The sequence below is a fragment of the Sinocyclocheilus grahami genome, unplaced genomic scaffold (genome assembly GCF_001515645.1).
Source record: "Sinocyclocheilus grahami isolate Dianchi unplaced genomic scaffold, SAMN03320097.WGS_v1.1 scaffold9.1, whole genome shotgun sequence".
Lineage (NCBI taxonomy): Eukaryota > Metazoa > Chordata > Actinopteri > Cypriniformes > Cyprinidae > Sinocyclocheilus > Sinocyclocheilus grahami.
In genome coordinates this window covers 769,682-841,770 of record NW_015505188.1, presented here as the reverse complement: position 1 = coordinate 841,770, position 72,089 = coordinate 769,682, and the positions used below count along the sequence as shown (strand labels likewise).

General features: G+C 36.5%; 6 protein-coding genes across 7 annotated transcripts in view; 4 read left to right on the top strand and 2 right to left on the bottom strand.

The window, feature by feature from the left end:
- The window catches only part of LOC107591665 (zinc finger protein 598-like), an 8,148-nt gene extending 8,143 nt beyond the window's left edge, over window positions 1–5 (top strand). Inside the window, 1 exon segment of the mRNA XM_016280888.1 lies at window positions 1–5. This exon segment is cut by the window's left edge and continues 739 nt beyond it. The gene's annotated coding sequence lies outside the window, so the exon portion shown is untranslated.
- Window positions 6–2,959: 2,954 nt separating this feature from the next.
- Window positions 2,960–11,540, bottom strand: LOC107591648 (synaptogyrin-3-like). Of its 2 annotated transcripts, none has more exons than XM_016280878.1 (4): window positions 11,367–11,540; window positions 7,052–7,286; window positions 6,657–6,802; window positions 2,960–4,018 (listed from the first exon to the last, which is right to left on the bottom strand). In XM_016280878.1, exons 1-4 carry the CDS (start codon window positions 11,466–11,468, stop codon window positions 3,815–3,817), a joined length of 687 nt encoding a protein of 228 aa, XP_016136364.1. In that variant the 5' UTR covers window positions 11,469–11,540; the 3' UTR covers window positions 2,960–3,814. The 2 variants fall into 2 exon arrangements, with proteins under 2 accessions (XP_016136364.1, XP_016136356.1); XM_016280870.1 differs by lacking the exon at window positions 11,367–11,540 and adding an exon at window positions 8,786–8,946.
- A 1,045-nt stretch (window positions 11,541–12,585) lies between these two features.
- Window positions 12,586–13,623, bottom strand: LOC107592748 (FAD-linked sulfhydryl oxidase ALR-like). Its single transcript, XM_016282303.1, has 2 exons — window positions 13,418–13,623; window positions 12,586–13,298 (listed from the first exon to the last, which is right to left on the bottom strand). The coding sequence occupies exons 1-2, from the start codon at window positions 13,618–13,620 to the stop codon at window positions 13,136–13,138; spliced, it is 366 nt and encodes a 121-aa protein (XP_016137789.1). The 5' UTR covers window positions 13,621–13,623; the 3' UTR covers window positions 12,586–13,135.
- A 1,689-nt stretch (window positions 13,624–15,312) lies between these two features.
- On the top strand, window positions 15,313–21,651 carry LOC107591639 (developmentally-regulated GTP-binding protein 2). The gene is made up of 13 exons (XM_016280860.1): window positions 15,313–15,443; window positions 15,673–15,771; window positions 15,879–16,039; window positions 16,702–16,791; window positions 16,935–16,995; window positions 17,088–17,178; window positions 17,246–17,318; window positions 19,844–19,934; window positions 20,013–20,110; window positions 20,219–20,384; window positions 20,808–20,866; window positions 21,160–21,213; window positions 21,310–21,651. Exons 2-13 carry the CDS (start codon window positions 15,708–15,710, stop codon window positions 21,394–21,396), a joined length of 1,095 nt encoding a protein of 364 aa, XP_016136346.1. The 5' UTR covers window positions 15,313–15,443; window positions 15,673–15,707; the 3' UTR covers window positions 21,397–21,651.
- A 15,612-nt stretch (window positions 21,652–37,263) lies between these two features.
- myo15aa (myosin XVAa) lies at window positions 37,264–69,823 on the top strand. Its single transcript, XM_016281916.1, is given in 68 exon segments — window positions 37,264–37,350; window positions 38,167–38,249; window positions 38,654–38,717; window positions 38,993–39,102; window positions 39,307–39,381; window positions 40,235–40,331; window positions 41,339–41,442; window positions 41,648–41,711; window positions 41,816–41,929; window positions 42,043–42,204; window positions 42,330–42,443; window positions 46,246–46,304; window positions 47,164–47,287; window positions 47,395–47,490; window positions 47,589–47,720; window positions 47,829–47,954; window positions 48,055–48,132; window positions 48,213–48,364; window positions 48,471–48,516; window positions 48,611–48,735; window positions 48,820–48,937; window positions 49,469–49,644; window positions 49,728–49,812; window positions 49,901–49,954; window positions 50,795–50,876; window positions 51,356–51,486; window positions 51,622–51,717; window positions 51,982–52,217; window positions 52,302–52,480; window positions 53,268–53,340; window positions 53,636–53,827; window positions 54,581–54,687; window positions 54,803–54,885; window positions 55,548–55,671; window positions 57,304–57,504; window positions 57,632–57,696; window positions 57,777–57,853; window positions 58,338–58,497; window positions 58,635–58,730; window positions 58,811–58,897; window positions 59,481–59,559; window positions 59,651–59,792; window positions 59,986–60,076; window positions 60,216–60,366; window positions 60,447–60,562; window positions 60,665–60,724; window positions 61,465–61,540; window positions 61,646–61,761; window positions 62,025–62,143; window positions 62,292–62,433; window positions 62,510–62,621; window positions 63,485–63,559; window positions 63,827–64,032; window positions 64,128–64,270; window positions 64,380–64,452; window positions 65,057–65,129; window positions 65,241–65,314; window positions 65,439–65,521; window positions 65,617–65,747; window positions 65,831–65,925; window positions 66,015–66,092; window positions 66,189–66,285; window positions 66,892–67,052; window positions 67,208–67,341; window positions 68,352–68,485; window positions 68,576–68,709; window positions 69,374–69,514; window positions 69,686–69,823. Coding segments are annotated over 68 exon segments (7,572 nt in total). The 3' UTR covers window positions 69,788–69,823.
- A 1,200-nt stretch (window positions 69,824–71,023) lies between these two features.
- LOC107592402 (lethal(2) giant larvae protein homolog 1-like) overlaps window positions 71,024–72,089 on the top strand; it is a 38,009-nt gene continuing 36,943 nt past the window's right edge. The window contains exon 1 of the mRNA XM_016281904.1: window positions 71,024–71,250. Coding sequence (XP_016137390.1) covers window positions 71,170–71,250 — 81 coding nt within the window. The 5' untranslated portion in view covers window positions 71,024–71,169. The remainder of the gene's footprint in view (window positions 71,251–72,089) is intronic.

Genomic DNA, 72,089 nt, shown 5'->3' with positions numbered 1-72,089 from the left:
GAATTTTTTTCATTTCTCATTTCTGTTTACGAACTCTACAGCACAGAAAAATAAAATGGTTAATATATAGCATTTCACCGTAAGCTACAGTGATCTGTCAACTGATTTTTGACAAATTAACATTTTTGAATGTTTGTTTGTTTGTGTAAATATTTTGCAATTAAACAATCAAGCCAGGGAACTAAATGCACGGCTCAGTACTCTTTAGGCCACGTGATTGTCTGTACACAATTAAATCAGTGCGAGGACGTTTCACCTGTCTTCAAATATACAGAAAAATCAGAGGGATATTTTGAAAGGTTGGCAGATGGGATCAGACTACAGAATGTTTTATCTAAAATGCCAATTAGTACAGATGGATAATTCATTAAATGTTTTTGATTAGATTTTTGTTAAATACCATTGTGCTTGTGCCTCTTAAATATATCTTCACACTCCTACAGAGATGACTGTTGAGACTTCAGTACGGCCACCTTTTCTCATTTCTCTTTCAGGAACTGCTATTTGTGCCATGGCTCTGTAGTCAACAATTTGCGATGTGTCAGGACATATCTGCAGAATAAATGCTGGTCAAACATGATCAACCTTTTAGATGAAGTTATTTGAGTTCCAGTCTTTGTACTTCATCAATTTCTTTTTGTGCAACATACTACAGAGATATTCAGAGGAAAAGATCTCACAAAAATGAAAATTGTCATTTTAAGAAAAGACACCCTTTATTACATGGGACGCAAAAGGATATATTAGGTCATTAGGGACTGAAGACATTAGTGATCATTCCCTTTCCATTCAGTAAAAGTGAAAGAGACTTTCTGCCAAACATCTCATTTTGTGTTCCACAGGAGCAAGAAATTACACGTTTAAGCAACAGGAGGGTGATATTTGAATAAGCTACGCCTTTAACATGCCTTATCCGACATATGTGGTGTTCTAGATAGTTAGATTGGATCTTAAGTTGTTACTTTTCACTTTTAACAAACTCGAGTTTTCTTTTAAAAATTTGTAACTATATAACATTGAGATATATCAGCACAATAAACTATTTGAAGCAACTGAAGGAATAGTTCACCCAGAGATAAAAATGCTGATAATGTACTCCCCCTCAAGCCATCCAAGATGTAGATGAGTTTGTTTCTTCATTTAAACAGATTTGGAGAAATTTAGCATTATATCACTTTCTCACCAATGGATCCTCTGCAGTGAATGGGTGCCGTCAGAACGAGAGTCCAAACAGCTGATTAAAGCATCACAAATAATCCACACGACTCCATCAGTCCATCAATTATCGTCTTATGAAGCGTAAAGCTGTGTGTTTGTAAGCAAATCCATCATTACGGTGTTTTAACTTCAAACCATTGCTTCTGGCCAAAATATGAGTACATAGTCCATAATACTTCCTCCAGTCAAAAAAAGGATCTCTGTTTAGTGTGTCTTTGTCCTCTCACATCAATCCACCAACATGTTTGTTTAGAACTGTGGAAAGAAATACAGCATTATGGATAGAGGACTTGTATTTTAGCTGGAAGCAACAGTTTGAAGTTAAACGCATCTTTAAACATGCAGCTTTTCGCTTCACAAGTCGGTAATTTACAAGTGGAGACCTGTAAATGATTGTGATGTTTTTCTCAGCTGTTTGGACTCTCATTCTGACGGCACCCATTCACTGCAGAGGATCCATTGGTGAGCAAGTGTAATGCTTAATTTCTCCAAATCTGTTCCCATGGCGAAACAAACTCATCTACATCTTGGTTGGTGAGTAAATTTAAAGCAAATGTTTTTGTGTGAACCATTCCTTTAAATGTAGAAATCTCAAAATGTTACAGGGTGTGGCTTTCAGAACAGAATGATCTCAATGGTGTGTGAGAGTCATTAAAAAGGCACATTACAGGTGATCCACTCATGAAAAACATCTTTATTTTCATAATGTCTGACAACTGCAGTCTGAAGACATTCTGACTGACAACGACAAATCTTTTGTGTACATCTTTCAATCACAAAATGGGATATATTGCCTGCAGATACAGTATGCAATATGTATTTTAAAAGAGTCATGGACAAGGTCAAGGCATTTTTACTGATGCAAATTTTGCACTTTGTCCTTCAATGAGGTACAAATACAAAAACTAAAGGCTTTTAATTTCACATCTTTTCATCATCTATAATACTTTTGTAGAGGTGCAAATTTTGATCCAGCAAAACATACCTCAGTGAATCACTCCAAAACTCTCCCATAATACTGGTCCATGAGGCATTTTAACAGGAGTGCAGAGTTAAGTACAGGAAACACAAGACCCTGACCACTTTCACAAACATACTCCATTTACATGTATTGAAGTACAATCACTATCATTTGTGTATGTTACACAGAAACATTACCAAAATCTACCACATATCAGACAAAGCACTGATGATGGTCACCAAACAGCTTTTTTTTTTTTAAACAACAGCCAACTGATGAATATCTAAAGAGTGTCTCAAACAAATAATTTTGTAAAATACTGGCATATGCACTGCTGTTCAAAAGGTTTGAGGTTGGTAAGATCTTTTGAAGTTTCTTCTGCTCAACAAGGCTGCATTTATTTGATCAAAGATACACTAAAAACAGTAATTCTATATTAAAATTTGAAATAGCTGTTTTTGTATTTTGATATATTTTAAAATGTTATTCCTGTGATGCAAAGCTGTATTTTCAGCATCATTACTCCAGTCTTCAGTGTCACATGATCTTTCAGATATCATTCTAATATGCTGATTTGCTGCTCAAGAAACATTTCTTATTATTATCAATGTTGAAAACAGCTGTGCTGCTTAATAGTTTTCAGGATTTTCTGGTGAATATGAAGTTCAAAAGAACAGCATTTATCTAAAATAGAAATATTTTGTAACATTCAAAATGTCTTTACTGTCACTTTTGATCATTTTAATGTATCCTTGCTGAATAAAAGCATTAGTTTCTTTTAAAAACAAAATGTTTTACTGACTTTTGAATGGTAGTGTATTTGAATGTACTGTACTTCTTCTTTCTAATGTTGAAAATATACCAATTGGTGTCATTGTCCAAGTTTGTAAATGCATTCAAAAAGTATTTATTTTAAATGGCAATTTAACTTTTTTCAAATGATATGTTTGTATTCCTCAATTTTAAAATGCCAACTGATTGTGGCTCTGATAAAAATCCTTATTTGTTTGAAATCTTTTTAGTGGGATTCAGTTCATCTTTATATTTTGATACAGTCAGAAGTATTCATGCACTGTAAACTACAAAACTCCTTCCAAAATAAAATCAGGCTTTATGTCTTAACACGTTTAGTGGCTTCACTAAATCAAACACTGAACACCTTTTCTACACATTTTGATGCATAAGACACCCTTATCTACAGCGAAACGTCACCCTCTTTTTAAGAAGACCACCTAGCTTTTAGTTGGAGAACACTTAAATGTGTCAAACGTTTTGGTGATTCCATGTTTCAGATATTGCACTTATATACAGTACCCAACAGCATTATGGAAACTGAATAAATAAGGTATTGTTTGTGATGCATGGCACTTCATAACTCTCTAAATATAACACATGCAACATAACCTTTTTCATTTTTAAACAACACTAATAACCCTTAAACGGTTTCATTCCAGCTGATAAATTAACACGTAATATTCCGAACGAAAGTGAAATCACAATCAACATAATCTTGTACAGAAGTTCACAGAACGGTACTACCTATGAACATTGTCACACCACTTCAGTTTGAAGACCAGCGCCAGCCATCCACACTGACTCCAATGACATCGCATGTGGATTTAGCTAGACACCGTTTCAGTAAATTGGCACCTGGTAGGTTGGAGCGTTGGGGTCCAGGTTTTCGGTGAAGGGTGGGCTCTGGTATGTGTCGTCGGGCTCGGTGCTTGTGATGGTGGGGTAGGGTTGGACGGGCGGGTTGCCATCCAAGTCTTCTGTGGTGAAGAGGCTCATGTCAGTCCCCAGCATGTACTTCTGCACTGCTCTTACGGTCAAACCAACCTGCAACACAAAGAGGAAGCAAATGAGTCACGCATTAGTATCAAACTCTTTTTAAAAATAACTACTCTTAACTCTGACAACTTAAAATACTCAACTCTATTAGCACAAACTTCAAAAAGTTTTCTGTTTTAATATATTTTTAAATATAATTCATTCCTTTGATGCAAAGCTGTATTTTCAGCATCATTACTCCAGTCTCCAGAGTCGCATGATCCTTCAGAAATCATTCTTATATACTGACTTATTATTATCAATGTCTTTGTCAAACAGTTGTGCTGTTTAATATTTTTGTAGAAACACTACAGTCATAGACAAACGTTTTGGCAGTGACATCAATTTTGTGTTTTGCTAAGTTTGCTGCTTCACTATTTGTAGATTATTTATCCACGTTTCTATGGTATACTGAAAAACAATGATAAGCATATCATAAGGTTTAAAGGCAAAAAATATAACGAGTCAATATTTACAGTGTTGACCTTTGTTCTTCATAACCTCTGCGATTGGCTCTGGCATGCTGGATATTAGCTTCTGGGCCAAATCCTGACTGATGGAGATCCATTCTTGCCTTATTAGTTCTCAGAGTTGATCACAATTTGTGGGCTTCTGCTTGTCCACTCGCCTTTTGACGACTGACCACGGGTTCTCTATGGGATTGAGATCTGGGGAGTTGCCGGGCCATGGATCCAAAATTTCAATGTAATGATCTTCGAGCCACTTCTTTATCACTCTTGCTTTGTGACATGGTGCTCCATTATGCTGGAAAATGCACGGATCATCACCAAATTGCTCATGGATCGTTGGAAGAAGTCACTCATGAAGGACGTTTTGATACCATTCTTTAGTCATGGGAGTGTTTTTGGGCAGAATTATGAGAGAGCCCACTCCCTTGGTTGAAAAGCAACCCCACACATGGATGGTCTCAGGATGCTTCACTGTTGGCACAGCACAGGACTCATGGTAGCGTTCACCTTTTCTTCTCCAAACAATCGATTTTCCAGATGTCACAAACAGTCGGAAGGGAGCTTCATCAGAGAAAATAACTTTGCACCAGTCTTCTGCTGTCCAGTCCTTGTACTTCCTGCAGAATTTCAGTCTGTCCTTGACGTTTTTCTTGGAGAGAAGTGTCTTCTTTGCTGCCCTTCTTGACGCCAGGCCTCACTGTGTGTGCAGATGCTCTCACACCAACCTGCTGCCGTTCCTGAGCAAGCTCTGCACTGTTGGTGACACGATTCTGTAGCTGACTCCTCAGGAGGAGAGGGTCCTGGTGGTTGCTGGACACTCTGTGACGTCCTGAAGACTTCTTCACTGCAGTCGAACCTCTCTCCTTGAAGTTCTTGATGATCTGGTAAATGGTTCTTTCAGGTGCAATATTCTTTCTAGAAATTTCCTTGCATGTGAGGCCATTTTGATGCAAAACAATGATGGCTGCACGTGTTTCTTTGGAGGTAACCATTGCTAACAAGAACACAATGATTGGAAGCGCTTCTTTCCTCCTTTTATAGCAATCAGTCTGCTCTTACAATCTAATTAGTACGATAGTGATTAACCTGACTAGTACTCATTCACACTTTCACATGTGCCGCTGATATGATTAGTCAATTAATGTTAGCTGCTCATTTTGTGTCAGGATCAAAAAAGAGTGAAATTTGTTTTGGCCAATGAAGCTTTTAGCAATTATTTAAAATGCATCTGATCACTACACAATAATCTAGAAACAATGTGAATGAACACCACAACAGCTTAAGCAGCAAACTTTGCAAAACACAAATTTTATGTCACTGCCAAAACTTTTGGCCATGACTGTATTTTTTTTAGTATTTGTCACACTTACACACCACATGGACTTTTGTTTTCGTTTGCACCTTTCCCCAGTTCTAGGTGTCCGGTCTCGTCAATGTTACCCTGTCTGTTGGATTAAAGACTTTCTAATCCTTCATCTTCATGCATTTATTTACAGCGTAGCATGACAGTATTCTTTCATGAATAGAAAGTTCAAAAGAACAGCATTTAGTTGAAATTGAAATCTTTTGTAACATTATAAATGTCTTTACTGTCGCGTTTGATCAATTTATTGTGTCCTTGCTGAATAAAAGTAAAAAGATACAATATATAATATATTAAAATAAACTTTAAAAAATGTTTTACTTACCCCAAACCTTTGAATGGTAGTGTATCATATGTCCATACAATATTATGAATTAATAAATTATTCCAAACGGTAGTGTGTGTTTGTGTGTATTTCTAATGTAACAATTACTAAGAATCAAGACAAGATATACATTTCACTCTTGTTCAGTAACTGTAAGAAATAGCCTAGGTTTTTCCACTGTTTCATTCACATCAGGACATGCCACCAAACACTATTCTCATCCTCATTCACGGCAGCAAGGGAAAAGGAAGTAATTCTGTTATATGTGCCCGCATGTCCCCTGAGGGCTGAAACCAGTATGTAGAACAAGCTAATGTCGATGAGATAGGTCATGAATGATACAACAACTTATTAATGTACTGAAACTGACTGGTATTCTGGATATCCTGCCATTTCAGCTCCAGATTTGAAAAAGAATGGCGGGTACTCTAATAAAATGACAATGAAATGTGTTTTAATTTCTGTGTAGAGATAGTTATGCTCATTTACCCAGGTGAAGATAGAGAAGAAGGAGAAGGTAATGGCAGCTCTTGCAGCATCCGCGCCCTGATTTAATGGCAGCTCATCTGGGGTGGTGCGCTGCCATTGGTTGGCCAAGAAGCAGAAACAAACAAACCACAAAAATGCCCAGAAACCTGTAGTCATGCACAAAATACAACAATAAGAATATATTAGAGTAATAATGTCAATATAGTTTACTATACTGCCCCCATGTTTACATATATATACAGTGGGTTATATATATATATACAAACCATCTAAAGGCAATACAGTACTTCTGTTGAGATCATGAATCATTGCCAGACCCCATGAACAATTCACAGTTTAACAATAGCCATCACAGAGAGAGTCTCAGTCTGTTTTGGCATGCTCGTATTGTTTACCTGAAAATCCAATGTCCAGCATCACTGCCTTCTTCCTGTCTTTAATACTGCTGATTTGTTGGAACTTCATGTCAAGGATAATGAAGAAAATGCATGCTAGAAATGCTATGAGCCCAATGGTGGTTCCGTAGTTGCAGGCATTGTTGTTCTTGTTGAAAACGCAATAGAGCCTCTCACTGCCATGATTGATGTAGCCTTCATTTATTATGGATCCAAACACTACCATTGAGAAGATCTGCAGGGAAATGATACACCTGTTTTAATGTATTTTTTCTTCTTCATGGTAGCACTGTTAAAGCCATTATAAATTACATTAAATACTAAAGTAACATTACAATAAATACTATTATTCTACGTTCAGGTTGTTGACATGAAGTGACAGAAACATGCCATACTGTGACAAAAAGCAAACTTAATTTAAAAGGCGAAAAACTTAAAATGGTGAGCACAACTTTTCATGACATTGTTAACGAACAATTTCAAACTTCGAAGCATTAAATAATGTAGTAATGTTAGTTAATGATCATACTTACATTGCTCTTAATTACCCAGAAAATATATCTATGTTTCAGGTGTCGATTGTTAGAAATGAAATATTTCAATGCCAAATGAAAGAGAAATATAAACTGACACAGACATAAGATCCGCTGCATGACCAAAACACTGCTGTTCAATAAACATAATGTACTCTAAATAGACAATAACTCCTCTAAATTAACATTTTCCACTTGTTGGGCCTACTATTGTTCTTCTGCATACAGAAAAAAAAGGTGCAAACTATCTTTGAGGCGGTATCTTTTCAAAAGTTACTAATCTGTACTTTTATAGCAGGCTGATAGGCTATACTTTTACACTAATATATAACTTTAATATTTTTGTTTTTTGATTTTGATACTATTTTGAAGCCTATCTTTACAAGAAAGAAAAGCCTTTGACTGAAAGAGAAAGCTATAATGGTCCACGTGATGTGTTTGTCTGAAATAAAATCAAATGGAAGTAACAGTACATGCGCTTATAGTAATGCATCAACCAATCAGAATCGAGGCGCCGGTCCTATAGAAGCAGACTGTGGCTGCGGCTCGAAACCTAGTGGGCTGCCTAAGTAGACAGCCTTTCTAAGCAACACACAGAACACATGCGATGCTCAAAATGAGGCAGCTCGCTATGCTTCGGGTCACACCATAATGATGTTCTTACTGAAAAACCTTATTGCATAATAGGGAAACGTTCATCCATGGCATCCGATTGACTCGTTTTATTGCTTTTATATAGGCAAATAGCCTATATTTAAAATATTATTTCTTGTTTTGAAGTCACGCCTAGTGATAGACCGATGCATAAAAATAATACATAATAATATAATGGTATATTACAAACGAGTTCATCCCACCATAATAAACCAAACAACAAAAAGAATCAAGAATGAGCGCGTGTATTTATATACACATGCTTGATGCTTTTCTGTTATTATTCTAGAAGGAATCACAGTAACCTCGTCACCAGAGGCAAATACGCTTCATGACATCAATACGTCAATATAAACCAAAAGTGATCTTTGATTTCACGAATAAACGGATATCTATACGTGAGTCATATTTCCCAGTGACCTTATTTAATTATTAAATAAGCGCGATGAAAATGTTATGATTATGATAGGTTCTGGATTATTCTCACAGGACCACACTCGCCTCTTCTAAGCTGATATGATAATTTGTGGGTAAATAAATGTCTTACCCATGATAATATTCTAAGGACGGTCTGCGGCTGTTGGATAAAGGCAATAGGGTCGAACGCAGCACCGGCTCTCCCAGCACCAAATGAACCCACTCCGTCCATTTTCCTCCTACTGTTATTCAGGCTCTGGGCTGTGGGTCGAGGCAGATACACACACACACACACACACACACACACACCCAGCACTGCCTGTCAGAGGCGTGCGCGCTCTCTCTGTGATTCTGTGCATTACAAAGTCTCAACAACAACAACATCTACCGACGACATCTCGTCCTCAGCTGGGAGACCGCTAACTTCATAGAGCAGGACTTCAACTTCGCCAACAAATGGAACATTTTGGGGGAGCATGCAGAATATTTTGTCAAGGAAAGGGTACTATTTGAAGAGAACAGTTCCATAACCAAACCATTCTCATATAAAAATGACAGTTAACCAAAATCTATGACTTTCTTTGTGAAGAACATTAGGGTCCAAACAACAAACAGTGTCATTCAGGTTTGGAACGACATTGTTTTGACTATCACAACATACTTCACATGAATGAGTGTAATTCCTAAACAATCATGCAGTCTGGCTTTATCATTCTCATTATAGTCTTAACACAAATGATAATGCATAGATAAACATTTATTTTTCATGATAAGGGAAGCAATGTGAGAAAACTAAGCTATAGCATTCGGGACATAATACTGTAGCCTATCCTTGCAAGACAAATGAACATGCAAATGTCTTGCTTAAGAAGCTTATCTAGATGCAACTGAATATGACCAAAAATTTATTATTCTTACCCTTTTTGAATTTGAGTAATTTATTAAGACCTCTAAACCATTGGTATTCAACTAGGAAACCACATAGCACACTTTCACGGAGACCACAAGATGGCTTAAAAGTATTTAAAATAACACAAACAACATTACTTTCCACTGGAAAAGGTAGATAGAGGACTATTTTTTCCCGGTTTGACATGAATGTCTTGATGAATTTGTTTATTATTATAAACACACCTCTTTTTAGTACACAAGACATTAATTGAAAGTCTGGAGTGGTGTGGATTACTGTGGTGTTTTTATCAGCTGTTTGGACTCTCATTCACACACACACACACACACACACACACACACACACACACACCCCGGGCGTGCGCAATCTCTCTGTGATTCAGTGTATTACATTGTCTCAACAACACCATCTACCGACTACCTCACGTCCTCACTCAGCTGGCAGACCGCTAACTTCACAGAGCAGGGCTTCAGCTTCAAAAACAACTGGAACATTTTAGGGTGGCATGCAGAATATTTAGTCAAGGAAAGGGTAATATTTGAAGATAACAGTTCCATAACCAAAACAATATCACATAAAAATGATAGTTAACCCAAAATCTATACGACTTTCTTTCTTCAGTGGAACACAAAAGATGATAATATTAAATTGCATATAATGAAAGTCAATAGGGACACAAAAGAAAATGTTTTTGACTATCACAGCATACTTCATATGAATGAGTGCAATTCTAAAACAGTGATGCACTCTGGCGTTATCATTCTACACTGCGATATTATAGGTTTACATACAATAATAATGCATACATAAAAATGACTTTTTCATGATAAGGAAAGCAATGTGGGAAGACATAATACTATAGCCTATCCTTGCCACATTTGTGAACAGCAAATAAGCATGCAAATGAATTGAGTTTTGGTTGTTTTAAGAAACGCATCTTGATGCAATTGAACATGATCAACAATTCATTGTTTTACCCATTCTTGAATATGAATAATTTATTGAGATGTCTAAACCATTGGTCTTCAACTGGGAAACCACAGCACACTTCCAAGGGGACCACAAGATGGCTTAAAATGATTTAAAATAACATTAAGTTTTCACTAGAAAAAAAAGCAATATTATGGATAGAGAACTATTTTATCTGGTTTTAAATTAAAAACATCTTCATGATGAATTTGTTTATTACAAACACGTCTTTTTGCTTTACAAGACATTATTTGAAAGTCTGGAGTCGTGTGGATTACTTGTGATGTTTTTATCAGTTGTTTGGACTCTCATTCTGACGGCACCCATTCACTGCAGAAGATCCATTAGTGACCAAGTGATGTAATGTAAAATTTCTCCAAATCTGTTCTAATGAAACAAACTCATCTACTGTACATCCTTTTTATTACAAACACGTCTTTTTGCTTTACAAGACATTATTTGAAAGTCTGGAGTCGTGTGGATTACTTGTGATGTTTTTATCAGTTGTTTGGACTCTCATTCTGACGGCACCCATTCACTGCAGAAGATCCATTAGTGACCAAGTGATGTAATGTAAAATTTCTCCAAATCTGTTCTAATGAAACAAACTCATCTACTGTACATCCTTGATGGCCTGAGGGTGAGTACATTTTCAGCAAATTTTCATTTTTGGGTGAGCTATTCATTTAATTGCCATTCCATGTTTCTGTAAATAAATTATTATTTTTTTTAAACAAGCAGCTTTGTCTTTATAGCAGAACTATCAGAAATATCTTGGGGAATATTCAGTTCAGGGCAGATATGATTATTTGTAGGTAAATAAATGTCTTACCCATGATAATATTCTAAGGATGGTCTGCGGCTGTTGGATAAAGGCAATAGGGTCGAACGCAGCACCGGCTCTCCCAGCACCAAATGAACCCACTCCGTCCATTTTCCTCCTACTGTTATTCAGGCTCTGGGCTGTGGGTCGAGGCAGATACACACACACACACACACACACACACACACACACACACACACCCCGGGCGTGCGCAATCTCTCTGTGATTCAGTGTATTACATTGTCTCAACAACACCATCTACCGACTACCTCACGTCCTCACTCAGCTGGCAGACCGCTAACTTCACAGAGCAGGGCTTCAGCTTCAAAAACAACTGGAACATTTTAGGGTGGCATGCAGAATATTTAGTCAAGGAAAGGGTAATATTTGAAGATAACAGTTCCATAACCAAAACAATATCACATAAAAATGATAGTTAACCCAAAATCTATACGACTTTCTTTCTTCAGTGGAACACAAAAGATGATAATATTAAATTGCATATAATGAAAGTCAATAGGGACACAAAAGAAAATGTTTTTGACTATCACAGCATACTTCATATGAATGAGTGCAATTCTAAAACAGTGATGCACTCTGGCGTTATCATTCTACACTGCGATATTATAGGTTTACATACAATAATAATGCATACATAAAAATGACTTTTTCATGATAAGGAAAGCAATGTGGGAAGACATAATACTATAGCCTATCCTTGCCACATTTGTGAACAGCAAATAAGCATGCAAATGAATTGAGTTTTGGTTGTTTTAAGAAACGCATCTTGATGCAATTGAACATGATCAACAATTCATTGTTTTACCCATTCTTGAATATGAATAATTTATTGAGATGTCTAAACCATTGGTCTTCAACTGGGAAACCACAGCACACTTCCAAGGGGACCACAAGATGGCTTAAAATGATTTAAAATAACATTAAGTTTTCACTAGAAAAAAAAGCAATATTATGGATAGAGAACTATTTTATCTGGTTTTAAATTAAAAACATCTTCATGATGAATTTGTTTATTACAAACACGTCTTTTTGCTTTACAAGACATTATTTGAAAGTCTGGAGTCGTGTGGATTACTTGTGATGTTTTTATCAGTTGTTTGGACTCTCATTCTGACGGCACCCATTCACTGCAGAAGATCCATTAGTGACCAAGTGATGTAATGTAAAATTTCTCCAAATCTGTTCTAATGAAACAAACTCATCTACTGTACATCCTTGATGGCCTGAGGGTGAGTACATTTTCAGCAAATTTTCATTTTTGGGTGAGCTATTCATTTAATTGCCATTCCATGTTTCTGTAAATAAATTATTATTTTTTTTAAACAAGCAGCTTTGTCTTTATAGCAGAACTATCAGAAATATCTTGGGGAATATTCAGTTCTTGTCTTACAATGAGGGGCTTTGGAGCTCAAAAAGCTGAGAATCACTGCTCTAAACAAAGCATTTTTGTTTCCAGCTGTTGCACAGATTTTTACAGAGCTCATCCTGTTTCCTCTGGGCTAATCATATGCATGGAGAGCTCAATAATACAAAACAATATGGGCCATAACACCATACTCTTGTAGACAGCAAAACTCTTGATTAAAAGCACAATACAGACAACTGTATATGAATAAATCACTCTATCAATTAGTGCAAAGTCAACATCTATCATGTTTGTGCATGACTCCTGAGTGGCACTTGCAACAAAAAGGACAGGTCCACAGAATCAGTGTGCGGCTGCATTTTGCTCATGTTCATGATTGTGTTGGAGGTTTTCAGTCACAAGATCCATCTTTCCAGCCATCTCGCCATCGCTCATCCACCTTGCTGCAGTCATACTCTGGCTTGCCTAATCGGATGTTGATGTCATTATGGAGGCGACACAGCCACTGTGAGAGGTTGTGCCGACTGCTAGCGTCTGGTTGATTCGTTTTCAGTCTGATAAGACACAAGATCATTGAAACATATGCTACCAAACACAAATTGCAAACACTGCAATGCTTCTGCTGAAATGCTAAAAGACAAACATAAAAACCACAACAATAAATGATGACAACCTTGATCTCAGGTCCTCTGCACACTCATCACATGGGAAAACCTTTGAGAAGAGGTTGATGAACTGTGTCATCTCCCCCTGTTGTTCTGTGGTCGGTGTGTCTGGATAATATGCAGCCATAGTGTGAAGAAAAGACCATGAGCTCCTTCCCAGTTCCTCTCGGTCTAGAGGGCATTCAACAGGCCTAGCCTCCTCCATCGGCATGCTCTCCTGTTCAAAATATCACATGACTGTTTACTGTCATAGCACAACATTATTGTAGCCATTTACATTTATACATAAGGTATACATGTGTTTCCTAGGAATCAAACATATGACTCTGGGTTGATGCAATTCTCTGGCAGCTGAGCTATAGTTCTTGAAAAGTAACCATAATTATGATTGGTGTCTCTGTTGTTAAACACAATATTCTGCTTATTTATTTTCTAAATATTTTTCTTAACAGAAACTAAGAGTACTGACTGATTAGTGTACATCCTTAAAACAATAAAGAAACATGGTTTAAGTTTACATCTTGATTTTGAGATTGTTTAGCATTTTAATTTATATTAGAGCTTAGTTTTTTTTATTATTATATAATTTTATTATGTATTATATTATTATATTTAAATGTTACTATTATTATTATTATGTTAATAATCATTATATTAATAATGTATTAAGGTAAATACTTTAAAGCATGTTATTGGAGTAGCTTCAACTCGCGGACATGAAAAAACACCCGCGGCAACAGTGTTAAAGTAGCCCAATTCCACGGGAAAACCGCGGACTTGGCAACACTGGTTATGTACTACAAGGGTTGCCAGATCTCCGTAAAATCAATACTTATCAAATCAAGCTTAAAAACTAGCCCAAATATCAAAAACGTAGACTGTATAAAAACAGATCAAAACTTAAAACATGCGATTCCCATTCGCAAAATACATATTTTACTCTGTGCACTGAACACATTTTACAACTTACACAGTCTGTTTTCATACATTAAATCATCTTACCTTAATATTAACAGCTGGTGAATAAAATTATTAGGTGGGATGGTAATATTTCTTAACTACTTGAAAATAACTATTTACAGTTTTAAGATCTTGTTCTGATGCCACTCTTCTCCTTGGTCTTTGCCATACATTTCTGCACATAATCTCCTTACCAGTCTAGCACAGTTTTATTATGGGTAATATAAATTGTACAGAGTGCAATATTTCAATACAAGCAAGTTAAAGATAAGCCATATTTTGCTGTAAAACCAAGTAGCCCCTCACTGCGGAACACAAGATCAAGGGGACGAGGTTGGATCCACATCTAGGGGGTGGAGATGGTAGGTTTAGGGGTGGAGATGGGTGGGTTTGGGGATCAGGGGGTGGAGACGGGTAGGTTTAGGGGTGGAGATGGGTGGGTTTTGGGATCAGGGGGTGGAGACGGGTAGGTTTAGGTATATGTAAGGTGGGAGGAGTTGGATCTGGAGCCAACCACGCCCCCTGGATCTTGTGTTCTGCGGTGAGGACCATCTCGTAAAACCGCGGACCTGGCAACCCTGTGTATTTTCAAGGTGAACGAATCGTTATTTTGAGCCGGATCTTCTGATTGAGCATGATAAGTTAAGCGGTTCACACAACTGATCTGAATTATTTATAAACAGCGACAGGTGCCTTCACGTGGCTTTATTAGAACGAAAATGACGACGTAATTGTGTCCTCAGGTAAAAGAATCATTAAGCCTATTCTTTGAAACAAATGTTCGATTGAATCGATTCGTAGAAATGACTCAGAATTCAAATCCAACCACTGTAATGTATCATAGGAGCGTTTGTTGTTGATCATGTGTTGGATTTATGTCAATTATCCACAGTATGTCAACAACGGGTAAACATACTATAACTGGCATTTCACACAAAAAAATTCAGTAACAGTGACTATATTAAATTATATGTTCAGGAATTAAATATGAAAGAATTTGTTTCACACCGGAGCAGTTTCTCCGCAGCACTGGCACCAGCAGTCCAAGCAGCAGACTTCGGGCTGCCTTAAACTGTAACGATCAAAACATTCACTTCTATAAATACACGAATGACAGTATCTAATACTTTCTAAAGAGTGACATTAATAAGTAGCCATTTGCATGACAGCTCAATCTGCAACAGTGTTTGATAAGTTTGATAGAAGTGCCTGCTAGCTTAGCTTACTACTGACAACCAGAGAGCAGATGGTCTGTACAATATGACTGACATGCTTTACTCTTACACTGCTGGAATGTTCACAGGCTTCACATAAGATATATATCACACTTGACTGACAATGGGGATTCTGGAGAAGATAGCAGAGATAGAGAGAGAAATCTCTCGAACGCAGAAGAATAAAGGTAAGAAAATATCCTTCGTTAAATATCCCCTCATGGGCCTTTTCTTGCTTTGTATCCGTTTACTCCTCATCAGTTAAATCCCGAGTACTTCCAAACTTGTTTTGCAGCAACTGAGTACCATCTGGGTTTATTGAAAGCCAAGCTAGCCAAGTACAGAGCCCAGCTTCTGGAGCCCTCGAAGTCATCCGGAGCCAAAGGTGAAGGCTTTGATGTTATGAAATCTGGTGATGCTCGAGTGGCTCTGATTGGATTCCCCTCAGTTGGCAAGGTAAAAACGACAACATCTGCGCAATATGTTTGATGGCCAAGAGGTGGTCTAATCGAAAATCTAAATTGAAAAAAGATTTTTGCTACAAAAATAGTTTCTCGCTAATGAAGTAAAGTAATTATCTTTCAAACTAATACGCTTTACCCTGTCAAACATTTCATGAAGAAATATACATCTGTCTTTCATTTATTTTGGGCCTGTCACTATACTGAACAGTTGTGGAAAAGTATTGTCACATTTATTATTATATCCAGCAAGATAGAACTATATTTTTAAAGGTAATTACTGAAGACAGTGCTAGCTTTGTTATAAATTGATCTTCTTTGCAAATTTTATATCCACAAATATAAGTTCACCAGCAACAAACTAACAACATTTCATCTTCAGTAAAAAACAAAGCAAGTAGAATGACTTAAATGCCTTTAATTTGTATACTTTAATTTATGTATAAATTCATTTCTAGCCTTCATGTTTTTTTCTTTCTCCTCCTATTTGTCTTTTTCTGTCTTTAGCAAATTATTAACTCTTATTTTTCTCTGTATTCTGTTGACAATGGGTGTATTGTTCAATTTTGTGTAATATACACAAACATTTTCTATTATTAATGTCAATTATGTTTTGCACAAAAAAGAGGCATGCTCTAATTTATGGTGTTTTTGTAGTCTACATTTCTCAGTTTAATGACATCAACAGAAAGTGAAACAGCTTCATATGAATTCACCACCTTGACCTGCATTCCCGGTGTCATTGAGGTATTATTTATTCCAAAATATTTTTCTTTTCTCTCTGTTTTTGTTTATATCTTATTTCTATTTATGTTATTGCTGTTGTTATTATAATAATTATAATAACCAACATGATATTGGTTTCTTTTCATTTAAAAATTCAATTCTAGTACAAAGGTGCCAACATACAGCTGCTGGATTTGCCTGGTATCATTGAGGGGGCTGCACAAGGTATGTTCACTTGTGTTTTGAAGAGTTATGTATATTTGTACATGTATTTTGGCATATTAAATGTGTCCTTTCTCTGTGTTTTTGATTTAAAGGTAAGGGCAGAGGTAGACAGGTCATTGCTGTGGCCAGAACTGCAGATGTGGTCATCATGATGTTGGATGCAACTAAAGGAGAGGTTCAGAGGTGAGTTGGAACACTGGAGAGTGTTTGCACTATTGCTTTGTTTGACGATTGTTGTTTTGTGTTTTAGGGAACTTCTGGAAAAAGAACTTGAATCTGTTGGCATCAGACTCAACTGCCCCAAACCAAATATCTATTTTAAGGTCAGTGTTTTAGGTAGGGCTGCACAATTAATCGAAATTAAATTGCAAAGGCGATAAATCGCGATTAGGCAGAAGCTGCGATTGTCATGCGTATCTTTCAGTGAAGCACGGTTCTGTGATCAGCAGTAAATCTCCATCCGAAGGCCAGAGGGCGCTCTCGCGCTGAAACTCCAAATACACCCCGTAGAAGAAATCCAGGAAATCCTGAATAAACAGAAGATTTAACCAAAGCCACTAGAAGGCAAGCCTGCAACCTTTAGCCAAAAAAGCATAACGGCTAATGCTAACGCTTCCGGTTGCCAGTATGTGGGAAAAGAGACCAGAGGCTGTTTTTTTTTGTGTAGATGTCAGCGGAGGAGAGGCTTCACTACGCTGAATAAACAGCTTTTTATAGGAAACCGCTTATCATTTAATGAATCGACAGCCTATCTGCTAATCTTCAACATGTTTTACACTAAACAATACTTTTGAATTGAACTATTTTTAGAGTTTACACTAGAAAAAATTGAGTTTTATAAGAGCAACAGGTGGGATACAGCTTACAGCATTTCTCATTCATTCCTATGGTATCTGTAAACGGCGATTGAGTGTCGCACAACTCTTTTTACGTGAAATTAATTGACGTCAAGGCTGTAATGTGATTGGTTATTAAGGTACATGTGATCCTAGTTGACCGTTACGCCTTCTCCAATAGCAAGTAATACAGACCCTCGTATCTCCCTATATTAAGACAAGCTCTGATTTAACTGCTTTCATTGATTCAACGTGACTAATAAACACACGACTACGACAATATATGGTTTATCTGAGTTCGTCTTATTATAATGTTTATTTTGATAAAGTATATAATAATGCAATGCTAATCGACATAGCCTTTAGCGCTGCTCAGAATTCTATGAAATATGTTATTCTGTGTAAGAAGCCACATCATCTCACCGAAAGATTTATTTCAAACACTCGACTGACTTTATGAAGTGAGTTTGGAGTAAAAACACGTTATTAAATGTGATATTTTCACGTGCTTTCAGATGGAGCAGCATTTACTACACAGTTCACTGACAAGCTACGCAAACAGCTTTGATAATCGCAGAACAAATTCATTATCGCGCGATTAAATCATCTGCGAACACGATTTTGCATAGCTTGTCAGTGAACTACAGCTCTGTGTAGTAAATGCTGCTCCATCTGAAAGTACGTGCTGGAGATTTACTACTGATCACAGAACCAGCTTTACTGATGAGATGCGCGCCATGACAATCGCATTTGATTAATCGTGCAGCCCTAGTTTTAGGTTTTTTGCTGTTATAAGCTATGTTTTCATCACCCTGTTTTTTTGAATATTTTGAAGTATCGCATCAGAAACGAGTGATGGAAATGACAAATATAAATCATTTAATTAGCAAAAACGTTTTTATGTTCGCTTGAGGTGGTCTTTGACTTGTGCGAATTTGAGATGGAAACGCATTTTGCGAATAAATTCCTCCATGCGTATCAAAAAAGTAATGTGACTTTGCGCTATAGGACGGCAATACTTGACTAAATAGTGGACCAGACTCATTGCACAGCATCTGAAATGTTGTTATGGTCATTCTTAAATGCACGAGCAAAGTCTGTCATTAAAGTATTTCTGTGTAATTGCCTCCCAGAACTGTCTGACACGACTGTGTTCCCAAACAGCAGGCATCCACCTCCGAAAGCAATGACCGCATTTATTGTGTTTCGTCTGCTCCCTCTGAGGTGCAAGTAATTTATTATATATGAAAATTATTATATTCAGAGGCTTCTCCTACTTTTCTTAGTGATAGTTAGTGTCAGTTTATCAGGAAGTGACAATTTTGTTCTCTTTGACTCGTTGGATGGAAACGGTGCTTAAAATGTCTTTTAAATTTATATTTTTGTTAAGTGTCATTCATTAATTTTAGACCATTTTACTCATAAAAAAACAGCATTTTTATCAACAAAAATAACTTTTTAGTTAACAATAAAATGCAAATGACAAAAAAAACATGTAACTATGTACACCGTTTAAAAGTTTAAGGCCAGTAAGATTTTTATTTATTTTTAAATTTTTTTAAAGAAATGTATACCTTTATTCAGTCAAAAGTGACAAAGACATGTATAATGTTACGAAAGATTTATATTTTAAATAAATGCTGTTCTTTTGAACTTTGTATTCATCAAAGAATCCTGAAAAAAGTCAAATTAATTTTATTTTATATAAAAATAAGTTGATAATAATAAGAAATGTTTCTTGAGCAGCAAATCAGCATATTAGAATGATTTCTGAAGGATCATGCATCAAATAAATGCAGTGAGCGTAAGAGACTTTCCATAAACATTAATGAACCTTTATCGACCACAATTAATGCATGTATAAACAATAATGATTAATCAACATAAAGCACTAAATGTGAAAAAATGACTTCCTGAAATAACAGCATATAATGAGAAGTATTAGCTACATTTAGAGACTGTTATTCCTCTTGCTTATTTTATTGCTTACATGTGAAAGATCTGTTTTTCAGCCTAAAAAAGGTGGTGGCCTATCGTACAATTCAACGGTTCCCCTCACACACTGCTCTGAGAAGCTTGTTCAGCTCATTCTTCATGAGTACAGTATCCTTTAGCCTTGTTTATTCACTGTTTCATTTTCCTCTAATAATGAGCGACACGTTAACCTTAACACGACTGCAGAAATCTTCAACGCTGAGGTTTTGTTCAGAGAGGACAGCACTCCTGATGAGTTTATTGATGTCATTGTGGGCAACAGAGTGCACATGCCTTGCTTATATGTGAGTATATATTTCAATTCAAGAAATAGCCTGATGCAGAGCTTCTCCGTTTTAAATATATGTCAGCAAATTTAAAATGAGATATAATGAATCTCTGTCTTATTACAGGTGTACAACAAAGTGGATCAGATTTCTATAGAGGAAGTGGATCGTCTTGCCCGTAGACCTAACAGTGTAGTGATCAGCTGTGGCATGAAGCTGAATCTAGATTTCCTCCTTGAGCAGTTATGGGAATACCTGGCTCTGATCTGCATATACACCAAGAAGCGAGGAGGTAAGTTTTTTTTTTTTGGTCCTCAAAAACAGTAATTTAGGGGGCTTTAACCCTAAAACAGTGGTTCTCAACCTTTTTGACTCAAAGGTCACCTGTTGTCCAACACAATATTCAAAGGCCCCCCACATAAGTTAATATATTTATGAGATTCCTGCTCTATAACAAAGCTGCTTGTTTTGTATTGATGCATTCAATGAATTAACCATTTGTTTTTTAAAGCATTTTCATCCTCTTGAACGTGTCGTGTAGCATAAGGTTCACATTTGCATCCATTTTAAATGTAAATCGTAATTTAAATTTGTGAAGGTACCTTTCAGAGATTGTCAATCAGTCAATCAATCCCCAAACTCCATTTGTTTGAGTTTTTGTAATTAGTGTTTGTATCCCCCCAGCTCTTACTGTTTTATTTTTATTGTTGTTAAGAACGGCCAGATTTCAGTGACCCTATAATCATGAGACGAGGAGCATCAGTCGAACATGTGGTATGTGTCTGTTTCGTTGTCCTGTGATACCTGCAGCTTTGTTTATATGTATTTCACAGTGGTCAACCTGTGGTAAGACATACTCTGTGTATATATATTCATATATATTAAGTTTACAAAACTAAACACAGTAGATGCTGAAGTGTTGCCTAAAAATATATGTATACCTGAAAATGAAAATGTGTATTTCTAATGTGCACATAAAATAGAAATATATATATATATATATATATATATATATATATATATAGCGCATCAATCAGATTCATAATTGTGCTTCTTATTTCTTCCAGTGTCACAGAATCCACAGGACATTAGCTAGCCAGTTCAAGTACGCACTTGTCTGGGTAAGATCTTTCTTCATCTGAAGTCAAATATATTCTTGCTTTTGTTCCATATGTTTTTCCTTTTTCTGAAATTACTGCTGTCTTTTTGGATTACAGGGAACAAGCACAAAATACAGTCCTCAGAGAGTAGGACTGACGCACATCATGGAACATGAGGATGTCATTCAGATTGTGAAGAAATAAAATCTAGTCTTCAGATCCACTACAATATCAGTATAACATTTGATATATACAAAGCAGAACATTTTTGTTGACAACTGCAGTGTTTCATGGAACTTCATAGACAAACCTGTGATCAACAATTAAAAAGTGATTATTTTATGAAAATCATCTCCCAGACAAAACCCATTCTAGTACATAATATTCAGATCTTTTTTTTAGTTTACTTTTCATAATATGAAAAAGAGTTCTTTCTTAATAAACTGAATTGGACATGAACAGTGTTTGAGAATGAAAAATCTAAATGCAGTTCAAATCTGTAAATAAAAGTTTGAGAATAAATAATCATATTTCAGACATTTAATATTCTGCACTTTTATTGGGTACTAACCAAATTGACATTGATCATGTGAAGTCTCTTGTACAGAGGTTTAGATGAAACAACTAGATAGTTTAGGATACATAAAAAAAATGAATGAATATAAGATCACCATAGTCAGATGACCATGCAGATGGATTCCACCAATCCTGGGTTAGCTATATATAACATGCCTCTACAACCAGCATGTCATAGTCTAAAAAGATCACAGTTCATTCTTACTTGAAGCACTTAGACAAGAACACTTGTCCAGTTGATCCATACCAGTTGAGGATAGTTCAAGAAGATATGTCATGTTCCTCAAAGTCTGAAATTACTGCTGTCTTTTTGGATTACAGGGAACAAGCACAAAATACAGTCCTCAGAGAGTAGGACTGACGCACATCATGGAACATGAGGATGTCATTCAGATTGTGAAGAAATAAAATCTAGTCTTCAGATCCACTACAATATCAGTATAACATTTGATATATACAAAGCAGAACATTTTTGTTGACAACTGCAGTGTTTCATGGAACTTCATAGACAAACCTGTGATCAACAATTAAAAAGTGATTATTTTATGAAAATCATCTCCCAGACAAAACCCATTCTAGTACATAATATTCAGATCTTTTTTTTAGTTTACTTTTCATAATATGAAAAAGAGTTCTTTCTTAATAAACTGAATTGGACATGAACAGTGTTTGAGAATGAAAAATCTAAATGCAGTTCAAATCTGTAAATAAAAGTTTGAGAATAAATAATCATATTTCAGACATTTAATATTCTGCACTTTTATTGGGTACTAACCAAATTGACATTGATCATGTGAAGACTTTTGTACAGAGGTTTAGATGAAACAACTAGATAGTTTAGGATACATAAAAAAATGAATGAATATAAGATCACCATAGTCAGATGACCATGCAGATGGATTCCACCAATCCTGGGTTAGCTATATATAACATGCCTCTACAACCAGCATGTCATAGTCTAAAAAGATCACAGTTCATTCTTACTTGAAGCACTTAGACAAGAACACTTGTCCAGTTGATCCATACCAGTTGAGGATAGTTCAAGAAGATATGTCATGTTCCTCAAAGGAGCAGCAGATTGTTGACCTTCAGCACTATACAGCTCTCACAAGGCGTGTTGGTCATCTATCATCTTTTATGGTGTTTTAGTTAATCATTTAGATTATTAAGGGTTTGGTGCATCAATAATAACCCCGGTGGAGAGCTGATGAGGCAATGTTTTACTGCACATATCCATGGGACATTTACTCATGAAATCAAAACATGAAACTAAATATTACCTTGCTGAGAGGGTTTTAAATGTAGTGTTTCCAGCATAAAACTTTAATTTATGCATTATTGTTTGACAAAGTATGGTTAGGTGGCGAGGACTGTCTATGATTACAGCACACCATTAAGTTCAGCTCACAACTTAAACACGGGTGGTGACTCAGAAACACACTACAAGATGTGAACTGTTAGCTTTCTGTATTCATCTGAAAACCTAGAGCAGCCTACTCCATTCATTACAGAAAACTAGTATAATAGACGACATTAAATATGCATGCTGAGGCACTCGGGCTGTACAACACAACGGACAAGTGTGGAGCGGGGAATTATCAAGCCGTTGGAAGGCTGTTCCACTTCAGGCTTGATGGGTCTTTGTGTAATTAGCCCACATTTCAAAGCGCTAAAATGATGAGCAGGATGGCAAGAAACTGTTTTGGAATAACTTGAGAAGTAACGTTTCTACGCTGGAGTTGCTTTGAATGGGTTCGGATGGAAAGGTAATGGTAAGAAGGACGAGTGGAGTGCCAATACGCTACGCTTGTAAACATGACACTTAATGCTGAGGCCATATGGTGCAGTGTGTGTGTGTGTGTGTGTGTGGGTGCTTCAGCTTTTAATACTCCATTCCGAATCATTTACTGCTCATGATGAGTTTTTTTTAAAGGAAGCTAAGATTTTTAAGGAAGCTTCTTTAGAACTGAGCAAATGTATTTTACTGCAAGGACAGCCCAGAGAAATAAACTACATGATCTTTCTTTAAGATTTTAAAAAGTTAGTAGGCTAAAGGTGTTTACTTTATTCTTGGTCACAGCAACGAAATAAAGAAAGAAAGAGAAACTTTTGATTACACACACACTGAGGCACTCGGGCTGTACAACACAACGGACAAGTGTGGAGCGGGGAATTATCAAGCCGTTGGAAGGCTGTTCCACTTCAGGCTTGATGGGTCTTTGTGTAATTAGCCCACATTTCAAAGCGCTAAAATGATGAGCAGGATGGCAAGAAACTGTTTTGGAATAACTTGAGAAGTAACGTTTCTACGCTGGAGTTGCTTTGAATGGGTTCGGATGGAAAGGTAATGGTAAGAAGGACGAGTGGAGTGTGAACATGACACTTAATGCTGAGGCCATATGGTGCAGTGTGTGTGTGTGTGTGGGTGCCTCAGCTTTTAATACTCCATTCCGAATCATTTACTGCTCATGATGAGTTTTTTTTTAAAGGAAGCTAAGATTTTTAAGGAAGCTTCTTTAGAACTGAGCAAATGTATTTTACTGCAAGGACAGCCCAGTGAAATAAACTACATGATCTTTCTTTAAGATTTTAAAAAGTTAGTAGGCTAAAGGTGTTTACTTTATTCTTGGTCACAGCAACGAAATAAAGAAAGAAAGAGAAACTTTTGATTACACACACACACACACACACACCAAACTATTAATATAGGATACAGTATGAGGATAATGATGAAATATACATATATTTTATTCAAAATTAACTCATAATGTTGTTGGTATATATATATATATATATAGAGAGAGAGAGAGAGAGTAACAGGAATAGACAGTTTTATGAGGTTTTGGGTGGTATTTCAAACAGCATTGTGTACTAATATTTGATCATATCTGTAAACTTACACTGTACATTATACTGTACATTGTATACACAGTTGCTTAATTTTGAAGTGGAAATCATTGAGGAAGAGTGGGATGATGCCATGAATTTCACATGATAAGACGGTCATCTCTCGTGTTCTCCAATGAGCTTTTGCAGAAATAAACTACATGATCTTTCTTTAAGATTTTAAAAAGTTAGTAGGCTAAAGGTGTTTACTTTATTCTTGGTCACAGCAACGAAATAAAGAAAGAAAGAGAAACTTTTGATTACACACACACACACACACACACACACACACACACCAAACTATTAATATAGGATACAGTATGAGGATAATGATGAAATATACATATATTTTATTCAAGATTAACTCATATTGTTGGTATATATATAGAGAGAGAGAGTAACAGGAATAGACAGTTTTATGAGGTTTTGGGTGGTATTTCAAACAGCATTGTGTACTAATATTTGATCATATCTGTAAACTTAGACTGTACATTATACTGTACATTGTATACACAGTTGCTTAATTTTGAAGTGGAAATCATTGAGGAAGAGTGGGATGATGCCATGAATTTCACATGATAAGACGGTCATCTCTCGTGTTCTCCAATGAGCTTTTGCTGCCCCCTGCTGATTTACCAGTGCAATGTCAGGGAAAATGTACAAAAATGATACCTTTAGAGGTACAGCAGCCTGTCAGTGGGGAAGCAACACTCATTCAAAGATACACCACCTGCTGTACCTTTGGTGCACCTTAAAGGAATAGTTCACCCAAAAATGAAAGTTTGCTGAAAATGTACTCACTTCCAGAACATCCAAGATGTAGGTGAGTTTGTTTCCTAAAATGAACAGATTTGGACAAATTAAGCATCACACTTGCTCACCAATGGATCCTCTGCAGTGAATGGGTGCCGTCAGAATGAGAGTCCAAACAGCTGATAAAAACATCACAATAATCAACAAGTAATCCACATGACCATCCAGTCCATCAGTTCATGTTTTATGAAAAGCTGTGTGTTTGTAATAAACAAATCCATCATTAAGGTGTTTTAACTTTAAACTGTCATTCCTGGCCAAAATACGAGCCCCTAATCCATAATAATGCTTCCTCCAGTGAAAAAGTCTGTCTCCTGTTGTCCTCTCACATCAAAATCCACTGATATGTTTATAACATTTTCACTGGAGAAAGCAATATTACGCATGGAGAACTCATATTTACAACCAATCAAAAACATATATACAAACATGCTGCTTTTCATTTAACAAGACATTCATGGATGGAGTCGTGTGGATTACTTGTAGATTATTGAGATGTTTTTTGCAGCTGTTTGGACTCTCGTTTTCACGACACCCATTCACTGCAGACGATTCATTGGTGACCAAGTGATGTAATGCTAAATTTCTCCAAATCTGAAGACATAAACTCATCTGCATATTGTGCCTGTGAAGTTGCAGTTTTTGCATGTTTTCTTTTTCTGACAGTATGATGCACATGAATTCAGCATGGGCCAACTGACAGTCTACTATAATGAACAGTTATTGGCATTACAAATATTGACCATAAGGAGAAGGAGCTTTAATAAATACGTTTTTGTAGATGGACACTTTGTCACTGCCTATGATGATGCATTCTCACGTCTAAAACCTGGAGGCAAAAACAGTCTCTGCAGCTACTGCCTGTTAGCAATTAGCTTGTAATAGGGGTGAGGTGGTTTGTTTGCATACAGAGCCAGACTTTTGGTTTCTAGAATAATAGAAATTGTATACCTGCCAGCTTCTCAGACATACATAACAATGCTTTGTGTCATGTAATGCATATTGTCCAAATCAGGAAACACGCAAGTCAGATTACCATTGCTTTTGTTCCACCGCAGTTTGAGAAGATGACTGTTTGTATGTGGGCAGTTTTTCGTCTGAAAGAGGGCAATTAGTGAGAGGAAGCACATAATAGATCAGCCCTGATTTGAACATACAATGAGTTAGTCAAGCATATTTAAATGCAGCACACTCATTGTACTGAGAATGGATCTTATATTTCAGAACATTATATAGTGATTGACAACTTTGAGCACCTCTTTTGGAAAAGGGTTTGGATGTAATAATTTTTGAATTGCAATTTTTAAGGTAAGTGTTACAGCTATTGACATGGTCATTTTGTTCAATATAAAAATAGACTTATTATGCATTTATTATGTATGTTTCTTGTAAAATGCTAGTTACATATTCTTTTACTAAGATATTATGGTAACACTTTAGTATAGGGACCAATTCTCACTTTTAATTAGTTGCTTATTATCATGCCTATTATTAACATATTGGCTGTTTATTAGTACGAATAAAGCACATATTATTCTGCATGACCATACTCTACATCCCTAATCCTACGCAATACCTAAACTTAGCAATTACCATACCAACTATTAATAAGCAACAAATGAGGAGTTTACTGAGGCAAAAGTCATAGTTAATGGTTTGTTAATAGCGAGAATTGGATCTTAAAATAAAACGTGACCAATATTATAAATATCCATAAATAAATTGTTGATTCATGGTATTATATATATATATATCACAAGATTAGATTCAAAAATATGTACTTTTTTATTTAAAATGGTTATATTTATGTATATACTTATATATTCCTTTCATTATTTATTTAAATATATGGCCATTTATCACTATATGGGCATATCTTGGACTTTTGGCCACCATTTTATAGACCCCAGATGCCCTTTTAAGGATTTCCCTTGATTATTTATTGATTAATGGCTGGCATTGCCAAGCAGGAGGAGGTTCATTACATTAATGAAACACTTTGTTTGCTTGTACGTGACAAAACTGCACTTGTGTGGTGTAGCTTAATTGTATTAATTTAGATAAATCACCGACACAATAACAAGACAGTTTAACAAGTCATGGTTTAATGTTGTTGCTTTTACTGTTAGTAAGAAAAATGTAGCTTCTTCAGTGATGCTGGAGTCACTTGCCTCAATAATTAATTGAACAATAATATGAAACATACACTGTAAAAAAAATCTGTGACATTTACAGTAAAATGCCAGCATATGTGGTTGCCAGAACTTTACCGTATAAAAATATGGTATAGCAACATTTTTGGTTTTACAAATTTAACTTAAACTTATAACAAGACAGTTTAACAAGTCATGGTTTAATGTTGTTGCTTTTACTGTTAGTAAGAAAAATGTAGCTTCTTCAGTGATGCTGGTGTCACTTGCCTCAATAATTAATTGAACAATAATATGAAACATACACTGTAAAAAAAAAAAAAATATATATATATATATAATATCTGTGACATTTACAGTAAAATGCCAGCATATGTGGTTGCCAGAACTTTACCGTATAAAAATATGGTATAGCAACATTTTTGGTTTTACAAATTTAACTTAAACTAACAGTAAAAAACATATTTCATTAACTGATATAATGCTAATAAACCAACCTACTGTTTTGTACCATTGTAAAACACTGATAACCACCAAAGTGGTGATGAGAAAGTCACATGATGAATTAAAGCTCATCACAAGCAGAGAAGGGAATACTAATAGATAGAATGTCATTCACACAAATACTAAACACCATCATGGTAACATGCATGACACTAAAATAATGCAAAAAACATTAATTTAACAACATTAGATGTAGTATAAAACCCTGATGTATACAACTTATAAGAAAAACTAAAAAGAAACATAAGCTATTTCAATGAAAAAACATCAAATGTGAAGTGTCATGCAGGGAGTTCTGGGAATATCAATTTACGTTTTTGACTTATTATTTTTCACTTCCAAAAACTAACAGTTTTTTACTGTAAAATTACATTAAATGTAATGTTAGATCTGTTACAGTTATTTAACTTACTGTTAACCAGTTAACAGATTTTTACTGTAGCATTTTTCAGTCTTTTACTGTTAAAATCACAATCATATTTTTTTGCAGTGTAGACATTTAAAGATTTGTGGATTGTACAGTGGATAACTGGATAACGTTTTAGAGGCTGTTGCTGCAGCCATTTGACATTTCATGTGGAAAAGATGTTGTTTGGCATTTAAATGTTTGGCATGAGACAATGCATAGATTTAGTCGCTTAGATATCTCGCTTCTAACCATTTATATCACCACTGAAATTTAATCTAGTCCTCCCCTGAGCCTCTTGATTGTAACCTTACCCAGCACTTGGCCTAGGTGAATAGGATTTAAACGGGTTCATTTAGGGTTTGTGGTATGCATTATGTCTCGCCAGGGAGGCTGAGCTATGTGTCTACACCGATATAAGTCTTTGCTTACATTTATATTTGCCCTTATATAGCTTAATATGTATTTAGTTCCTAAGTAGTGATGATGATGTATATGTCCTGCTGGAAAATAATGTGATTTTAAGAGTGCTATTTAGTATTGTAATGAAACAAAACAAATCAACTTGATATATCGATTTATTTTTGTGTTTTATTAATTACATTGACAGCTAATGTTGAAGTCATAACTGTGGTGTATTGGAAATGGATTGGACAAGCAGCTCATAATCTCTTCTTGGACTTGTTTCAAGGCATAACAGTTGAATTGCTGATGCACTGTAGAGGCAAAATTACTCAACTTAAATTACTCTGATAACAATCTCTTCCAGCAAGGAAAATGACAACAAAATTAAATCATGAAAAAAAATGTTCAATGTAAATCTCACCTACATATAATATCACATAAATATGCAATAATTGCATGGGATGGCGAATATCTGATGTTAACAATGAATGGGGTCACTCTATATTTAGAACTTTTCTGATTAATATTTTATTATTTCTTAGTGAACTGAATACAGACCAGCCATTAAGAATTAATCCCTACCAGTGTCATGAACTCTTGGAATATTAAGTGGTCAACAGAGAAATAATCACGCAGCTTAGTATGTACATATGTGATTATAGTCCGTTATAAAAACTTAATTTTCAAAGAGCTTACATATACATATGTATCAGTAACAGTTGGTAGCATCATAATAATGTATGTTGATACTTGTTTGAATTTCCTCCTGCTCATAAAAATATATTTAAAAGATAAAGATGTGCTAATTATTTTAAATGCTCTCCAAAGTCATACTGCCAATAAAGTATGACATTTAAAAAAACTATATATATCTGGTCTGTCTGGATTTTTACAAGCTAAATATTTATACTTTGTACAAAGTATATACTTTTGCTCTGTTTTATTGATCTAAACAATCCAAAATATTTGTTATATCAATTCAATTAATTTAAATAATTTCCATCTCCGATATTTCAGTTAGGTGGTTGATAATTTTGCTTTAAATCAAAATGTCGTGCATGGTATCAATCAAAAACAGAAAATAAAAGTTGTCTGGAACAACAATTACAAGCTTTTTATTTGTTTACTCTAATAATATTAAACATTTAACCCACCTCAAATGTGATGACATTATTGTGTAAACATTCCTCCACGGTCAGTATCATTATCATACTTAGGTTCTATTTGGAAATGTCCTCAGACACAGTTTAGTAACAGCTCAGCCAACGTGCATTATTTATATAGGAATGAGCCAAACAGATAATGTTACCCTAAGTCAGTGTAGCTGATATATTTAAGGTGCCCTTTGCAACTAGCATGGGGAGCCCTCGCATACTTTCAGACACATGCATTTGGAGCTCTTGAAGGACACTACCTCCAAAACTCAAGAGGACAAAAAGTGTAACTGGAGTACTTTTCCCAAGGCATGAAAAAGCTTGTAGCACATGACAAAAGGGATGCTGACATTCATGGATGCCTGTGATAAACAGCCTTTCGTCTGTGGGAAATCTCTTGCCAAAATTAGCACTACAGCCAAGGACACTACTCTGTCGGACATTCCTGAAATGTGAGGAATTCACCTGTAAGGTAGAGTCCTGAAGAAAAGGAGCTAGCAGCAATTTGGCTTTTGTGTTAACTGGAAATGCTTTTGACCTGGGCTTACACTCAATAGACTAAATTTGACATATAAATAATAACTTTTTTTTGTGATGTAAGAGATCTACTTGCACTTTATACTCATTTACTCTTTGTTGAACCTGTATTCCACATGGAACATTTGTATTACAGTTTGAGTTTTCTGTCACTGATCACCTATTTTTGACACAGTGACATATATTAGAATGACTTTTGGAGAAGGATAAAATGCCTCCAAAGAAAGCGGACAAAGCTGTACCTAAGAAAGGTGACAAGGGAAAGGGGGAAGCAAAAGAAGATACAAAGGCAGCAAAAGATGACAAGAAAGGGGGGAAGGGAGGCAAAGGGAAAGAGGATCCAAAGAAAGGAAAAGGAAAGGGCAAACAAGCTCCTAGTGAATCTGAAGAGCCCTCTGAGGCGGAAAGGAGTGAGATTGAGGACAGTGAGGCAGTGGATGAAGAGGATGTGCAAAGTGAGGATGATGGTGGTAAACGAGGGAAAGGGAAAGCTGCACTGAAGGGAGCGTCCAAAGCTATGGCTGTGAAGGCTGTAGCTAAGCCAAAGCGTGGCCAGGCAGCAGAAGAAGGCATTGACCCAAAGACTGGTAAGCGTGCCAATATTAAGGCTGCATCTAAAGCTGTTACAGGATTTCAACCTGAAGAGAAGAAGCCACAACTTCAGCTTGGTAAAATGAAGGACATAAACCTGAAAGGGGCCTCTTCAGCTATGATGGGCTTTGCTGTTCAGGGTCAGCAGAATGTTCAAAAGAAAGAGGATGCAAAAGCTAATTTAAAAGGTGCTTCTAAAGTTCTCACAGGTCTGACAGGAAAGTCCCCATTTTTTTCAAAGTCAGCCCCAAAACAGTCTAAAAAGCTAAAAAGCACATCTAGGCTTTTCATGGGACTATCTGGCAGCAAGAAGAAAAAAGGTATGACACCAAAGGCATTACAAAGTACATCAAAGTTGTTTTCAGGTTTTGGAAAGTCAAAAGCTACAGAAGATGACAAAAATAAAAAAGAGGAGGGTGGAAGAACACTCTTATTACTCAGTATTGGTGGAAAGGCAAATAAAAATGCAGCAGCTACCTCTGGACTAGGAGGCAAATTCAAAGCGTTTTTTGGTAAAAAGAAAACTGGAGCTGCACAATTCAAGAGTAAAGGATGGGCTCTGGGGAAGATATCAGGAGCAGCAAACTGGCTAACTAACAAATTCATCTCATCCAAAACATCTAGAAGACTAGGTCGCTCTGTTCGTTATGACAGGTCAAGTGTGGGGCAATATCATGGCTATCAGAATGGAGGTTATGAATATGATGAGGGTGAGTTCAGCTATGAGGAAGATGACTGTGTTCAAAGCAGTTATAGCAGAAATAATCCCCGGGAACGATATAGAAGCAGAAATCATGACAGCTATGGTCAGGGGAGCTTCAGAGGACCACATCAGTATGTTTTCACTGGAGAAAGCAATATTACGCATGGAGAACTCATATTTACAACCAATCAAAAACATATATACAAACATGCTGCTTTTCATTTAACAAGACATTCATGGATGGAGTCGTGTGGATTACTTGTAGATTATTGAGATGTTTTTTGCAGCTGTTTGGACTCTCGTTTTCACGACACCCATTCACTGCAGAGGATTCATTGGTGACCAAGTGATGTAATGCTAAATTTCTCTGAATCTGAAGACATAAACTCATCTGCATATTGTGCCTGTGAAGTTGCAGTTTTTGCATGTTTTCTTTTTCTGACATGATGATGCACATGAATTCAGCATGGGCCAACTGACAGTCTACTATAATGAACAGTTATTGGCATTACAAATATTGACCATAAGGAAAAGGAGCTTTAATAAATACGTTTAAACAGTCTAAAAAGCTAAAAAGCACATCTAGGCTTTTCATGGGACTATCTGGCAGCAAGAAGAAAAAAGGTATGACACCAAAGGCATTACAAAGTACATCAAAGTTGTTTTCAGGTTTCGGAAAGTCAAAAGCTACAGAAGATGACAAAAATAAAAAAGAGGAGGGTGGAAGAACACTCTTATTACTCAGTATTGGTGGAAAGGCAAATAAAAATGCAGCAGCTACCTCTGGACTAGGAGGCAAATTCAAAGCGTTTTTTGGTAAAAAGAAAACTGGAGCTGCACAATTCAAGAGTAAAGGATGGGCTCTGGGGAAGATATCAGGAGCAGCAAACTGGCTAACTAACAAATTCATCTCATCCAAAACATCTAGAAGACTAGGTCGCTCTGTTCGTTATGACAGGTCAAGTGTGGGGCAATATCATGGCTATCAGAATGGAGGTTATGAATATGATGAGGGTGAGTTCAGCTATGAGGAAGATGACTGTGTTCAAAGCAGTTATAGCAGAAATAATCCCCGGGAACGATATAGAAGCAGAAATCATGACAGCTATGGTCAGGGGAGCTTCAGAGGACCACATCAGTATGACTACTTTGAAGATGACCAGGAGTATTATGATTATCCTGAAGATGAGTATAGATTCTATGATGAGGAGAATGATTATTATGATCCCATGTATGAGGATGAGTATGGCTATCTTGATGATCTTGACTATTATGATCAGTATCAGTATGATGGAAGACAACCTTATGGTTATTATGATGACAGAATGGACTATGATTACAGACACCAGAGAATTGATGAATTTGGATACCCTGTTGATGGTATGGAATACTACGATGAAATGGGTTATGCTATGGAAGATGAATTTGGCTACCTTGGTAATGATGTGGAATATTATGACTATGGATACTATCCAGAACAGTTTGACTATTATGGTGATCAGCAAAATTATTATAATCACTATGATGGTGTTTCAGATGCCTACATGATGTATCCAGGAAATCAAAATGCATACAATCAAAACCAGTACATCTACAATGGAGAAACCGGTGCAGTTTACATTGACCCTCAGATGGTTGTTAACCAGCCATTTATGTACACGGTGGAAGATGTCATGGAACCAACAGAATCCTCAGAACCGTATGGTAATGAATATGTACAAATACCAAGAGAAGGAATGTTGACTGAGGATTCATTCAGATTCCCAAGACCACAAGTAAAATTGTTTGGAAAAGAAAAACTTGACATTTCAAGTCCAGTGTCTCAGTTTCCCAGGAATGATCTTGAGATGATTCCAGACCAATTTGAAAACCAGCCTCTTCCTTCGCCTATGAGCTTTCCTCTATATATTCCACAGCAACCGGAGACTGTACAATGGTCATTATCTCCCACACCTATATTAATTCAGCAAGTACCATCACCTATTATTCCACCTAGTAGTCCCATTTTAACTCGATCACCCCAAATACCATCCTCACCTGTTTTTCAAGCAAGACCCTTTTTGTCTCCAATGCCAGTGTCACCTGTCCCAAGTAGACATTCTTTTGGACCTGTTGGACCCATACCACTCTCAACACCAGCATCTCCAGTTCTGTCTGCAAGGAGATTCGATCCAACTATGGGTGATCCAGTATCTCCCCATTTAGTCTATCCAGATCCCATGTTTCAGAGACTTGATTTTCCACATGAAAATATCCAACCAATAACACTGAGACAATTTAACCATCTCCCCTCACCACAGCTCTCTTTAAGACAAAGCAATTTTTCAACTCGAAGCAGCCCTGTGCCTCGCCAAAGATCTGATATGTATGAGGAAATGTGTCCGAGGTTCTCATCAAGGCAGTCTAGAATGTTTGGCCCACCTTCAAACAATAATAATGCACAAAGGCAGTTCTCTCCTACTCAAAGACGAAAATTTAGCCCCCCTTCTTCTCCACAACCATCCAGACGAGCGTCATCACCATTAGCTTCTTTAAGGGGAAAATCTCCAAACCCCCAAAGAAAGCCATTTGGTTCTAGAGCACCATCCCCTCTTGTTAATGGAAGAGAGAGTCCTCCAATGTCTCCACGAGGCTCAATGAGAAAAAGAAGTCCTCCTTCTTCGCCTAGACCAACCCTGAGGCAAAGAGCTAGTCCTGCTCCTCCAATAAAATCTCGTTTCAGGCCAATTGGTAGAAGCAATCAGGAGTCTTTCATGTCATCAAGATCTATGAGGAAAAGCTCTCTTTCACCCCAACCATCATTACAGAGGATGAGCCCTCCACTATCTCCAACAATAGGCCAACAGTCACCAGAGGAGTGCTCTCCATACCCACCCCGCAGAGCCACATCTTCCATCCAAAGACCTGTGTCTCCAAGACCAATATCCCCCTTTGCTTCTAGATCTCAGAGACCTCTTTCACCATCACCATCAGCATTTTCTGGCAGAATTCAACATGACCCACAACATCTACCTACTCGTTCATCCACACATAGATTCAGAGGATTTGGTGGGAACAAAGTGCCAATGGGAACAGTTAAGCCATCTCCTGTCAATCCAAATTTTCAAAGAAAAGGTCATCATGGTACTCCTCAAATGCAAAATGTCGCTCCATTCAGATCTTCCATCCATAATGCATCCATGGGTTCAGGAGCTTTGAATCAAAGTGCTAGATCCTCCCCCATCATGTTGGCAAGACAAGGTTCCAGACCAGCAGGGTTTCAAGACTCAAAGAGATTCTTTCCACCTGGAACACCAAATCCACAAAGAGGTTTTCATAGACCTGTTGGGCGAGGGCGTCCTGTTGTGAGAGTACCAATAAGTCCTGTTTCTCTCAGGCAATCGATAACAGGCCAGAGTTGTCCTCTTTTAATGAATGCTCAACCACCTTTTCCTCAACAGTTTCCGATAAAACAGCCTGGAATACCATCACCACAACTCTCTATGAGACATTTTCCAACCCCATGTCCATCACCTCAGCTTTCAGTGAGAGCTAGTTCACCAATGTCTGTACTCTCTCCATCGCCGATCCTCTCATCCTCTATACAGAGAAATGCTCTGCATAATGAATTAATCAATCGTGCCTCACTCAGATCACAATTTCCATTGAGTAGCACTCCTCAGCCTCAAGTAATAACTGAATTTGCCCAGACATTTGAACAAGGGTCATCTCCTCTACTAACAAATGCTTTACAGAACCCAAATCTGGCTGCTGCTTCATTCAGTTCACCTTTTCCAAGGTTTAAATCCCCAATGTCGCAGATTAACCAAAATTTATCTCAGAGCTGTTCTCCAGATTTTGCAAATGCATTGCAAAATCCACTTCTCCGTAATGCCACTTACCGCTCACCTCTGCAAAGGTCTGCATCTCCTCATTCTATAGTGGCATCTCAAGAGGTTCAGGTAACTAGTCTGAGTTCTTCTCCAATGCTCTCTAATGCATTGCAAAACCCTTACCTACGTAATGCGTCTCTCACTTCCCCACTGCAAAGAATCACATCTCCATATTCTTCCACAGCTGCTCAGCAGGAACCGCAAAACATTTTGCAACCTTCTTCGGTCCTAACCAATGCACTAAAAAATCCTCAGTTACGCAGTGCTTCATACATCTCTCCTCTTCAGCGGAATACATCTTTATATGCTCCAGTGATGTCACAACCCGAACAGCAAGCATCAGTATTATCAAATGCACTTAAGAATCCTAACTTAAGAAATGCATCCTATTCTTCTCCTTTACAGAGAAATCCTACTCCTTTCCAGCAAGCACAGGATTATTCCTCCCCTTTGTCAAATGCATTAAAGAATCCAAACCTTCAAGGTGCCTCCTTTCGACTACCTGATACATCAATAATATCAAGGAATTTTGGAGGCCAAAAAGAGGAGATGACTACATCTGTTCTGTCAAATGCTTTGCAAAACCCTAGTCTCCGGAAAGCAACTTATAGGCTCCCAGATGGTACAATAATATCAAGAAATGAGCCAGCACAACCAGCTCAATCTTCTTCACTGTTATCCAATGCTCTCCAGAATCCTAACATTCGAAAAGCAAGTTACAGGCTTCCTGATGGAACACTTGTATCCAATAGCACTGATGAAGCCGCGGACACAACAAATTCCTCACCGTACCTGGGAAGAGCTCTACAGAATATTAACCTGCGTAAAGCATCCTATAAACTACCTGATGGCTCTCTCTTTTCTCGAAACCAACCAGCAGAACAGTCATCCTCTCCACTTCTTTCAAGTGCTCTTTTGAATTCAAACCTTCGTAAAGCTTCCTACAGACTTCCTGATGGAACACTTTTGACTAAGAGCTCTGAACAAGAACCAGAGAAATCAATTTCTTCTAATTTGTCAAGTGCACTACAAAATGTTGGTAAGGCCAACTATCGCTTACCTAGTACCTCTGGCCTGTTTAGAAATCCAAAACAAGAGCAAGCTCCCCCTTCAATGCTGTCCAGTGCCCTTCAGAACCAAAACCTTCGTAAAGCATCTTACAGATTGCCTGATGGATCAGTCATGACAAGGGGTCAACCAGCTCAAAGTGAATCTCCCACATCACCCTTCCTGGGAAATGCCTTGACGAACGTTAACTTTCGTAAAGCATCCTACAAGTTACCGTCAACACTGGGATGTTCTCCAGAGGACCCAAGGTATGCAGTAGTGACCCCTCAGATTCAGGGCCAGTCTGGTGAACACTGGGCTCAAAATCAAATAATAGATCTTCATGAGCCAGATGATGTCTGGTCTTCAGAAAGAGTCCTCCCTCATCATACTGTTCAGAACCTCACAAAATGGTCCATGTATAGGGATGAAGAACTGGAGAATTTTGTCATCCCTGTGTTTCCTGGCCAAGAGACAGATAGCACAGAACCTGCATGGCTACCAGATAGAGAAGGTGAACCTCAAGGGAACTGGTATGATAAGGTAACATAACTGGCATATAGTTGCTCTATATAAGAAATCGTTGCTTAGTTTTTGTTGCCATCTAGACTTTACCTGTGAAATTCTCATACACTAGAAATAAATACACTAGAAAAAAATAATACAATGTCTGTGCCACTAAAATGATGCTATGATATTACTGATCTGAAGCTTCAGATTAAACAATTAGATTAGAAAGACTGAAATTTAGGTTTAAAACTAGGGGTTAAAAATAATAACAGGCAATGTCAAATGTCAAACGAAAATATTATGACTTGGCTATCTGGATTGGTTACTAGATATTAGGCAATATAGACTATGGATGACTGGATGGATCTTTTTTTTTTTTTAGAAGTAATCAATTAAAATAGAAATGACTTGGCAAACTCAAAACAAGAACAATAACCACAATGCACCAAAATACACCTACCACGCCAGCTATATTACAACAGCATCAGGTATAATTTCAACAGACTTTAGTCAGGGTAGCAGCATATTTAATTTTTTGACAGAAGTACAGTGTGCTCAATTGATTGTACATGCCAGTTATTGACAAAATATCTTTCCAAAACATCTTTATGTAAACAAAAACTCAAAACCATGCATGTCCTTGCAAAGTCTATAAGACTTGTAAGCCTGTCCCACAGCTTCATTTTCATTTTTGTAAAATTCAATATGACATCCACCCTGACTAAGGTCTATAAGTAAAAATGGTGTGAAACATTGGCCTTATATAATGATTGGTTTACACATTGTTTACACAATTTTCTTTTACTGAAATGCTTTTTAGATGTACTCAATTCGAAGCCTGCCCACAATGCTGTACCGTGAACGTGCAGAGGAGGATGGCTTTGAGGACATGACACAGCTTGAGTATGAAATTACTGAATAAGATGAATGCGAAATACAAACACACACACACACACACACACACACACACATGTTGGTATTGGTGGTTTACGGGGACTCTTCATAGGCGTAATGGTTTTTATAGCGTACAAACTGTATTTTCTATCGCCCTACACCTAAACCTACCCCTCATAGAAAACTTTCTGCATTTTTACATTCTCAAAAAAAAAAAAAAATGTAGGTCCCCACGATGACAAGAGTCCCCATGAGTCCGTGTGCATTCGGGTTTAAGTCCTCACTGGGATAGAAAAACATGTACACACACACACACACACACACACACACACAAACACAGTATATATGATAACTTAAATTTTGTGTTCACATTTAAAAGAAAATGCTTTGTTAAAGAATAAAACTCTTTCCAGGGAACTGCACGAAGGTGCTGTGTTACTGAATTTGAAGAAAAGGTTTGAACGCAATTTGATATATGTAAGTAAATTGCAAAGTCCACTGCATATTTGCATATCTTAGTTATAAAGAAACACATAAATGTACTATTCATGTGTTTCTTTAGAACTAAAAAGTATATATTTTAAAACCACTGGTTAAATAATATTAAAATGCTATTATACTGTAAAAAATGTATTACTAAGAATTTTGCATGAACTTTAAAATGAAATAAAATGAATTCAATTCTAATTAAATTCTTTAATGAACTATAATCAAAAACAGATTATTAACTAATAATTTTGTTTTCTTCCAAGACTTATATTGGAAGTATCCTGGTGTCTGTTAATCCATACAAGATGTTCAACATCTACGGAACAGACATGGTTCTGCAACACAAAGGGCATGCGCTTGGAGAGAATCCTCCGTAAGTTTATAAATAAATAAATAAGTAAATAAATAAATTCATTCATTCATTGATTCATTCACAATAGTAAATGAACAAATGAATTCATTTACAGTTTTTTTGCACTGGCACTGTTATAAAATGAACTTTCTTATCAATGCAAGGCTAATTGCTTACATTGTACTTTTTTCTTTCATTTGTTGTGCTTCTCCATTGTGTCTTCAGACATCTATTTGCCATTGCAAATGCTTCATACACAAAAATGATGGATGCCAAAGAAAACCAGTGCATTATTATCAGGTAGGATTAAGGTACACTTTGATCTCACAGAATGTAAGTGAAATATTTAAAATATATTTAAACACTGTTCAACTTAACTTAACTCATAATTATGTGGTATGGAAGATCAAACAAAGGAATTGTCAGAATTCAAATAGCTGATCTATGTCCTGTCACCTCAAGTAGTCTTTTACATTGATGGAACCATCAGTGTCAGTTCTACTTGACACAACTGATCTTCTGGAAAACTTTAAACCTAGCTCTGATGGAGATAGCTGTAAGGAAAGACTACTGATGTCTAGGCCATGATTGCAGCAGCAGATCATGTCTCTGTGAAATACACCCATGGCTGTTCACAGTAGCTGGAACGACAGTTACACTCAAGCATTCAGTTTCACTTCTGTCTGCTGATCAGACACCTAACTCATTACTTAAGTGCATAGCAAAAGACAAGGAAATCGTTTCCTCGCATGCCAAGCCACATTCTGTGCCGATTTAAAGTGCAATTAAGTAGTTAAACTGGTTATTTAGGGGGTTACAGTCATCATGTGGTTTAAATGTGCTTATTGCCTTTCAGTGGGGAGAGTGGCTCTGGTAAAACAGAGACCACAAAGCTAGATCATGTCTCTGTGAAATACACCCATGGCTGTTCACAGTAGCTGGAACGACAGTTACACTCAAGCATTCAGTTTCACTTCTGTCTGCTGATCAGACACCTAACTCATTACTTAAGTGCATAGCAAAAGACAAGGAAATCGGTTCCTCGCATGCCAAGCCACATTCTGTGCCGATTTAAAGTGCAATTAAGTAGTTAAACTGGTTATTTAGGGGGTTACAGTCATCATGTGGTTTAAATGTGCTTATTATCTTTCAGTGGGGAGAGTGGCTCTGGTAAAACAGAGACCACAAAGCTAGTTCTCCGGTACTTAGCCGCAATACATCACAAACAGAACATCACACAGCAGGTATGAGTTAAGCTCATGAACTCTTTTAAAACTGTTAGAATTCAGTTCATGCACACTTTTTAACTAATCTTTTTCTTCTATTTAACTTTTATGCAACGATACAGATTGAGGTATTGTACTTCTGTTTGGCCTTCTGTTGTTTGTACCCTATATGTTGCATGAGTTGTTGCACTTTGGGATATGCAAGTGTGCAAAAGCTTTTTTTTATTACCTATAAAATATTAATATATATATATATAATAATAATAATAATAATAATAAATAAATAATATAATTATTATTTATAATAATAAATAATAAAGTAAAAAGTGTGTTGTTCATATTGTTCAAGTGATCATATGCACTTTTTGCTTAATGGAAGACAGTAAAATTAAGACTTGTCATAGATTGTATCTTGTAAAAAGTGTAATTTGTCTTATTGCACTGGCAGATTTTTTTAACATGTTAAACAAGTTAAAAAACAAGTGAAAAAATCTGCCAGTGGGTGCAGTAATACAATATACACTCACATTCAAGATAGAATCTATGAATGCATTTCTCATGCAGTGTTGCTTATAAAATATTAATATATATATATATAATAATAATAATAATAATAATAAATAAATAATATAATTATTATTTATAATAATAAATAATAAAGTAAAAAGTGTGTTGTTCATATTGTTCAAGTGATCATATGCACTTTTTGCTTAATGGAAGACAGTAAAATTAAGACTTGTCATAGATTGTATCTTGTAAAAAGTGTAATTTGTCTTATTGCACTGGCAGATTTTTTTAACATGTTAAACAAGTTAAAAAACAAGTGAAAAAATGTGCCAGTGGGTGCAGTAATACAATATACACTCACATTCAAGATAGAATCTATGAATGCATTTCTCATGCAGTGTTGCTTTTTTAAGTAAATTTATCTTGTTTTAAGTATTTTAGATAGTTTAACAGGAATTAAAAGGATAGTACTTTGCAGTGTTGTATAATTACAGCAGTTTATTGCTACATTGCTTATTCTACAGATTCTTGAAGCAACTCCTCTTTTAGAGTCTTTTGGAAATGCCAAAACTGTACGGAACGATAACTCCAGTCGATTTGGGAAATACATGGAAATATTTATGGAAGCGTAAGTTCATCAATATCAAGTCTCTTTACTGTGTTATGGACATACCTATTAAGAGTAAGCATTTCTTTGGAGTAACTTTACAACTGAAAGAAGATAACAGGGTCAAGATTAACATGAGGCTAGTTAAAAGGCCTGTATGTTGGTGTACATGGGTTAAGTTGCAAATTACATATTAATGCTTGTCTGATTTTCTTGCTTCAAACAGAGGGGTAATCAGCGGTGCCATAACCTCACAGTATCTACTTGAAAAGTCCAGGATTGTGTTTCAGGTACTTTACATAATGCTCATATGGACATTTAAAATTTCATCATTCAATAAACAAATTCTTTATAGACGTCTGAAAGGTTAATTTCTTTAATTTTTATCTCTTAGGCCAAAGATGAAAGAAACTATCACATTTTTTATGAGATGCTTGCAGGCCTTCCTTCACAGCAGAAACAGTCTTTATACCTTCAAGACGCAGAGACGTATTATTACCTCAATCAAGTGAGGCCATGTTTTAATCATCTAGATCATTACAGCAATAAAAGCCTCAAAAATTCAAAAGCACTGCTGTTAAACTGCTTTTCACTTTCGTGGATGCTCTTTTTGGTTGCAAGGGTGGAGACTGTGAGATTGTTGGCAAAAATGATGGGGAGGACTTCCGCAGGCTCCTCAGCGCTATGGAAATACTTCACTTCAGTGCCGAAGACCAGAGTGGAATCTTCAGGATCCTGTCTTCCATCCTCCACTTAGGAAATGTCTTCTTTGAGAGATATGAGGTACAGTGAAATTCAATCAAATGTATCTTCCTCACTTGGATTTCTTTCTTGTTGATGTGTTATGATGCCCTTTTTTAGTGGTGCCATGAATTAAGTTTCTTTTTTTTGACTCCATATCTTGGCAGACTGAATCTCAGGAAGTGGCATCAGTTGTAAGTGCTCAGGAGATCCGAGTGGTGGCTGAAATTCTACAGATTTCCCCAGAGGGTCTACAGAAGTCCATTACTTTCAAAGTCACGGTAAGAAAAACCTGCTTGATAATGTCTTCAATACTAAACATTATCACATGTTACATAACACAGATGTAGTTTCTATTTTTGGGTATGCTTTATACTTAGTTGAAACAACTTATTTAATAAAATGAAAATGCTATTATACTGTAAATATTTTATTATTGTAACATTAGAGTCCACTTGGGTTTCAGTTGTGATGAAACCCAAGTGCAGTTTGATATCCAGAAGACTTGACTTGATCATACTTGGCTTGACAAAGAAACATGAAATGAACAAGAACTTAAACCTGAACATAAAACATGACACTCACCAACAATGGTTACAGGAGACAAAGCTAGAAAAGAGACAATAGCAACATGAGGGCTATATCAAACAAAATGGGTGACACAATCCAACCAATGAGAAACAAGACACATGACCAAAACAACTTGAACATATGCTAGCAAATGTAAAAAAAAGTAAAAAATAAAAAAAAGTCCCTCTAGTTATCTTCCTCTCATCTAACTGCTACAGGAGTACCTGTATTACAGCAGCAATATCAAATCTACTTATAGCGGGGATTGTTATATACAGCAGCCCAAAAACCTTTGGACGCTTAAGTCAAATTTTTCATTATTTTTTTTGCATTAGACAATTGTCTTAATGCATTGTTGTTATTTTATTGCACTGGATAATAAAAGAAACCATCAATGCAAAATTAATTTTTTTCTCAGAACTAGCATTATTTTCAGAGCCATTTTTGCGCAAAATTTTACTGGATTTACAGATGATTTTCACTAGATGTAGGAAGTCAGTTTCCCTCAAGGAAAGAAGTCAGTTTCCCTCAAGTACACACTGTAGTTCAGCAAATTAACTCTAAACATATTACATTAACGTTTGAGAACCACAAAGAGTCAATTTTGAACAAATGTTTTGTTTTTAAGTGCTTAACTGAAAAGCATGCTATCTTTCTCTATAATAGATGACAACTGCTTTGTCATAATGACATTCATAGACTTAATGGCTTGAGTGTCTAAATATTTTTGCAGCCACTGCATATTGTGTTTCACATGAACTGACACTGTTTGACACTGTTTGAGATAGACTGGACTCGAGGACATTAACAGGAAGAGTCAGTGACTCACCTCTAGACCTTACATGACCTCCAGGCAGACCTTACGTCAAGGTCCCACGCCAAGTATCAACATACTGTTAGTGAAGGATTTATCATTACATCGTTTTCTTTAAATAATTTTTCTTGGAAACACAACCATCCAAATGTCAAGACTGCTCAATTTGATAGCAAGCACAAGACACCAAAAGAAAGCCGCAAATGGTGCGTATAAGCCCCAAATCCCTCAGATAGTATAACATGCCAAGTTGATTATGGCAGGGCAGCAGGCCATATCACTGTGGTAACTCATGTAACCCAGTCAGGGAAAACCCTGGGCAGAAACAGACATCAAGGTGCCCTGAAGCCATATCAGCCTCCCATCATAGACTGTGTTTTTATGTCTTTATTGTGTAGCAAATACCATCCAACCCTCTGCAGGGGTGCCACCAAGAGGTCTGACACAGTATTAACCCTGCTTAACCAGTCCATCACAATCACATTCAACATCTCCAAAACCTAAAAGGCTGTTCTACTGTGAATACACTGCGATCAAAAGGATTGTGTAACAAAACTTTACTTTCTGCAACAGTGCTCACCAACTTTTTCAGCAGTTTAAGAAGTATTCTTCTCATTCATTTTTTTTCTTGTAAGGGTTTTAAATAAGGCTTTGTTATAAGTTACTTAAGTTATATTGTTGAAAGTTATAAGCCAGGAAACAAGCCGTGAATTACAACATAACAACAATTATAACATAACAAACTTTGATTTGAAGGGGAAAAAGTGCTAAAATGGGACAAAAAGACAATATAAGACTGTGTACTAAATAGCTTTAATGAAGAAAAAAATACAATCCCTTGAAGCATTGTGAATGGCATAATACAATTAAAAATGATGAGAAACAAAACTACTGATTCAAAGATAAAGAATATATTGTACATTCATTGTTATGCATATTATGCATACAAATATTGAAATACTTTGAGAGTGTAGGCAAATTGACTCAACATTCGTCATTTGCAGTGCTTCATGGGAATGGGCAGCTGCTAAAGAGTTTTTTGGTGCTATTTGCTTGTCATAATTCTTTGATTGGTGGAAATTTCTCATGAGTAATGTCGTTTTCTACCAGAAATTCTGCTGTTGAACACAATTATTTAAATATATGTTGAAATTTCCCTATGAAGAATATACATGGGAGTTTTACTTCTGGAACCCCAATGTTGCACTCTATAAACTAAAGAACATCTTAGTATAGATCTATGGTGTAGTTATGGTATTACCAAGCGGGGCTAACTCAACCTTGCTAACTAGCCAAACCTTGACCTTCTGCATCAGACAAACCTGCCTTAAAATCACACCACTGCTTGAGCCAATGACACTGTCATGCTGATCGAGACAAAACAAGCAATGCTATGACAAAGATATTGTGAATGAGGGATGGAGAAATATTTTAACTGTTTACATTAATAATATAACAAAACATGATGATAGATAGCAGCTGCAAATGCATGCTACATATATATGCTCCTATTTCAGTCTAATAATTTATATCAATTCATGAAAAGGCAAGGCCCAATAGTAAAATCTCTCAGATGTGTCAATTAAAACAAATAGAGAGCTTATTCAAATGTTCCTATTCAAACCTGAGAAATGTTTGAAACTATCCAAAATTCCACGCCAACAAAAGGAAAAGTCTTTAAAGTTCCAGCATTCCTTGTCCAGTACAGTTTCTGGAAATGAAGAAGCATCCAGGGTTTTTAAAAAAGAAGATGTTTCCTTATGAACTCCCAATTGTTTCCATTTCACATATTTTCCATCTGAGGTATGTAGAGTTGATTCTTAACCTTCCTCTGATGGACACCATCAACATATGCGTATTCTGTTTCAGCATCTTTCCTCACTTCAGAGCCATATCAGTTCCTGATTTCAGATGTATCATCGAAAAACCTTTCATATGATCCTTCACACAGCATCTTGTTTCAGATCAGCTTTTGTCTCAGTTGGTCTTGGATAGAGCCAGTGCTCATCAATGTTCACAGTCCCATTGCCATGTTGAAATGTGCTAAGTCATTTAGAGTACTACTCATGGCTGCTACTGTGACACCTCTGAGGGCTCTTAAAGTAATTTAGCTAATTCTTTTCATTAGAGAATCAGGTACTCCCTATGTAACAGGAGAGGACCGTACTCAAAGTAATTTCGCTTTGTCCAACTGAATTGCATGGTGATCTCATGCTACCAGGCTTTTCTTATCTGATGAAACCATTAAAGCCCTGCTTTCAGACATCGAGACCAGAATTTTATCCCGCTAAGAGACAGATATATCCAAGTAAAGTGAATGCGAAGGAGAATTCTTCTACCACAACGTTAAACTATTTAAGGAAAGATTTTTTATTTAAAGGCCTTAATGTCATCAGTTGAAAGGGATTAGTATTGTCTTGCCACAGATGCCGGGGTGTGTTTACATCTACCGACACTAGCGCTGTAGGCTGCTCCTCTTATAGGGCCATATCAGTTTCACTTGCCTACTGATAGTGCCTTAGCAACATTTCATCTCAAAGAGATCAGCAACATTTGAATAAAGCTGGTTTCCAGTAAAAGCTGGTTTCCACAACACAGTAAAAGTGTTGTGTTTTAATATAACAGAACATGTAAGTTGATCCTTTTCAGAAACCTTGCTACAAGTATTTCTGATTATTCTGTACTTTTTTTTTAAACAGGAAACAATGAGGGAAAAGATCTTCACCCCCTTGACTGTTGAGAGTGCAATTGATGCCAGGTAGAAAAACTACAATGCATTTCCATATGCTATATTTCACTTAGACATAACCGGTGTTACCATGGCGTTTGTACATGTCAAACAGAAGAAAAGCAGGCTCTGCATCTGCTTTCAAGCACTTTGAAGCTCTCAACTTCCTCTGGGAAAGTTTACCGGTGTTCCCTCTCGTCTTGTTTATTTTTTGGTTTCGTCTTCCTAGTCTTTTCGACGTTTGGCCTTGTAAGCTGTAATTTTTAATGCTAATATTTCACACCCTACAAACTCCTGAAAAGTACTTCAGATGAGTCTATCATGCTCTCAGCACCCGGTGGATGCAGAAAATTATTGACAGGCAGAACTCCCTTTACAAGCCTTCTGATTGGCTAAATCTGACTGCAGCCCATTTTATTTGACTATTTACAGAGGCTATAGGGCCGTCACAGATATCGTCGGGATATGACATTTATGTCAGTTGTATTTTTCAGCAAACAGGATAATTTTCTCCATAAAATTGTAACTTTAAGTGAAGTTGTGTGACAAGGCACACTTCCTATAATTCAATAAAAATTCAAAAAATTCAAAGCAAAAGGGGTATAATAAAAAATAAAGGGGTAATGAATTAAAGACTTAATAAGAATTAAATTAATTAAAGAATTAAAGAAGAAATAAGAAATATGTAATTGAAAACCAAGATAGTAATGAACATTCATGTGTATTAGTTTTAGCATTAGTGTCATGAAAAGTTCCAGGCAGACATTCAGAGAGCTTCATCCTTATGGATGAAATGGAAAACCTGCATGTAGGGTTCTTCAGATATTATTGTCTAACTACTGAGCACTAAAGTAATCAAATTATGGTAATTTTCCCTCTCAAACAACAGAGATGCTGTTGCCAAGATCCTGTATTCCCTTCTGTTCAGCTGGCTAACAGACAGAATAAATAGGCAGGTTTATCCTCGGAATGAAGCAATTTCTATCTCCATCCTTGATATCTATGGATTTGAGGTATGCTGCTGTAACTTGTTTGCTCACCCAGTAAAAGGGTTTGCTAATACTCTACATTGCTGTAAAATTTGGATTTCGTACGAATGAATCTTTTCTGTGCTTTGTAGGACCTTACCTTCAACAGCTTTGAACAGCTTTGCATAAATTATGCAAACGAGTACCTTCAGTTCTTTTTCAACAGGGTCATTTTCAAAGAAGAACAAGTAAGCTGTCTTTATTCAATCTAATCCTCTGAGAACTGTAGATGAGTAAATTGCCTGTGGTATGCATCTGAAAAATTATTTTCTTTTGAATATCCAAGGATGAATATAACAGAGAGCAAATCAACTGGGAAGAGGTGCCTTTCTCTGACAACCAGGCCTGCATTGACCTCATTGCAGCAAAGCCTCATGGGATACTCCGAATTCTTGATGATCAGAGCGGGTTTCCACAGGTGTCATTTCTTCTTAATGTTCAGTGTTCTTGTTAGTGTTTATCTATTCATCACTACTAGTTTGCATCACATTTTAATTAACCTCCTTTTAAATAATTTTTCTACTAGGCTACAGATCACACCTTCCTTCAGAAATGCCACTATCACCATGGCAACAATCCACTGTATTCCAAGCCAAAAATGCCTCTCCCTGAATTTACTATCAAGCATTATGCTGGGAAGGTCACTTATCAGGTGCATTTAAACTACTAGCTTTGAACTATCAAATATTTGAATTATTCCCTAATAAAGTATTAGTGGAGGAATGGTCCGAACTTTTTGTGATGCTTCACAGGTTCATAAATTTCTGGATAAGAATTACGATCAAGTTCACCAGGATGTTCTTGACCTTTTTATTCAGAGCAAAAACAAGGTAAGGGAAATTATTTAGCCATCATTAGCTAGGAATTAAATGACCCTAATAAACGGAACCTTATCTCACTGTGGTTTTAGATGGTTGCCTATCTCTTTATGAGCTATGCTGAGGCCCTCAACCAACAATCCCATGTTGGGAAGAACAGCACAGTAACGCGGCGATATCAGGCCTCAACGGTGGCAGCCAAGTTCCAACTATCCCTCATGGAGCTCATTGAAAAGATGGAGAGGTAGACCACCTAAAGTGTGCATTACGCTGTCTACATGAATCTCTTGTTGACTTTGATTAGCTTCGTTATTTATCACCAAGTACTTTCTTCTATTTTGTACTAACAGAGCCAACCCATATTTTGTGAGGTGCATAAAGCCAAACCAAAACAAGGTAAGGAACAGGAGTCACTGGGTTCAGAGGTATTAAGCTATTTGCATCTTGGCTGGAATTGAAATTGATTGAGAGAGTGTGTATAACACCGCAGGAGCCTGGTGTGTTTGACATGGAGCTGGTCAGTGCCCAACTTAACTATTCTGGGATTTTGGAAACAATTCGAATCAGAAGTGAGGGCTATCCGATCAGAATGCCATTTGATGTCTTCCTTTTCAGGTAAGAGCTAGAAGTGTCAAACTAAGAAGAGGCAATTTAAAGACTCAAATTGAATTAATTATTCAATTATTTGGTTGTATTAAGATACAAGTCCCTGCTAGGCCTCAAACAGCCGCCTCCTGCCAGTGGTGAAAACTGTGTCATCATGTTGAGGAAGCTTTGTCCTGTTAGACCAGGAGCATTTCAAGTCGGTGTCAGCAAGGTGAGCATGATTCTGATAAGTGCACTTGTCACTTTTCACCTAGTCTTAGGCTGCATCCGAAATCGTATACTTTCCTACTATATAGTAGGCATAAAACATATGTGAAAAGAGTAGTATGTCTGAATTCACAGTATTCATAAAACACACCTGGATGACTTACTACTTCCGGCGAGATTCCGAAGTGCACATCTGATGGATACTTTAGCATCCCATGAGGCCATAGTAGATGAGTTATGAATGGCAGTGAAGCAACATAACTGATGTTGGTAGGTCACATGACAATGACAACATGACAGATGTAGTATGTCTGGATTTCATTCATACTATAAAGAATATACTTTTTAATGATTGTAAAGTAATTACACATTACTTACAAAAGTAGTTCCTACTCAGAGAGTATGCGATTTGGATGCGGCCTTAGTCTGTCACACCACCCACAGGTAGTCCTTGGCACAGATATTTTACAATGTGGACCAGACTTTATGATGTGAAAAGTCTGGCTACATGAGCGTTGCACATTTTGTTTGTTAGTTGTTCATGAAAGAGGACATATACTTCCTGTTGGAGAGCAAGAGGGACCGAGTAAGGCACGTAGCTGCCCTGATTTTGCAGCGTTATGTCAGGATGTTCTTTGTGAGAAAACGCTATACGGCCTTCCGCATGAAGATCATACGGCTGCAGGCCCACTGCCGAGGCTTTCTCACAAGGTGCAAACTATCATTTATCACTCTAAATCCTTCTGGCTCCTAAGACCCCTTTTGTAAAATATTATTTTACATTCTTTGCACAGAAAACGGTATGTGAAAATGAGAGCTAGCCTGGTGAAATTCCGCTCTCTGATCCATATGTACGTTGATCGCAAGAGATACATTAAGGTAAGAACAATGCGGTTTTAGTGCATAGTGGTCAAGCTGAGCAACAATCCCACATTTAATAGTTTTGCTTCTTTTTCTTTTGTTTTAGCTGAGATACGAGGCCAGGAGAAAGGCAGAAGAGGAGCAAAGGAGAATAGAAATGGTTATAATGACATTTACTGTCTAAATGGACCACCTTTTACTGTATTTCTTATGCCTACAGTATACAGGTGGATCTCAATAATGTCGTGGAAAAGTTCATTTATTTCAGTAATTCAACTCAAATTGTGAAACTCGTGTATTAAATAGATTCAGTGCACACAGACTGAAGTATTTTAAGTCTTCTTTTAATTGTGATGAGTTTGGCTCACATTTAACAAAAACCCACCAATTCACTATCTCAACAAATTAGAGTACTTCATAAGACCAATAAAAAAACATTTTAAGTGAATTGTTGGCCTTCTGGAAAGTATGTTCATTTACTGTACATGTACTCAATACTTGGTAGGGGCTCCTTTTGCTTTAATTACTGCCTCAATTCGGCGTGGCATGGTGGTGATCAGTTTGTGGCACTGCTGATGTGGTATGGAAGCCCAGGTTTCTTTGACAGTGGCCTTCAGCTCACCTGCATTTTTTGGTCTCTTGTTTCTCACAATAATGTTAAATGTGAGCCAAAATCATCACAATTAAAAGAACCAAAGACTTAAACTACTTCAGTCTGTGTGCATTGAATTTATTTAACACACGAGTTTCACAATTTGAGTTGAATTACTGAAATAAATGAACTTTTCCACGACATTCTAATTTATTGAGATGCACCTGTATAGGGTGAAATATAGAATAGAAATGGTTATAATGACATTTACTGTCTAAATGGACCACATTTTACTGTATTTCGTATGCCTACAGCATATAGGGTGAAATATTATGAAATTGTTTCCACTGAAAAACTTACATTGATCAAAATCTGTTCTGAATAATACACTATATCTTTTATTTGCAGGAGCTGTCTAAACGGGAAGTGGTCAACGTCACTCATCTTGTCATTCCAGCTGAACTTGGAGCATTGCTGCAGGCAGCCGCTGGTACTGCATTTTCTCACGCTAAGAAACACTAATATAACATAATATATATTTAAATAAATGATATTGAACTTTCTGTTTATCAAAGAATCATAAAAAATTTATCAAGGTGTTCACATAAAGCAGCCTAAAGCCATAAAGCAGTTTCTTGAGCACTAAATCAGCATATTAGAATGATTTCTGAAGGATCATGTGACATTGAAGACTGGAGTAATGATGCTGAAAATTCAGCTTTGCTTAATTTAAAATATAACTTTGCTTTGCAGTTTAAAATATATAAAAATAGAAACAGTTGTTTTAAACTTTAATAATATTTCACAGTTTTGCAGTTTTTTTAACTGTATTTTTTCATCAAATAAACAGCCTTGTTGAGCATAAAAGATTAAAAATCCTTACCGACCCCAAACTTACAGTAGTGAACAGTAGCATGTATATACAGCATGCACTGCCTGTCTCACTTCTCACCTCTCACGTCTTTTTAGGAGGTAGAGAGCTCCATTCTGATTGTTTGGCTTTAGTCCAGGCTCCCACAGTTCAGGTGGAGTCACAGCTCACGCTACCTCTTGACATCAACAACTACACTATTTCCAAATTTGTCCAGATTCACTTCAAAGTAAGACTTGCTTAAGCAATTTATTCCAAAATCACAAATAATCTCTCGTACTCAGATATTTTTTTCTGGTCTGACTGATATACCGTATATTAAGTTGTATGTTTTTAAAATTTTTTTATTTTGATGAATGAATAGGAGGCAAAGTTTGGAATGCTAACTGCACCTTTAAAGACACCACTAACCCACATTGATGACGATCTTATACATGACGCTCTAGATGTCTTTATCATGGTACGCTGCATTATATTCTGTTAAAGATTTTGTCTTTGCCATCTATTATAGTGTACATGCAATAGAGCTCAAATGTGAGTTCTGGCATGAAAATCCCATTAATTTTCTCCATAGAGTAACAGATTTTTAACAATAACCTATAAACCCTTCAACACAGACCTATTATGAGCACGAGATTGTTATGTGAAGATATGTGCCTCTGTTGTAGCCATAAGTCAGTGTGATTTCAACTTCTTTAGCATTGTTATTTCTTTCACTTTGTAGATCTTGAGGTTTATGGGTGACCCACATCTAAATGGTGCTCAGGAGAATTTATTTGGAAACTACATCATCCAGAAGGGGCTTACCAACCCTGGTTTGCGGGATGAAATCTTATGTCAAATTGCCAATCAGGTTTGGAGAAACACCAATCCAGATAACTCAGAGAGAGGCTGGCTGCTGCTGCTTGCCTGCCTGAGTGCATTTGCACCATCGGCCAAAATGGAGAAATACCTTCTGAAGTAAGAAACACACCAATATTTACATTGATTATGTCACAAACTACATTTAAGCCTTCATTATGTTTTGGCTTTTATATGCATTAGGTTTGTCTCAGATCATGCCTATAATGGATTCAAAGCTGTTGGCCAACACAAGCTCATTCAAGCCACGCAGAAGTCCCTGTATGGACCGGAGGCTGCGAGGACTTACCCATTGTCCCTTCTGGAATGGACAGCCAATAGGAAGAAAGCAAACATGGTTTTGCAGGTGCACTGTTTTGATGGTGTGTGTCAGTTTCACTTGCACTGTTTGAGTTTCTGCAACCTTGAGTCAATGTTGGCCAGTTAAAACTCTTAGGGTGGGTTGCATAATAAAAAGGAGTCAAGGTCTAATTCAGTTGCATTTAACTTTAAACCTTAACTAAACTTTAAGTCTTGCTGCACCATTACTCTAAATTTCATTTGAATTAAAGTTTAAGTCAAATAACACCTTAATTAACAAATCCTTGATTACCTCACATTTCTGCCTAATTTAGTCTTTATTGGTGCAACCTCCCCTCAGTTTTTACTCTTCATACACACATTTCAGCACTAACCCCTGCTTGAAAACAACAACTGTAACCAGCCTAAGATGGTTGGGTGGTTTTATCTGGTGTTACAGTCTGGTCATAGCTGATTACAATAGCAGGCTGTTTTTAGATTGGTTTTGACTACTACTTTAGCTGGCCAGGCTGGAAGACCAGCTGACCAATCAGCTAAAACCAGCTGAAACCAGAATATTTTGAGATACCCTTGTTTGGAATGAAAGAGATATGCACACTTATATAAGACAAACTCAATAGATTAGAATAGAACAGTTAAATAAAGCCCTGAAAGGCTCTTCCATCATCGTAATCTCCTAAATCAGCCAGGCAGGTTCCTTTGTTTCTTAAAACCCTCTGGAGACAATTGTGTAAAGCGCATCTATATCAAGTGATACCTGATCTGTAGTGCTATACAGAATAGAAACAGACATTTGCGTGTAGTCTTCACTTCAAACCACAGCTGTTAAAAGTCATGTTCTATTGACAGGGACATCTTTCCTTTGCCCTATGCACTCCTGGACGAGTGGGGAGGATTTGGCTGGAGATATTCTACAGCATAGGTACACAATCATGCACAAACTATCCTTATTATATTCCTTCTTTTGTTCCAACCGTTTTCTCTCCAATGTCAGCTAACACATCTTTTGATTTTGTTCATTTTCAGCCAGTGTAGGTGTTGTAATGTTACAATCTATTCATCACAAGGAGCTTTTTAACATGCTGTATGCCATGTCATTAGTGCATGGCGCTTTCTTTTGGACATGTTGGGATATGTACAGTCTATAATGAGGCCTTCATTATCTCTGCCATCTGTAATTTGCCTGAAATGAATAGTCTCATTAATTGGATCCGCAGGGGTGTGACGGAGGCCTGGAAGGGGTGTTCTGTTATCATGAAGGAGCACGGGCAGTGGGCGGAGCTCGCAGGGCATGATTATGTAATGGACTTGATCGCAGACATGGAATTGATGAGAAATTTTCCCAAGCAAAAGTCCTACTTCATCATCTCCGCTGAGAGTCCCACCAGAACTAGGTCCAATGCCAGCCTGTCAGTATCTACATGATAGTCTTGCATGTTTATTGTACTTTCATTTACACTGGAAATGGGTTATGTACTCTAATATGATGCATGATCATAAATATGAGTTATATTTTAATATATCTGTTTTGCATGTAATTTAAAAGTGAGTTAAATGTGAGTGTCATTTCTATGGCATTAGTGGTTCCAAACTAAGGACTAACAGTGCTTGAAAATGTTGTTTAGTGCCACTAGCAGCACAGAAAAGGCACACTTCACCTATAAGGCACAAAAAGTGAATATTTATATTATAAATATAAATAATTTCTGTTAATGCTCTGCTAGCTGATTTGTCATTCATCTTGGACTTTATAATGACATCTAGTGGGTGACATCTAGGTTTTCAGTTACAGATGCCATTGTAGAAATGCCCTATTCAAAGCCATAAGTGATTAATTCCCCTAGTAATATTGTCCAATAACAGGGAGCATGTTGGGATAAGGTGAATATTATTCATAGCTCAGTATCATGTGGTCCTAATATATTGTCTGTGTGCTCTCTGTGATGCAACCTGCTCCATGTATAATTAAACAGCTTTGTACTGTATATGTCACTGATCTAATGTACATCATTTAAAAAATTTTTTTTATTCTTTATAATTAACTTTTTAATGAGTAAAAAATACATTGTAATTTTTTTTAAGTATAGTTATAGGCTAAGTATATTTTTGCAGTGTTATTGGATTGTTATCTAATATTTTGTCCTCAATATGAACTTTCACAGGGCTCTGTTTGGAAGCGGATTTGATTCTGACGATGACAGCTCACCTCTGCTCCCTCAAACAATGCCAAGCTCCAGTCTGCCATATTCAGCTGGATATTACAGCCACGGTCAGCTGTTTTTTGGGCTAGTTTTTAAGCTGTTTTTACATATTCTGTACAAAGTAAATAGCATGATTCCTGTGTTTTTTCCCCACTACCTGTAAAAAAAAAATTAATTAATCAGACTTCAGTGAGGCACCAACTCAGAAAGGCATGGACAGATATCTCGACAGCCTGTTTGACCCAGTTCTGTCTGATGGTAATGGGGTAAGTGTTTCTTGTTCATTCATGCCTAATTCAGATAAGTGTAAATGTAATAAAAGCAATATTATTTGGAGGTTAAATGCAACTATTTATGGAAAGAATCTTAAAAATATAACAAGAATGCATGAAGAAAACAACTGGCCACTTGATCCTCATGGAGTAAGTGATTGAGTGTATCAAATGTGCGCTATGGGTGCCAGGTCCCCTGAATTGGGTGTGATTAAGTTACTAGTTTACCGTATTTCTCACAGCATTGAGCGTACCTTGTTTTTTTGCTATTAGCGTTGTCATTTTGAGATAATATCTGGTGTTTATAAACACGTATAGCGATATGGCAGTGGGATTTTTTTTTTGGCAATCATACAACAATTTGATTGCGGGCACTTGTAAAAAATAAGCATGAGAATTTTTCAGTCAAAAAGGACTAGTTAGTTTAAAGTTATTATTTTTTGCTCATTTAAAGATCCTAGACTGGTTATGGGAAACCAGACTCTTGTGGTCTAGGCCAGCGTGGTTCTGTCTCAAGTGCACTAGTAAATGGGCCTTGCTCCTCTTAGAGAGTATAAGGTACTCCCATGGGGAGATTGATTTCTCGTATGACTGAGCTGGGATCGGTCCAGCCCAGAGTTGAGAACCTGTTTTGCTTTGCCTTATCTCTTCTGCAGGATTTTGAGAAGTCATCCAGCATGTCCAGCCGTATGAAGGGAGCTGGTGGGATTGGAGGGCAGGATGGTGACAGAGAGAAGCCCCTCTCCAGCAGGCCTTATCCCCCTGGACTGCAGCCTGGTGGTGAGCTCTGCATCTGTTCTCTTTCTGCTCTCTCCGTACCACACATCAATTATGCATTGATACCCTGGGGTCAATTGGTACCTGAATGCAATCAATTGCCGGATAAACATTCAGACTTGCAAATTATGTAAACCGCACATTTGCAAATGCTTTGCATGATAAATGATCAATGTACCGTTTAGACTGATTTAATGCTTTGGTGATTTTAAGTGACTGTGGCTTTTGGTGATTGGTGTTCCATGGGTCATTCTATAAAATGGGTGCCATTTGTGTTCCTTATACTAAAACAAACACTTAACAATAAATAGCTGATGGCAACTTTTGTACTTTTTTTTAATGAACAAGAATACAGAAACATTATTTTAATTATATTTTTGTAAACAATAATTATATATTATTCTAATTATATATTCAAATTATATTTTATTTATAAAATTATATTAACATTTTAAGTTATTTAGTTAGCTTAAGGTGCAACATAATTATGTCATATGTTTACAATTTTTTTCACTTGAAACAAATAAATGTTACCTGAAATAAAATATAAAAACTTAAAATGTGTTTTATTTCAGCAACATGTCTCATTTTCGTTTAGTTTAACTTGAAGTACTCAAATAACTAAAACTAAATAAACTAAAACTAATTAATAAAAATGAATAAAAACTATTGATGAAAACCTAATACAAACCTAATCCAAAAACAAAAAAACACAACAAAATTACTAGAACGGAAAATATAAAAATGACATCTAATTCAAAATATTAACAAAAAATGTAATAGTTTATCAATGATACTTAACTATATATATTAAGGATGCACCGAAATGAAAATTCTGGATGCACTTGGCTGAAAACTGAAACCGAAAATGCTTTGTAATAATTATTTATTATTTTATTAAATAATATAAAGTAATTTTGTAAGAATTTTTAATTTAACTCAATAATTTTAATGATACTGAATAACACACGTTTATTGAAAGTAACATTAAATAAGTAATATTAAATAATATATATATTTTTTTCAGTTCTCTGCAACAGAATCAGATTTCACCTACGAAGCTATTATTATCACACAGCAGGGAGCAGATCAGTGAATGAGAGGGTAGCGTCATTTTACCAGCGTTGCCATGTTACAACACAATAGCGCTATTGCAAACAGGAGCAAATATACTACATATAAATTTCCTATCGGTGCGTTATTTGAGCTGACTTTTTTTCCCGAAATTTCAGTGCATCCCTAATATATTTATACTATATATATATATTGTTTACAGTCTGTTTTGATTTTATTTTGTGTGAATATACATATAATATTGACTTAATTTGTGCAACTTAATTTAATTAGACTATTTAAAACTTTTCTTGACTTGAAAAAACACCTTTTAAAATAGTAAAAATTTGAATATTTTTAGCACATCCATCCTGTTAATGAGCAATATATGCTGCAAGGTGTTTATTTCACTTTCAGTAGTATTGTTCATGTTTATTTTATATAGGGGGTCTGTACACAGCTAATTGGGTTTCGTCTGACCTCAAACCCCTAGCCTAGCCAATCCTTGCATTAAATCGTTTGATTAAGACATGTTAAAGGGGTCAATGCTTACTGATCTTTAGCCATATTTACTGTCCTCAGCGGTGCCAGTTCTACCTGTAATGGGAGGAACAATGATGCCACCTATACCTATGCCAGCTATGTCTTCTGTGCCTCATGCATACGCCCCTACCGCCGTACCTTCAGTACCCCCAATGCCAGCTATGCCTTCTATGCCAGCTTTGCCAGCTATGCCACCTTTGCCAGCTATGCCTAATGTGCCACCAATGCCTGATATGTCAGGTATGGATGCTGCATAAATGACGCTTTCCGCTGATTTATTCTCTGGGATCATTCGTATAAGACAGCACTGTTTATTTCTGTGTGTTCTAATCACAGTTATCAGAGTACATCTGCTTTATCTCTAAAGGTGTAGATCCGGCTGTCTTAGCACAGCAGCAGCAAGCCATCATCAACCAGCAAGCGATTATATTGGTGAGCACATACAGCATGACTTAAACTTGCAGTTAAATGCTAAATGCGTTTGAATACTGTTCTAATGTGATGTACCACAGGCTCAGCAGATGACAATGCAAGCCATGGCCCTCCAGCAGCAGATGTATAATTCAGTGCCAGCTCCCCGCTCCAGCCAGTACAGTCCTGTGAGTATCTCTGAGCACTGATTACAATATAGTCGATAAATCATTAGATATCAAGAGAACTCTTTGATTAGATTAGAATAACATATATAGAAGTCATATAAGCACTTTAAATTCCCACATGCACCAAGTTTGAGGTCTTTAAGATTTAGATTTTTTTTTCCAAAGAAGTCTCTTATGCTCACCAAGGCTGCATTTATTGAATATAAAAATACATTAAAAACATTAATATTGTGAAATAATATTGCAATTTAAAGTAACTATTTTCTATTTGATTATATTTTAAAATCGAATATTTTCCTGTGATGGTAAAACTGAATTTTCAACAGCCGTTACTCCGGTCTTCAGTTTCACATGAATTGGGTTTCGTCTGACCTCAAACCCCTAGCCTAGCCAATCCTTGCATTAAATCGTTTGATTAAGACATGTTAAAGGGGTCAATGCTTACTGATCTTTAGCCATATTTACTGTCCTCAGCGGTGCCAGTTCTACCTGTAATGGGAGGAACAATGATGCCACCTATACCTATGCCAGCTATGTCTTCTGTGCCTCATGCATACGCCCCTACCGCCGTACCTTCAGTACCCCCAATGCCAGCTATGCCTTCTATGCCAGCTTTGCCAGCTATGCCACCTTTGCCAGCTATGCCTAATGTGCCACCAATGCCTGATATGTCAGGTATGGATGCTGCATAAATGACGCTTTCCGCTGATTTATTCTCTGGGATCATTCGTATAAGACAGCACTGTTTATTTCTGTGTGTTCTAATCACAGTTATCAGAGTACATCTGCTTTATCTCTAAAGGTGTAGATCCGGCTGTCTTAGCACAGCAGCAGCAAGCCATCATCAACCAGCAAGCGATTATATTGGTGAGCACATACAGCATGACTTAAACTTGCAGTTAAATGCTAAATGCGTTTGAATACTGTTCTAATGTGATGTACCACAGGCTCAGCAGATGACAATGCAAGCCATGGCCCTCCAGCAGCAGATGTATAATTCAGTGCCAGCTCCCCGCTCCAGCCAGTACAGTCCTGTGAGTATCTCTGAGCACTGATTACAATATAGTCGATAAATCATTAGATATCAAGAGAACTCTTTGATTAGATTAGAATAGCATATATAGAAGTCATATAAGCACTTTAAATTCCCACATGCACCAAGTTTGAGGTCTTTAAGATTTAGATTTTTTTTTCCAAAGAAGTCTCTTATGCTCACCAAGGCTGCATTTATTGAATATAAAAATACAGTAAAAACATTAATATTGTGAAATAATATTGCAATTTAAAGTAACTATTTTCTATTTGATTATATTTTAAAATCGAATATTTTCCTGTGATGGCAAAACTGAATTTTCAACAGCCGTTACTCCGGTCTTCAGTTTCACATGATCCTTCAGAAATCATTCTAATATGCTGATTCTGCTCAAGAAACCTTTCTTATGGAAACCATGATACATTCATTTTCAGGATTCTGAATAGAAAGTTAAAAAGAACAGCATATATTTGAAATATAAATATTTTGTACATATATACGTATATATATACAGTATGTATTTGAACATACTGATGGACAGTTAATAAATTCATAAGCTGTTGTCATCATTTTTTATCATTAAGACCAAACAAGAAACTGGACCTGTTTCCTACAAACCAACCCCTGCTTCTCCACCACAGAAATCTTCACAGCGACAGTACAGTATGTCATTACATCAATCTATATACACCTTCATTCTTAATTTTACTCATTAAAATGACTGTTTCATTATTCTGTTGATATGTTTCCAAAGGTCCAACTAGAAGAGATCCACCAGCGGGAGATGTGATGCGAACCACTATCTCAAACTCTGAACATTTAGAGCCAAGTCACAACATCAAAGACATTATCAAGCAGTACCAAACAAACCCTGTAAAACCAACAGAGATTCCCAGGTGAGAAATGAAAATTTTTAGATCCAGTTCCACATCTTTAATAATGAATGACCTGAACTGAAAACTGATACACAGCTAACCAATGTTCTCCTTGACCTTGCAACAAAACATTGATAAAATATTAAACAAAAGAGATCTTTAAATTAGAACAGAACAAAGACCAAAGCTCTAAATGTGCTGGACTTCAATGCAGGAGGGAAGCTAAAGTGTTTTTGAAGAAACCAGACCCCCATGATGAAGCTATGATGATTCTTAAGGACCAAATGAGTGCTCCATCTCCACAGGTAGATCAGTCATAGTTTATTCACAGATAAACTGACAGTGATAAAGTCATACGAGTTAAAATGATGTAAAGTATTACTAGTAGGCTTTAGTATTATCATTGCAGTTAATGCTTAGCATATTGGTGTCCCACACAACTAGCGAAAGAAAACCTACACTCCAGCCTCTGCCTCGTCATCTGCAAAGGAGTATGATTATGATGGAGAGGCACTGAAACCAGCAAAAAGCATAAAGATGAAGCGATCACCTCCTGTGCCAGCTGTTAGTCAGAGATTCCCGGCCGCTGCACCTGGTAAAGTCTGATCATCTATGTAATTTAATTTCAGTTCAATATAGAAGTCATTTTAGCAAGGCTATTGTGTTGCATTACAGTATCTAGAGAACTTCCAGTAGAAGAGGAGAATCTTCAGACTCAGCTGCACAAGAGGAGCAGTGAAGAGCACTACACCTACACCAATGTACCATGGAAGATCTACCTGAGGAAAGAGGCTAGTGTCATTTGTGTTGTGATGGGTCAATGGGACACAGGTCCTTTGCTCTAAAATATGGAAGTCATTTTGAAACATTCAATTTGTGTCATCTGTTTTTAGGTTTTTTATCCGAAAGACAGCTTCAACCACCCGCTGATGCTAGACCTCTTGTTCAAGCAGGTTTGATATATTTTTTTTGTTTGTTTTTGTTTTCAGTTCACTTTGGTATTAGGGCTATCAATTGATAATCTTAATCTTGTAATTTTAGTGTTAACATTAATACATTCAGTTTCTAAAAATTAAATAACAGGTTAATGTGTAACTATTTGTTTTGGCGGATGAAGTGTGGATATAACATGAGGCATACATTTATGGAATAGTGCTCTTTATTTGTCCAGAATAAAATAACAAAAGCCACTTTATGGACATAATCATAATAAGAATAATGCTCAACAAGTCTGCACTGCTCAAAAATACACTTAAAACAGAAATAGTGTGAATTTATATTACAATTTTAAATGTTTTCTACTTTAATATATTTTAAAATGTAATTTATTCCTGTGATGCAAAACTGAATTTTCAGCATCATTACTCCAGTCTTCAGTGTCAAATGATCCTTCAGAAATCATTCTAATGTGCTGATTTGATGCTTAAGAAACATTATTATCAATGCTGAAAAAAGTTATGCTGCTTAGTATTTTTGTGGAAACTGTGATACATTTTTCAAGATTTTTTTTTGGTGAATAGAAAGTTAAAAAAAAACAGCATTTATTTGAGCTTTGACTCTGTCATTTTTTATCAATTTACTTGCTGAATAAAAGTATTAATTTCTTTCAAATGTATTTCGGTAGTCTATGTAAAGGTATTTGTGGTTGGTTGTAGTTTTATCAACTATAATTACAAATAAACTTTCATCTCAGATTGTCCATGACACATTCTCAGAGGCTTGCATTCGCATTACAACAGAAGAAAGGCAGAAGATGAAATCCCATTTTGGTATGATTTTTTTTGTTGATTAGATCTCTTAGATCCACATTTATCTCATGTAATATGTGAACACTGCTAATGGAGAGGAAAATGTTGTCTTCTGTATTGTGACAGCGGAGCACAACATTGACATGAATGCCACAATCCATGATGAGAATGTGAAGAAGAAGATTGTGGTTGCTGCAAGAGACACCTGGGAGATCTACTTCTCACGCCTCTTCCCAGCATCTGTAAGGAATCTCTAGACCAACGTAGACCAGCATGAATTTCAGAGCTGGTCCTGGCTGGTTTATGTTGGTCAGAGCTGGTTTAGCGGGTGGCCCAGCATAGCACTCTGTTCACAATTACGTATTAAGCATGGTTCTGGTGAAGCTAGTCTGGTGTTGTCAGCAGCATCCAAAACACATCATACTGTATTCTGATGTTTTAAGCAGGCATTTGCTGCACCATAATGCTATTTAGACCAAGCTGAAGTCACATTCTTCCTGAACAGGGCAGTGTTGGCACAGGGGTCCAGGTGCTGTCTGTATCTCATAGAGGGATCAAGCTTGTGAAAATGGTCAGGAGCAGTGCGGTAGCCCCAGACTACTTCAGAGTTCTGCGACCCTACAGGTACCAGTTACTGAGACTTTTAATGTCTGTATTTTAATCATTGTTTTTAATTAAATTGTATTTTTAATGACACAATTAATGACACTGCCATCACACCATGAATATTCTTAGTTGTGGATGTATTGTGATCATTGTTAACGTCTTACAGCTACACAGACATCATGTTCGTCACCATTCCTTCCAAAAACATGCTGGAGTTCAATCTCACCAGTGAGAAACTGATTCTGTTCTCTGCCAAAGCTCCTCAGGTCAAAACCATGATTGACTACTTTATCACAGAGCTGAAAAAGGTCAGTTCTCACACACATTGGTTTGCTTCGGAGATGATGTGGTGCTGTGCGTTAATTGTGCTCTCTCTCGCTTTAGGACTCAGACTATGTCGTTGCTGTGCGTAATTACATTACAGATGACAGGAAGCTGTTGAGTTTCCACAAGGGAGACATCATACGCTTGCAGAAAATGGAAGGCCTAGATGCAGGTGAGACTGCTTTAAACCAAAAGTGGTCATGAAGACTTGACTTTACACTTCACATTGAAGGGAAAAAGAGTCTATATAAGTCTTTTAATAGTTTTCTATTTTTAATACATTTGTGGCCCTGGACCACAAAACCACTCTTAAGTCGCTGGGGTATGGGTCAAAATTATTTATTTTTCTTTTATGCTAAAAATAATTAGGATATTAAGTAAAGATCATGTTCCATGAAGATATTTAGTCAATTTCCTACTGTAAATCTATTAAAACTTAATTTTTGATTAGTAATATGCATTGCTAAGAACTTCATTTGGACAACGATTTTCTCAATATTTTGATTTTTTTTGCACCCTCAGATTCTAGATCTCGGCCAAATATTGTCCTATCCTAACAGACCATACATCAATGGAAAGCTTATTTATTCAGCTTTCAGATAATGTATAAATCTCAATCTCAAACATATTGACCCTAATGACTGGTTTTGTTGTCCAGGGTCACAATTGAAAATGTAATTTATTCCTGTGATCCTTCAGAAATCATTGTAATATGCTAATTTGCTGCGCAAGAAATATTTCTCATTATTATCATAATTGTAAAAACTATTATGCTGCATAAAATATTTTATTCAGGATTCTTTGATGAATAGAAAGTTCAAAAGAATAGCATTTTTTAAAATATAAATCTTTTGTAACATCATACATGTCTTTACTGTGACTTTTGGTCAATTTGATGCGTCCTTGCATAAAAAAACAACAACTTTTCAATGGTAGTGCATTGATATAATATAGACAGAGAGTATACTGAGGATGCAAAAGATGTTATAAAAGGCACAATAACTTGTTCATCTAAGCTCTGTGACTGTTTCACAGGCCAGTGTTATGGTTGCATAGTGAAAAAGAAGGTGATTCTCCTGGAGGAATTAAAAAGAGACACACCTGATTTTGGTGGGTCGTGTGTGGACACCTGCATGGAGTGTGTCTTGATGTGCTGTTTTATAGTGCTGCACTTAGCAGTATCATTGCAGTTGAGTTGCTGGTGTGCAGACATATCTGAAATTCAGTATCCCTAGTTGCATGTATAAAACCTGTCTTCCTTCCTTAAGCATGATGGTTTCCCTGCTGCTTTTTATTCCGGCACTTCAGTCTACTCTTAAAATGTCATTCTGCTGTCACACACACACTTTCACACACCATGTGTTGTATCGTACTAAGGCTGGAAGTTTGGGGCCATTCATGGGCGATCTGGGGTTTTCCCTGTGGAGTTTGTTCAGCCAGTGGCTGCTCCTGACTTCATTAACATTCCTGTGGACAAGAAAGAGGAACCCAAGAATAAGCAGGGTCGCGTGGCCGCATCAGCAGCTGTGGCTGTGGCTGTAGGGTCGGCTACCGCAGCCCATGAACTCGACCGGTCAATTGAGGTATATGTGTTTAACAGGCATGTAGTCTGAAATTCGGATTTACATGTACCATAGATCCTTCTGAGTGCCACTGTGTTGCTGCATTTCACCTCTAGGTGGCGTCTCATGTCAGTGAGTATGCAGAGGCCTACACAGACAGCACTGATATGGACATCGATGAGAGATTCTTGCAAGACAGCCAATACAACATGGTGGAATTTGCAAAGAAATATTTCAGAGGGGCCCAGAGAAAAATTGGGTCAGTTGATTACATCATAAGGGAAATTGTGAGCTCAGGTTCTCACAGTTACATAGTTGAATTAAAAGAAAATGTGTAATTGAAACATTGACATGCTTATATTTTGCAGTGATTCATATAAGAAAAAGTCAAAGAAAACAAAGGAATCTAGGGAGCCATCAGAAATGGTGAAATTTTCCAAGGTATAAAATGCATACCATACTATCACTTTTAAACATGTTCAAAAGAATAGTTAATTTAAAATATATATTCTGCCATTGTTTACTTTATAATGAATGGAGGGGGAGGGGGAGGGGCATTAAAGTGGTCCATACATCTTGTGCACTAATTCCAAGTCTACTGAAGTCAAATGAGAGCTTTGTGAGAGGAACAAATCAAAATTGAAGTTGTTATTTACTAAAATTGGATAATTCAGTTGAAAAGAACCATCTCAAAGAATGAGCCATTCATGAATTGTACATTGGAGATCTAGGGTGAATATAATGTTTTTCTTTCAGTGAATAAGGGCTTAAATTTTGAACTGATGTCATATAGATCAGTGTGGCATCAGAAGACTTGAAGTATTTTAACACCTTTTATATTATTATTATTACTACTACTACTACTACTATTTAAAAAAAATTGGTTTGGAATTACAGGAGAGTGAGTAAATGATGACAAAATTGTAATTTTTTTGGTGAACTATTCCTATTCCTATCCCTTAAGTTTAGAGACCATGAAGCAAGACCTTAAAAGTTTCAATATTTCTGATACATATTCTGATTGATTTTTGCTTTGGTTATGTAGTCTCCAATTCAAGAGTCCCTAATCGAGTTCACTGATGAAAACATGAACAAAGTAGCTGCAGAGATTTTTCTTGGTAAGCAGAATGTTCAATATGAACATATTAGGAGACACATTTTTTTTACTGTAATCTATAAAAATGTAATGTTTACTATGTAATTCAACTTCAACAATTCTTATCTTGCAGCTATAATGAAGTTTATGGGAGACTACCCTATGAAAGGCCAGACTGAGCAGGAGGTCATCAGCACCATCCTAAGGGTATGCAGCTCGTCAAAAAGCGCAACAAGAATTCCCATCATGAATTATTAAGATAACCAGACAGAAATGTGCTAAATGTCTTCAATGCCACTGCAATATGCAATATGAATAATCTCTGTTGCAGCTGAGTGGCGAGTATGGACTAATGAGAGATGAAGCGTACTGCCAAGTCCTCAAGCAGATCAGTGGGAACACCAGCTCCAAGACGTATGAGTCTGCTTCTTTCTGAATGAAAAAACCATGGAGGGCTCATTTTAATGTGCCAGGCAGAGTCATAAGATGATCTTTTCTGTATTTCACAGGGAGAGTTGTCAGAGGGGCTGGAGGCTGCTGTACATCCTCACTGCGTACTACAAGTGTTCAGAGGCACTCAAACCTTACCTGCTGAAGTACCTCCAAGACGTCTGTGCAAGTCCAGGGGTGCACTTTCAGGGTATACTACTGTTTTAAGTACAAGTTACAGCTGCACATGAATGAATACTGACTGATGATTACACAAACATGATATATTGACAGGAATTGCCAAGTCTTGTGAACAGAACCTAAGGAAGACGTTTCAATATGGTGGACGCGCTGAACATCCTAATGGGATGGAATTGAAAGCTATGCTGGTTAGTTGCACATAAACAAATTTTAATGCTAATTTTAGTGACATTTTCAGCTGTTTCTGCTTAATCATGCACAATTCAACATTTTCAAGGCTGGAAGGAGTTCCAAGCGGCAGTTGTTTCTTCTTCCTGGTGGAATTGAACGCCACCTAAAGATCAAAACCTGCTCAGTATGTTGACTCTATGATATTTATTGCAACTTGATCAACCATGTAATTAATTTAGTAGGGACAATGTGATTCTAATTCACTTTTATTATATTGGAGGTGTCTTTGGATGCCATTGAAGAGCTGTGCTATGAGATGGGTCTGCATAAACTTGAGGCCTTGGATGAGTATGCTGTATTTGTGGTCACAAACAGAGGTGAGATGACAAAAAGGAAAATGCTAAATCTAAATCTAATACCAGATTGTTTGTAGTAGCTGATATGGAAGTTCACTTATCTCAGGAAAGGAAAGGGTCAATTTAATGTAAAAGAATAGTTCACCCAAAGATGAAAATGTACTCACCCTCAGGCCATCCAAGATGTAGATTCATCTGTTTCTTCATAGGAACAGATTTGGAGAAATTTTGCATTACGTCACTTGCTCACCAATGGATCCTCTGCAGTGAATGGGTGCCATCAGAATGAGAGTCCAAACAGCTGATAAAAACATCACAATAATCCACAAGTAATCCACACCACTCCATAAATGAATGTCTTGTGAAGTGAAAAGTTTTTATCAACTGTTTGGATGCTTATTTTGACGGCACCTCTGCATTAACTGCAAAGGATCCATTGGTGAGCAAGTGATGTAATGCTTTATTTCTCCAAATCTGTTCTGATGAAGAAACAAACTCATCTACATCTTCAATGGCCTGAGCAAATTTCAGCAAATTTTCATTTTTGGGTGAACTATTGCTTTAAGATGATCCAAGTGATACAAGGATTGAAAGCTGTATTCTCATGTGTTGTCACTCTTTCTCCAGGTCAGAATGTCCGCCCTCTAAACAAAAGAGAGTACATCTTGGATGTTGCTACAGAAGCTGAGCATGTTGATAGCAACTACAGTCTGTGGTTTCGAAGAGTGATCTGGACGCAGCCACTAAAGTTTGACAGTGAGCTCGGAGTCACTATGCATTACAATCAGGTACATCAGCCAGACTGATTCAATTTCACAGACATTCCTTTCATGTATTTTGCTGCTTATTGCACAAGTTACAAAGATCTGAGGCATTTGTTCTCATTTTGATCTAAGTTTTCTCTGTTCAGTCTACAAATCTGATCTTCATTCACATTTTACAGGTGTCCCCTGACTACTTGAAAGGGCTGCTCAATGTTGTCCCACAGGGTAAAGCCAGTGAGCAGCAGCTTCAGCAAGTGTCAAAACTGGCATCTCTTCAACATCGTGCCAAGGACTTGATCTACATGCCCACCTTGTAATGCAATTAATCTGACTGACATCATACAGAATTTATCAAGCAGATGTTATGTATCAATGAAAAGCTTAAGAAATGTTACATTTACTCCACTGAATCAAATTACAATTGCACTTCATATGTGTGAATTGATTACTATGAATTTGAGTCCTTATACATAATTAAATTATTATTATAATATTCCTTTCAAAAGTTTGGGGGTCTGTAAGATTAAAAAAAATAATTTAACACTTTTATTCATCAAGGAAGCATTAAATTGATCAATTGAAAGTAAATACATTTATAATGTTACAAAAGTTTCAGATGTTTCAAATAAATACTGTTCTTTTTAACTTTCTGTTTATCAGAGAATCCTGAAAAAAATGTGGTATCCTCAGAAATACTAATATTCAGCATCACAACTGTTTTCAACATTGATAATAATAAGAAATGTTTGAGCAGCAAATCAGCATATTAGAATGATTTCTGAAGGATCATGTAACACTGAAGACTGGAGTAATGATGCTGAAAATTCGGCTTTAACATTACAGGAATAAATGACATTTTAATTTGTAATAATATTTTACAATGTTACATTATTAATGTATTTTTGATATATTTTCAAATAATTGCAGCCATGTTAAGTATGAGAGACTTCATTCAAAAACATTAAAAGATCTTCTCAACCCCAGACTTTGAAAAGTAGCGTGTGATATATATCAAGCCTGGTTGCCATCATTCTGGTCTCCTAATGAGACTGCTATTTGATATTTTCTACAAGCAGAAACTTGCAGGGAAATATAATCCCAGGGATCATTACTAGGAATGAGGGAGAAATGAGATCTGTCCTCATATTAATTACTGTGCCAATAATTGTATATAGGTAAAATTCCCAGTTGTAAAAACACTGTGTTGTGTTTGTTGTAACTGTTCAGTTGGCCCCTGATGGAGAACAGCACCTGGCTTGTGTCCCTGAGGTAATATAAGTTACCTTTACCATAGACTAACATTCTCTTGTTCTCTGCCATCAGCCATGAGGTTCAGGAGTATATTCCCACCCAGCTCTTCAGTCTCCAGCGGCACCAGCAATGGTTAAACATGGTGACCCAGCACATGCAGCAGGTGCAGGCCCTCACTCCTCATCAGGCCAAAGCACAATTTCTAGGTGAGGTGTTGACTTAGGAGAACAGCCAATGTGAAGGCGCACAGCCTTTTATTTAAAACACTGATTGCTGTGCTTGTGTTTCTGTTTCAGGGCTTGTGAGTGCTTATCCCATGTTTGGCTCGTCATTCTTCTACATACAGAGCAGCAGTAATAGTGCTATTGACACCCCATGCATACTGGCTGTCAATCAAAATGGTCTGAACTTTCTAAGAAAAGATACTAATGTAAGTGTAACCCCTTTATTTCCAATGCTTACTAAAAGCCTGTGTAAAAATAAACTCAGGACTTTTTTGCTAGTCTTTTTAGGCTGTATTTCTAAAACGGCAGCATATTTTTAAATAATAGCTGACCAAAGAATTACAATTCTGTCACAATTTAGAAAGTCATATGTTTGAAATGCCATGCGGGTGAGTAAGGCTCATCAAGGCTGCATTTATTTGATAAAAAAAATACAGTAAAACAGTAATATTCTGAGATATTATTTAAATACCGGTAATAAAGGTAATTTATTCCTATAATGTCAAAGCTGAATTTTCAGCATCATTACTCCGATCTTAAACGTCACATGATCCTTCACAAATCATTTTAATATGCTGATTTGTTGCTTTAGAAACATTTATTATTATCTACATTATTATTATTATTATATGTTTGTGCTAGATACAGACTTAAATGACGAGGTTAGAAGTTTTTTGTTGTTTAATTTATACAAATAAAAGTATGCAATTATTCAGTGATTAGATATGCAGTCTGCTTTGACACTGCTAACGTGTCCATTATACTGTATATTTGAAAAGATTTGCAAATTGATCTGCATTTCCTTCTATGATATTATACAACATGGTCACATACTGTATAGACTTTACAGCTGTTTTCAATGTTCTTTAGGAGCCGATGGTGAAGTTTCCGCTGAAGGAGGTCCAGTCCACCCGTACACAGAGGCCCACAGCTGGCTCCAGTTACCCGTATGTGGAGATAATGCTGGGTGACCTAATGTCTCAACGCATTGCACAGTTACAGCTGGACCAGGTATGGACTTTGGACTAAATGAAGGAATATATGATTGCAAATCATCACATAATCTAATTGTGTAATGTCTGGTCATTTTAATGCCCTTTTAAAGTGTGTTGTTAATCTGAGTTGGTCATTTTCACTGGGCCTGTGTGGGCGGAGCTTATTCCTGTGCGTTTGACTTTACAGAGTCTTGAGCTGTGCCGTGTTATCGCCATGCATATGGAGAACCTGCTGTCAGTACGAGAGAAGAGACTTACTCTGCCGCCCAGTGAAATCACTCTGCTCTAGCACCCTTTCTATTATTACTTTTATGGCAATAATTGCAATCAGACACTATTAAACTTCTACACGTCGAAAGCTACCTGTCATTGTTGATAGTGCAGTATGTCTGTTTACAATTTCAAAACCAAGTTCCAGGATTGGCTTGTTATTCACAATACTTTTGCATGCATTCCATTAGATTGAACATATGGGCCCATAATTCAAAACAGTGTAGCACTACCTCTAGTTCTGGACATGTGAAGGTCTTCTCTTAAATACTGATTTGCACTACTTAAGATTATTACATGTTTTAAATATTGATATATTTTTTGTGTCATGTGGATGTGAATGGGAAACTAAATATATGCACAACGAATGCAGGTTTAATATGAAGTCTTTCTAAATAATAATAATAATAAAAAATCACAACTGGCCTGTGTTTTCCCCGAATGTGTATTATTTATTTACATTAGATGCACAGTTTGAGGAATCATGAAACATTGTTAGTACATTGAATAATATTAACAAATGTTTGTAAAAAAAAAAAAGAAGCAAACTATGTAACTTAATTCATGTGACCAAAAGTTATGGTCAGCTTTATTATTTTTAAATAAAACTAAAACTATTAACCACATTTTTGTTAATTGAAATAAATAAAAATTCAATACAAAACAATAAAATTCAATAAAATAAAAAAATATAAATATAAATATTACATGAAAATCTAAACAAACATTTTAAATGTTGCGTGGGCAGCTAACAGAAATAAGTTTATGCTAAAGCACTAAAATTGCTAAATGGGAATAAATAAATAACAACATTAAAAAGTGAAATAAAACTAAAACTTATAAAAAATAATTTAAACCTAAATAGTAATGTTTAAAATAACGATAATAATAATCAAAATTACAAATATATATATATATATACAATTAAAAATTAAACTAAATTTAAAAGGAAACGTAAAAATAAAAGTTAATTAAAAATATTAATAAAAACTTGAATAGTATATAAATAATACTAAAATAGCATGTTTTGATTGGCTGGTCTCTCCACGCAATGAAACTGAATGGCTACCAGGCAATTCAAACGTGTAAGTAAAACTAATCCAGCCGACTCCTGATCCGTGTTTTCCACACGCACGCTGGTCGTGGGCGTGGTTTGGTGAATTGGTCACAGATTCTTGGCTTCTGATTGGCTCTCCTAAGACGTGGTTCCTGTGAACTTGCCCTGTGGTCAAACTGCATAAACACACAGCTGAAAACTTGCACGGCTTGAGGAGTGGATACAAAAGAAACTGGAGCTTGCATGAAGGATCACATTGTTGCTCTGCACCGATTCACGCCTAACGGAATTGATATCATTCTGAGACGGCGCGGGCTGTGATATTTCTCTGATTCGGCTTCAGGATGATGAAGTTCAGGTTCAGACGGCAGGGGAACGACCCTCATCGTGAGAAAATCAAGCAGGATCTGTTTGCATTCAGTAAGGTATGTGGGATATATACTGTAGCGTTGGGTCTCCTCTCGAGCATGCATGCGGTTTCGGGTTGCATTGAAATCGATTAAAAGAACATATAATTCAAGCAAATGTATTCACAAATGATTTCTTATTTCAGTAATTTCCTCTTTATTAACATGCAGTTGCTAATATGGCAATGTTTTACAACTATCATGGCCAGATATGACAATATAAGCGCATGAAAGTTGTTTGAAACAGTTATTGCTTTTATACATAGCAAGCTTTTCTTTTTGGTTAGTGCACAGTTATACTTTTATAGCTTCAAGAGAATGACTGAGAAATGTGTTGCTTTTGCGTGTAATATATTTATCTTCATCAATGGAGCTCATTAAATCAGATCGGGCGTGTTGTCTATTGTGAGTGAGCTCAAAGTTTTCTTGTGTTTGTAACTTTAACCGTTACGAACGACTGACTGATTGTTTGTTTGTTTGTTTGTTTGTTATTGAGCCTTGAATGTGTCCTGCAGTTGTAGGGTGAGGATTTGTAGAGCTCTCTGTAATGAGGCTGCTCTTAAATCATAATGAACACGTTACTGCTCTCTTGCCAAAAACATAGAAAGAGATTGATTGTAGGCTTTTTACTGATGACCAAACTCTGGCACTATTACAGCACAATCAAACATTGCTACTCCTCCTCTTCAGTGTAAAGCAAAACAGGAGGAAATGGGAGATACCATATTATGCATGTTTTACAGTATTAAAGTCCTCGCTTTTGTTCATTCCTCAAATGCTGCTGATTTATCCACTGATGGTTTAGGAAAACGGAGAGTGTGTAATGTGTAATGTTACAGGAAGGTCTTGTTATTTAT

Excerpts from the sequence above, each read along its gene's own strand:
- LOC107592748 (XM_016282303.1), bottom strand. The coding sequence starts at position 13,620 with ATGCCGATGGAGGAGGCTAGGCCTGTTGAATGCCCTCTAGACCGAGAG. Across the intron at positions 13,299-13,417 it reads GCAGAGGACCTGAGATCAAG|ACTGAAAACGAATCAACCAG; the intron begins GTTGTCATCATT and ends GTGTCTTATCAG.
- LOC107591648 (XM_016280878.1), bottom strand. The coding sequence starts at position 11,468 with ATGGACGGAGTGGGTTCATTTGGTGCTGGGAGAGCCGGTGCTGCGTTC. Across the intron at positions 7,287-11,366 it reads TCCTTAGAATATTATCATGG|ATCTTCTCAATGGTAGTGTT; the intron begins GTAAGACATTTA and ends ATTTCCCTGCAG. Across the intron at positions 4,019-6,656 it reads TCTTCTCTATCTTCACCTGG|GTTGGTTTGACCGTAAGAGC; the intron begins GTAAATGAGCAT and ends TTTGTGTTGCAG.
- LOC107591639 (XM_016280860.1), top strand. The coding sequence starts at position 15,708 with ATGGGGATTCTGGAGAAGATAGCAGAGATAGAGAGAGAAATCTCTCGA. Across the intron at positions 16,040-16,701 it reads GATTCCCCTCAGTTGGCAAG|TCTACATTTCTCAGTTTAAT; the intron begins GTAAAAACGACA and ends GTGTTTTTGTAG. Across the intron at positions 21,214-21,309 it reads TCAAGTACGCACTTGTCTGG|GGAACAAGCACAAAATACAG; the intron begins GTAAGATCTTTC and ends TTTGGATTACAG.